The sequence below is a fragment of the Echeneis naucrates genome, chromosome 24 (genome assembly GCF_900963305.1).
Source record: "Echeneis naucrates chromosome 24, fEcheNa1.1, whole genome shotgun sequence".
Taxonomy (NCBI): domain Eukaryota; kingdom Metazoa; phylum Chordata; class Actinopteri; order Carangiformes; family Echeneidae; genus Echeneis; species Echeneis naucrates.
In genome coordinates, this window is record NC_042534.1 from 2,873,137 (window position 1) to 2,931,513 (window position 58,377).

Genomic DNA, 58,377 nt, shown 5'->3' on the forward strand with positions numbered 1-58,377 from the left:
AAGGAAAAGAGAAACTTTAAATTAATGTCTTTGAACAATCCAGCCCCTCAGCGCAGAGCAGGGACGGTGTCCCACAGTTGTAAAGAATATAAGTGGAAATTGGAAATCACACTTCAAAGACGGCTTCGGGCTACAATTTCTTCTTCTCTGTACATAATTTGAGGAAAACGCCTCGTACGGGCGCGAAGAACGTCTCAGGATCAGCAGACGTGACGTTGTTGAGTTTGTTCGACCTCCTGGTTGGTTTTACTGGGAGTTTATTGGGAGTTTATTGGGAGTGGAGGGGGGGGGGGGGCGTCGTTCCTGTGAAAATAATGTCCGAGCTATCCGCCTCGCTCCAGTTATCGCTCAGAAAAGCAAAACCCCCTTTTACGGTGAGAGTCGCCTCTATGAATTATCTGCTTTTTCCTTTCGGCCATTTCCTCTCCCTCTCCCGACCCATATGTCACAGAGGCCAGTTTCTTTTCTTCCATTAGGAAAACATCACAGCTGCAGGCTCTTTTCAAACCATGACCGGACTTATATGTTTGGCGGAAACGACCAAAAGATAGATTTTCAGGATCTAATGGATAGAATGTCCAACCACATACAGAAGGCTAAATCAAAAAGCACATCACTTCCTCCTCTTACTTTGTGACACTTTTGTTATATTTTAGCAATAATAACCTGCAAACAGCCGGTTTCCTTTGGCTACAGTTGATTTAAGAATGTCAGTATTATAAGATTTAAAGAATTAGGCGGTTTAGTTGGTATTTTTGCATGTTGTAGATTGTTTATATCACGTGTATACTTTATTATGAACTGATCATTTGATAACAGTGTTCCTGAATATTAACTTCCCTTTCACCTCATCCAGGGCTGTAGTTCCTTTACATTCATTTACTGACACTATTGTTGTGATGCAGTTCGATTCCCATGTTGACTCAAGGGTCACTTTCTTGCTTTTTCCGCCCCCTTTCAGCTTTCACCTCATTATGAGCTGAGAAGTTACAAACATGACTGAAGGCTTCACGCTCGATTTTGTGATTGCAAAGCCTTTTTGAGCGTTAAAGGTGCAGTGTGGCAGCACACGGAGCGGTGTGTTTATGAATGAGTCGCTGTTGCATGCTGGGAGCAGGCGACGTGATTCAAAGTCCTGCCATTGAGTTTCCGAGCCTGATTCCGCTAATCTACAGATGTTTTATTTTTTAAGTGTTATTTTAGGTGTTTAAATACAGTATTTTATCATAAATGCAGTGTGCTTTAAATTCAGCAGTGACAGAAAAGCTGCTGCTGCAGTGTAGATACAGTAGGATAGCTAAAATGAGGGAGCCACTATTTTCTGTTTTCACTCACTGCTTTTTGTGCTTCTGACCTCCCCACACAGTTCAGGTCCTTCCAGATCGGCCGTTCACTGCAGGGTCATGTTGAATTCAAAAACATTTCGACAACAGAATGTTCAGCAAACAGGATGAGAAATTAAAAAATAAATAAAATAACCCAGTCGGGCTGGCAAACTGACAGACAGCCGAGCAGATCAGTGGAGGGCCGGCGGGCAGGAAGTGTGAGGTGGCCAAACGCAACGAGAGCAGACAGCTGGAATGTTAAACTATCACACCAGCGTACACGACATGTCAACCCCACTTAGGACGAGTCTTTGGCGGGTTAGCCCCTTCGGCTCAGCGCGGTCTGCCTGGTTCCGCCACAGTTTAAATCAGCCAGATGGACATGATCTCAACATGTGATGCTGACTCACCGACTTACAGCAGAGAGTAATTTCATTTTAATGCTGCTGCTCCTTTTAAAGCGTCCTCCTGATTCACTTCAGAACAAAACCCAGAAACCCGCCGCTCACATGATAGGATGCTAAAGCTAAAGCAGAAAAATCTTCAGTGGAATTTCACTTTAAATTCTCACTCGTCACCCTTCACTGCACTTTTGGTACATTAGTGGTTTTAAGAAGCAAAGCCAGGTCGATGCTCTCAGTAACTGCAGTTAGGTTTTCAGTTTTCAGAAGGATGAGCCAACACCTGCGGCTGAGAGTCTGCGAATTGACTGTGAGGATTTTTCAGCATTAACACAAATCTGAGGTCAGTTTTTCACAACGCAAACACACACACACACACACACACAGCCACTGTAGATGCTTCCAGTTGTTAGGATATAAAGTTTACATGTAATAAACATCTGTATACTGCTTGAATATATCAAACCTGAGTTTATCTGAATCTCAGAAGGTCCTGCAGGATTATTTTTAAGCTTGAGGCGGCTTTGTTCTGTTGTAAAACTTCTTATATGTAAAGGAAGTTAAAACACGCTGGTGGAGTTTTAATTTTTATGACAGATATGATACTTTATTGGGTGATGCTTTGTGCTTTGACACACATTTTATTTTTCTGTTGTCTTGTTGGTATTTTATTATATCGGGGACAGTATGTCGTATGAATCGTAAACAGAGTTGTTTTTATTTGAGAGATTCAGCATTTTGAATGTTAATTCTGTGTTGTCGTTAAGTCTTTCCTGATGACTTCAGATCCGAGTATTGTTGCTTATATTTCAGACACTTACTGTAACAGACCAGTAATGACTTTCACATTTTTGAATCCATCCAGGAGGTCGTCCTGGAGGTCGTTGGTGATTTTTCTTCAGCAGATTTGAACGTAAATAATACATTTCCAGCTGGGAACTGTGCATCATTTCATTTTGATGCTGTTGTCATCAATTTCTCACGCCAGTCTGCTTTAGAGGAAACATAAGGCCTGCACACTTTTATTCTATCATGCGAGATGAGAGGAGTTTGTGCCGAAATGAGTGGACTCCTCTGAGACCTGTAGGTTGTTTTATTGATGTCTTAAACCCACAAAAATGACTTACAAAGTACGATAATTTTAACGTTATATTCATCACTTTAAAGGTCCCATACTATAAGTATAACTTGGCACTGGAGGGAGGGAGGGGACTGTTGTTGTGACATCACAAAGTTACAGAAGTCCTGACGTCTCATTTTAAGGCTCAGTATTAATACAAAAACTAGACCGGATTTATAACCCACAGACCGACACGTCTCTCTGTGTAATATGGGACCTTTAAAAGCTGCAGTGATTCACCAGTAAACCTCCGTGATGGTATTTGTGATAAAAAAAAAAAAAGTAAAAAAAGAACAAAAAAAAAAAACAGTTTTTCTTCAAGTTAGGACAGATCTGAAAACCTGCTATGAAACACACAGTGAATTTGTGACAGCTTGGCAGATTGTAGAAGACGGGACTTCGCTATCATCCAAGTGCACATGTATTACTTTCATTAATCCTGTTTACATCATTTGACATGAAATGATTCTTAAAAAAAAAAAAGGGCAGGAGAAGTCGACCTACATGTCTGGTTTTCGTTGATGTTAACATGCGCTGCTTTTTCTTGTTCCTCTGAGTTTCACACCTGATCTTCACCGAAGAACACCACTTTGTTTCTCCAGTTCAGAGACGTGTCAAACTGGCAGCTTTGCATCAGTCAGTAATTAAACATTCACACCAAGAGTGAGGAGATAAACAAACGCCAGCTCTGCAGACATTTAAAATATATTCTTTATCTTTCAGTATGAACCTTTCCTGATAGCGATGCTTTATTTTGGAATCCAGCTTGTCTCTCTCCTCCACTCTTCATTACGAGGAGATTAATTTCTCTCAGATTTTTTTTCCGTTGTCTCAGCCAAAGCCACCTCGTGTTGTTTCTAATCATAAAGTATTTGTTCTTTGAATATTTGGACACTGAATGACATTTTTTAACGACTGATCTTTTTTTCCGAGAATGATTGCATACCTTTGGGTTGTGATATATTTATTGATTTTCATATCACTGTTCTTTGATTGTATAGTCGCGGTACATATAGGAGCTGTAGGAAGACCAAACTGAAAACTGAATCGTGATGACGTCGTCATGGAAAGGCAGTATGTTATAGGAGCAAAAGCTGTTTCAGTTAGCAGGTGTTAAATGTCATATAAATGTCCTCAAGGACAGTTTGCTGAAATGCATTATGTAAAACAAGCAAAATAAATATGGACACACGTAGAGTTTCTTATGTTTCGCTGATTTATTTCATTTGTAATGATGCAGAGTGATGATGATGAGGATGCTTCACTGCTTGTGTCCGACTGCAGAGAGTCATCCATCAGGAAGGAGGCAGGACGAAAACAAATTAAACCAAACTGGAAAATCCTGTGAACAAAAGCTGCTTCAACACACATTTCCATTAAATGGAAGTGGATTTTAAAACCAGTGATTAATATCCTCTCATATGTAGATTTATTGCCATCTGTTGTTTTCTGTTCCATAATTAGAATACATTTTAATATCACTGAAGAAAATCTCTCAACACTGAAACCACAAAATAACTTCAAGAGCAAAATGTACCAAAATGAATGAATATAGGTAAACAACACGTTACACTGGTTATTTATATCATTCATGTCAGATAATAATACGGCATCGCTCTCGATAGGAGACATATTTATTATTTATTACTGTTATGTTATTTTGTGCAGCTGCGTCGACTCTCACTCGCTTGTTTTGATTTTTTGGAGTAAACAAATGATTTTATTCATTTTTATTAACGCTGTTTTCCAGCAGGTCAAGTACGAATATGTTTAAATTCTGTGAGTGAAAAAGTGAGTTTGACAGGAGGCAGCTTTATATCAGCGTACTGTCACTAATCAGGAAGGTTTTATTCCTTTATTCATTTGGTACATGAACCCATTCTCTGTGTTTCAGGTTTACACATTATCCGTCTCCACAAAGACAATTTGTTTGGCTGGCATGTAAATATTCAGAAGAAACACAAAGCAATGATCTCACATTTATCTGCAAATATTTATTCAAGGTATGACTCAAAAGCTGCATTGCGGTGATTCTACATATTGCACAGTAGATTTTCTCAGACTCAAATGGCATTTTCACAGCCAGTTAAATCTCAGTTGTGACGTAAAATGTGTCATTGTCATATAAATCATTGTCCGTCTCTGCTTTATAATACATGCAACAGGTATTTTACACCGTCTCTTTATCAAACACAATTTAAAGGTCCCATATTTTACATTTTACACTTATTTTAGTTCAACTTTTATTATCCCTTAAATTACACATCGCTGGTTTTTGGTGCCAAAAACAATTTCCCTGCAGTTTTAAATCTCTGAGGCTCCTCCCAGGAGCTTTCGCCCCAACAGGCCAACAGCCAAATGGAGGAGAGGATTTTAGCCTCTCATCATCTGATTGGCTGTTTTCTGGGTGATCAAATCAAAATAAAGGAGATTTGAGTTGAACAATCCAACAGAACCAAAAAATAAAAAAACAAAAAACCAAAACAAACCCAGAAAGAAAGACCCAGGTCTTTCAGCCGGAGCTGAGGCACAGCTGGGGGCGGGGACTGTTATGTTGTGACATCACAAAGTTACTTCACACAATATGGGACCTTTAAATGATTTTCTGAGGTTACAGCCTGATGATACTGAAGTAAAACAACACACAAAAGACCTCTTCCTAAAAGTTGAGCGATTGTTTTTTCTTTTTTTTGTTCAGGTAAGGAAGTGAATGATTCTGTATTCAACAAAATAAAATCCCCTATTACCTGAAGTTTTTACACAAAATCCAACCGACTCCAGCTACCAGTCAAACATTAGCTGCTGTTAGTGACGCCAACATGCACATTATTAAATAAGAAATCATTCACGAAATATGTTGTCCTTCTGCAGGAACCAAATAAAAGCACGTTTGTTCAGGGATGAAAACGGCTCCATCGCTAACAAACCATCATCATCCACCAGTTACTCTCATTTCTGAATGGAGTTCATTCAGAAAGAAAACAGGACAGAGTTTTTTCCTGGAACTGCAGCCGCAGCAGATATGAAACACGTGCGGCGTAAAGCTGTTTTTGTTTCTTGAGCCTTAACGTAGCTGTGATACCGGCCAAGATGTTCTCTTCAGTTTTATCAGTTTTACAGTTTGAACAGTTTCTTAATCGGGCACAGAGATTTGGATTGACGCCGCTGAAGCTGCAGCCAGGAGGCCGTCAGTTTAGCTTAGCCTAGCTTAGCACAAAGGCTGACCTTTGCTCTGCCCAGCACGGCCACCAGCATCAGTAAAGCTCAGAACGACCACGTGAAGCCACAATGTGTCATTTTCAAACTTCAGCGGTTCTCGTTTCTTTCATGTGACAGACGTGATCGAGTTCTGCCTCACTTATTAAACTGTATTTCAGTTTTATAGTACAGTTTGTAAAATATGAGACGTCCCACAACCATCAACACCTTTTTATCATCTGAGCGTGACGACAAAGGTCCTCTAACCTTAAGGAAGTACAAACTGCAACCCGGAGCATTTGTTGGAAAAACTGCTCCACGGGAAGTCATTTGGTTGTTCAGAGTTTCGATCATCGAGAATTTAAGAGTATTAGAATCACAAATTAAGTCATAAATGATCAGATAAAATAAAAAACATCCATGTTAGTGACCCACAAAAATGTCTCGATCAACAAACACAAACGAAGAAGAATGAAGGAAAAGCGTGACAGCGCGACGTTCAAGTAAACGATTAGCTTCATGTGATCACGCTGTAACAGAAAAAACACGTTTAAATCAGAGAGACATCATTCCACCTTTGGACTCATAAATACAAGAATATGAAATTAGTTTCTTCTGTTTTGGTGAAATTAGATGAGTTTGTTCGTCTGCTTTACTGTAAACCTGTAATCCCAGCCGAGGCCTGTAAAAGTTTATAGTATTTGGACGACTGCTGCTGGAAGATGATTATTACTTTTATTTAAATTTTTTTTTATCCTTGCGTGGGCTAAATCTTTGAAGTGTGTTTTTAAAGGTCGCCCCAACAAACAGATACGATCAGCATGTTGTTCCTGAGACATGAAAGCTGATCCAAACCCTGCAGGCCGACACAGAGTTCAGGCCTCCACCTCATTTCACGCCTGTTAACTTATTCAGAGTTTGTGTCGCGCCTCGGGTTCAACATTCGCACTTTTAAAATCAGAGCTGGCCAGTGACCTGTTTGGGGTGATAACTGACATTTCATCACTTTCAGCTGGAATCCTGAATCCGCCACGTTCAAAGGTGCGTTCACTGTCACCTCTTTGTGTTCTGTGAGTTTAGAAATCCTAACCAAAGGGAGGAAGCGCCACATTATTGGTCATGCAGTTGGGAAATCCTCGTCTCTAATTGGCTAACAGGTTTCAGTTTAACTCATTTACAGTTGCATCACTCAGTTTTCAGACACATTTAGGAGAAATGTCGTGAAAACTCCTCTTGGTTCTTGTTCATCTCAGGTTTTCCTTCAGTAAGACAACAGTAAAGCAGCAGCTGGGTGCCAAGCTACGAGAACAGAGCGACGACAGGGTGAGGTAAGAGATACAGACACGTCAGGCCGAATGAAGCAACATGACATCACAGCGTCTCATCAGTTGGTCACGTCAGAGTCGTCCCGTGCAGACTCCCCGTCTCTGAGCACACACAGCAACACCTTAAGAGTTCTGAGGTCAGACGTGCCTGCACTAAAACATCTAAACCTGAAGCTTTGAATGTCTTTATCTTATATCAGTCCAGATGCGACACACAAACTGGTCTGTATTTACACCTGATGATAAAATATACTTATTTAGTGTCTCTCAGTATTTACATCCTTTAACAAATGTTCACATTTTAATTTAATTCATTTAACTTTGGCATTATATTATAATAATAATATATTATAATTATATAACTCTTGTCATTTCCTCTTGGATGTATGTAAACCTGCTTATATTTTTATTGGTCTAACGTGCCACTTCAGCTCGATCAGTGTCTGAGATAAAACACCACGTTTTGTTATTTACAGTAAATATATAAATCACATGAGGCCGAACTGGAGGCTGCAGGCAGCAGTTTAAAGCAGCTGCAGCTCTTCTTCAGTCCTTCCTCACGTTATTAGGTCTAGAAAACGTGTCTCATCCCTCATCAGCATGTGCCCACATGTTGCAGGGACTGATGGATGTTCACGCTCATGATCAAAGACAGGGAGGCTGCTGGGATCGACCGTGGGAGCTCCTGGGATCTGACCCTCCAACACTCGCATGCTAATCTGATGCAGATGTGGCTAAACAGAGCAAGAGAGAGAGAAAACGAAACAAAAACACACGAGCCGCAGAGGTTACGGCTTTAAAATCAAAGCAACTCATCTCCTCTCTTGTGTGTTGAAATTTAAGCGGTTAATTGCTGTAGGAGTTTGTGTAGTAAAAAAAAAAAAAAAGCAACATGGTCATGCAACTGTTTGATTTTTAATAACATAAAAAAAATCAATATTACAGATAATCTGATTTCTTCCTTAATCAGTAAACTTTTGATTTAATCCAGATATTTCTAATTCAAGTGATGTGTAAATCTAAAAATCTTTGAAAATTTGACTCTTGCAGAAAGAAGTCAAAAAAGTGATCATGTTAAATAATCATTTCTTAAAAAGCCACATAGAAAAAGGCCTGTTAATGTGTTCATTATAAACATATATATTATGTACATTAGACTGAGTTTGGATCCTGCTGTGAATAAATTGTAGCGTGGTGGTGACAGTTAGTGAAGCAGACCAGCTGAGGGCCAAACGCCCACAGAAACCCCAGGAGCTCGACCACAACGACAGGAAATAAATACACAAATAAATTAAAGACAAAGCAGTTGTGTCCACATTTGTCAGTCAGTCCGTCGGTGGCTCTCCTGTGACTCAAACGTCTCCCCCTGCTGGACTGGGAGAGCAACACCGTCAGGCACGAGGTGAGAGGTCGGGGTCGCCCCTACTGACCCGCCCCCCTGGACCCCCGCTGCTGCTCCAACATGGACCGGATGGCGGGGGACATCATGGCAGGCGACATGGGTGGGGTGAAAGGTCGCAGAGGGTACTGTGCATTTTTACCAGGGACGTAGATGCACTGGAAGTATCTCTGAGCTGCAGACACACCATTGAAGGAAGAGCAGCATTAAAAATGAAAATCCTAAATCAGTCAGAATACAGCTTTTCACAATTTAAAGAGAAGATGCTGATTATGGATCCAGGAAGAAACTCTCAGATGAGTCGAGGTGTTTGTCTTTAAGAAGGCCAAAAAAAAAAATTATTTTTACAATAAACATCCAGGTCTGAGTAAAAAAAACCAAACAAACAAACACCATCTTACCTGGTTTCTTCTTTTCTGTTGTGTTGTCTTCACTTTGAAAGTCTTCTGCAACAAACAGGAATAAACAGCGATATTTTAATAGTGTGTGTCTGTGTGAAAGAAAGCGCCAACAGATGAGTCTCAACATGCACGTGAAGAGGAAGAAGAGCGAGGAAATCAAACACGCCGTCGTATTCAGCTCTTTATATTCAGAACTGTTGAGTTTCTTTCTTTAAGGGAATATTGTTCTTCCAAACAATCAGCTGAACTACTGAAGGTCGACTTTTTCTCAACGGAGAAACGAATCCTGAATAAAACAGGGCGTTTGAATTTCTGCTGGTTTTGTCAGTGAATTAGTGAAAGCGCTGACGTTAAAACATCTTTAAAGGGTGTTCTTCTGTTCAGGCCTGTGAGAAGACCCCAAAAGAAGAATCCCCCCCCTCTGTGTCTGGTGTCAGGCCACTTCCTGCTCCGTTCTGTGTATGGACCCACTTTGGAAACGCTGATTGAGGTTTGGACCTCCTGCCAGTTTGGAGTCTCTTGACCTGGTCCTGTGGCTCAGAGTCGTGCTTTAGGGTCATTTCTCCGTGCCCCCCCCCCACATTGTGTCACACGCTGCAAACTAAACCTGCAGATTTAACACTTAAGTTTGAGAAATCACATCAACTTTGGTGCGGCTGCTCCCGACGTGTGCGGACGGACGGATAGATGGAATAAAGCTGCTGCAGATAATGGAAAAGTGTGGAGTCACTCGGGGGGGGGGGGGGGGGGGGCAGTGGGGGTGCTGACGCTCCACTGGATGACTCAGTATGAACAGAACACTGATACCCTTCTTTAACGGATTTCATCAGTCCAGCTAAGTATTATTGTTGCTATATTCATCACAGGCCATAATCCTCCAATAAGTCCAGGCCGTAAAAATGATAAAAGAAAGATGTAATCTGGTCTCATTAAATTCGAATCACTGATGTCATTAAGAGTCTCTTCATACGGAGTTAAGCAGTGGAACGGTGGGGAGGGTGGGCTGAATACCTCAGGCCTGACAGGAAGCCGCCTTTGCTCTGTCTACGGACAACAAGCACACGGTACACGGCATTACTGTCACCAGAATACTTCCATCCAAACATCAACATTCAGCCCTTCCTGTTTTATTTTGAAGCCACTTGTGTGTATTTTCGCTCCCCTCCTTGTTGATTGTTGGTCCTGTTGTGTTCACTTACTGCTCCGCTTTGTGTATTTAAGTCTCCTGTCTGTCTTTATTGATTTGTCTAGCTCCTGCGTTCATCTTGTGCCCTCCTCCATAAATCCTCTAAACTCCAGTTTCTAAATAGTTTTGTCCACCGACACTTTTGGCTCCTCATCCTTTCAGTCTTAATATTGTGTTCAACGATTCAGCAACACTATTCAGTCACCAGCCACCTGGATGACGGACAGGTGACCTGAAGGTGACCTGAAGGTCACAGGGAGACGATAAAGTCCGTTGGATGAGGTAGAGAAACCATCCATGTGTTAATTGTTATGACAGTAGCCGGATATTATTTGCACCAGCAATGAATAACTTTGATTATACGTACTAGTTTGTGATGTTTGTTTCATTTTATCTAAAATGGGACAAATCAAAAAGAGAAAGTGATGAAATGCACACATCACACATCATTCGCCCTCTCATGCTGATTTCGTACCTCGGTTCTCTTTGTCAGATTTCTTCTCAGCCTTCCCTGAACCTGCAGAAACAGCCCGACACATAATTGTGTTCTTCAGTTATATTTAGTATTCTTGTGCTATTATTTCCTTCTCGGCCTAATACAGCTCGACATGTCGCTAATTAGAACTTTATCATGCAGAAAACATCGAATTTAATCACAAAATCTGCGACTATGCAAGAGGGATGATTTCTTCCTGAGAGGGCTCAGTAAGAGACTTAATATTGACATAAATCAGATTTTTTTACTTCAACTTAAACTTAAAATTCTCTGGAAGACACCAGAAAGAAAAACTCGCCATTTCATAATGTGTAGCTGCGTTCGAAGTTATTCTAGTTATTTCTGTGTGCTTCTCTTCTCTCTCCTACGTAGCTGATGCTGCTGTAATGTGCCAACTTCCCCACTGAGGGACTAATAAAAGGTTTATCTTATTTTAGCACAGAGACAACGAATACTCAGGAGGAAAACACCACAGCTTCTTCAAGTTTACACAAACAAAATATGAACTGTAGCTGAGTGGATTGATCCCGCGTAACGGGAAGATAAAATAAGATAACCTTCATCCGGACGACAGCAGATTTAATCCACCCATCCGACTATTGGCGATAAAATGAATGAAACTTTTGTGTACCTGTCAGAAGGATATGGGTGTAAAAATTGTGTTAAAACGTACTTTTCTTCTCCGCCACAGTTTTTGATCTGGTCTTGGCTGAAAATAAAGAGACATATAAGTAAAGAGCAGCTGCAGGTTTCAGCTCTGAGTCTGGACTGAACCGATCCCGACGAGCTGACGGGGTCTAACCTGGTCCAGCTGACGTCCGGGCCGGTTTCTCCTCTTTGGCCTGAGAGGTGACGTTCGCCCTCCTGACGGCGTCCAGTTTGGTTCTGAGTCTGACCGGCTGCGGACGTGGTTCCGGATCTGGATCTGATTGAAACACACTGACACTCAGACTGAACGTTTTATCGTCTGCATAAACAGAAAACACAAGAAGAGGTCAGCAGTTTGCTTTCACCTTTCCTGGATGCAGATTTCTTGGCTTTGCTCTTGACAGGTGAAGCTTCTGAGCGGAGAAAAATGATGAGTGTCCAGTTGAATGACTTAAAGTGCATCTGTTTGTGCCGTTACCTCTCTTTTCAGAAGACGGTTTCCTCTTCTTCTGTACGGCTGCAGGCTCTGAGCGGAATAAAACACCGTCAGGGGCCTGAATCATTTACTCCACCTTTAAAAAATCATTCTCTCATTCTGATCTTTTACCTTTCTTAGCAGTTTTGGTTTTCTCTTTCACAGCAGACTCTGTAAAAACATAAAATTCGTGTAAGAACCATCAACATCACCGACAGTTGAATTCTACTGAAAAATCTCCATAAACTTTCTTTGCAGGACTTTTCTTACAGCCTGATATGTAGATCCATAATTAATAAATCATTGTGTTTATTTGAACCGGCCGTTTTGCTTTCATCCCTGAAGTGGCAGTGTGATTTCTGTTATTCATAACTGGCTGAAGTGGCTAAATCTTTTTGATTATTTACGTTTTCATAACAACACCATAAATTAGCCGCCTGTAAACATAAATTACCTTTCTTTGTCTTTTCTTTGGCCGCCGCTGGCTCTGAGGAGGATAATTGGAGTGAAACGGCCGCGCAGAGTTAATTTCCCAGAATGAATACATTCATACTGCACATTATGTCATTGTACATCAGTGTTAAGTGCTGCAGCTCTCGTAAGTTCCAGTTAGCCAGCAAATGAAGCATTTAGCAGATCAGAGTGCTAATTCTGCACCTTTGTCTGAATCAGCTGTCTTTGTTTTCTTCTTTGCGGCTGGAAAATTGTCACACATTAATAACTGTGTTGTTCACTGAAGCAATTTAAAGAAATTAAAAATGTTTAATTATGAAATAATCAAATCACTTGTACCTTTCTTGGTGGGAGCGGCCTTCACCTCTTCTTCACCCGCCACTGTGTCTTCAACAAAAATAAGTGAAATGAATCGTCACGTTACTCCGACTGGAACTTGTGTTGGTTTGCTGGTTGTCTGTTTTCAAATATTAAATCTGCCTTATTTCTCTCCTCTGTCTTCAGACCTTCATGGAGTGTCCCATCAAAACAACACTTTTCCAGAAATCAGTTTCTGTGTGTGAATGTGTATTTATTAGAGGGGAGCTTTGATCTGATCCCACTTTGATTTGACCAGATAAGTCTCAGCTTGTTCTCGTCCTTACCCTGAACCACAGCTGCCACCGGCTGAGGCTCAGCAGCTGGAGCCTGGACCTCAGGAGTCTGTGGCTGGACCGGGGCCTCCGGTTGGACCGGGGCCACCGGCTGGACCGGGGCCTCAGGCTGGACCGGGGCCTCCGGCTGGACCGGGGCCACCGGCTGGACCGGGGCCTCCGGCTGGACCGGGGCCACCGGCTGGACCGGGGCCTCAGGCTGGACCGGGGCCTCCGGCTGGACCGGGGCCTCCGGCTGAGCTGGTTCTGGTTGGGGCTGCATCACTGGCTGCGGCGGCGGCGGCGGATATGGGTAATAGTGTGCGTACAGCGGCTGCCCGGGTGCTGGGGGGGGCTGTTGGTGGTAAACAGGCTGCATCTGTGGAGCTCCGGGGTGGACGGTCAGAACGGGAGCAGACGGAGCTGAAATTAAAGACACGTTATGACTTTTCCTCTTCCAGCAGAAGACAGAAAATAAGATGAGATGATGGGAAATACCTGACATGGTCGGGGGGGGGGTACGGGTTGTCTGTGACGATGTGATGAACTGGAAGATAAACAGCTGATTGGACACTTGGACAGGCTGACTTATATATTTCCTCTGTGTGAATCTCTCAACACTTACCGTACCATCCTGGGGGGGACGGGCAGTAGACCGGTGCAGGTCTGCAGGGGCCCACTGAATCAGCACAACAACAACAACAACAACACAAAATGACACTTTGGAGGTCACAGATGTCCATCCACTCTAAATCATGACGTAAACAACAGGTTTACCTTCTTGTGCAGATTCTGGACTCTCTTCTTGTTTTTTGGTCACCGGCTCTGTGAATGTGAATAATCAGGTGAGTCATCACAAACTGTTACTGTCTGAATGGATCTGAATTACCTGTTTTTTCTTGCTGTTTCTTGGTCTTCACCTCTTTCTTGGCTTCTGGAATGAAAAAACATGAATGAGAAGTTTTGATAAAAAGCTGCGGCAGATTTTTCACCTCCATCATGGCATCACCTCTAAACATGGGATGAAATTTGCTGCTCCTCTTGATTTTTGGCTGCAGGCCTGAAATCCTGGGAAGGCCTGGATATCCACACACATATTTGATATTACATCCAAAAAACAACAAGCACCAATTAATCCAGTGAACAGCGATCAGTGTTACCTTTCCTCTGTGGTTTCTCTTCTGTCTTCACGCCTTCATGGTCTAAATCAAAGTAAAGAAACGACTGAATGGATATCACAAAATAAAGAACTTCATCAATCTGATAACTAGTTAGCTGGTTTTTCAAACGTTTGGAGACTTCCTCGTCCCGAGCTCTGCCTGTACAGCCATGTTCAGATCTTCACACATGAACTTTATTTGCAGTCGTAGTTTTTTGTGGAGAATCTGAAATGTATCACCTTTTTTCCTTCTGACAGCAGAAACCCTCCTGGGAGTGTCTGAAAATGCAAACATCCAGAAGACGCTGAGATTAATCCAAATGTTCCAAACCAAACTTTAAAGCTGTTTATGAAAGTTGAGCATTTTATTAATCGATTATTGAAAAGGAATAATATTTTATGTAATGTAATAAAATGGCAGATTGATCATTTATTCTGGCTGAGAAACCCAGATAACAAAATAAGACACAAAAACGTCCTACATGTCATTTTGTACAAACCAAAAGAGAGAAAGGGAAAGAAATGGGGTGACGGAGGATCACTGACCTTTCTTCTTGGGGCTCTTGGTGACCGACTCTTTGGTTTTTGCAGACTTCAGACAGGGACACACTGAAATCACAGAGCAGACGGTCAAACTCACGCTGAACGTCAACCTGACATGAGAGTGTTGGTCCTCCGTCTCTGACCTGCAGACTGGCTCTCCTCTGCCTCGGGCTCAGCCAGCGGCTTAATGACGTCCACCGTCGCCTTCTCCTCCTCATCGTCATCTTCATCATCCTCGTCTTTGTCCTCTGGTTCATCGACAGATTTCTGCGTTTCAGCCGTTGGCTCTTTGTCTTTTCCTTCAGACTTTAAAGCTGTCAGAGGCAAAATAAGCCCACTTCAACTTAAATTAACAGTACAACCTAGATTTTGGTTTCAAATATTATATAAAAAGGTTTCATGTATGAAACTGATTCCTGAGCGACAGTTACTGTCCAAGTTAACATTACTTCTTTTTGTTTAGTCTGTAAAACTGACGAAGGAGGTGAAACTCACCGACTTCATCAGCTTCAGCCTCCTCAGTCTGATCTTCATCATCAGCCTGGCTGATGGGCTCCTCTTCATCACCCTCATCCTCCTCTGTCTGTGCTGCCTCCTCCTGGACGGTGAAGGCTACTGCAGCCTTGGCTGCACACAAACAGCCAGAATAACAAAGTTAGTCGATATCAATGTGAGCGACGATAAAACAGGACGGTTCGAAACGTCACACCTCAAAAAAGTCATTAAAAATACCTTCAAAGTGTTATGACATCATCATAGAATTCATTTTAGGGAACAGCCTCCAAACTGGGAACCTGCCAACCAATCAGAAACAAGAAACACTGTGATGCAAGTCAAACTGTACCTGTGAGTAAGACGTCATCAACATCGTCATCGTCGTCGTCATCTTCCTCATCATCATCATCGCTGTCGCCAGCTAAGGACTTCAACGTGACTTCATCTTTAAGTTCCTCTTCAAATGTGTCTCTGAGCTCGTCATCCTGATCAAAGGTGAACTCAAACGAGCTGCTTTCAACGTCTTCGTCGTCATCTGTTGTGACGTAGGAGACGTCGTCACTGAAGACGGTGTCTCCAACAGACTCTTCGTCAGTTTTAAGAGCGATGTCGTCATCGTCGTCACCTAAGACCCCGCTGTCTGTGCTGTCAGCTTCCTCTTCATCGTCATCATCCTCATCATCAACTGCCCCCTTTTTAAGAACATCATCGGGTTCATCATCATCATCGCCTTCAACGTCGAGGTCAACGTGGACGTCTTTGTCAAGGTCAAGATCAAGGTCGTCATCTTTCAGGTCGTCGTCTTCCTCATCATCTTCATCATCTGCAAAGTGCTCAGAGGAAGCAACAGAGACTTCATCATCTGATTCATCCAGAACATCTTCATCATCGTCATCCTCATCCGTGTCTGCTGCAGCTTTGATGTCTTCTTTCAGATCGTCGTCGTCGTCGTCTTCAACAGCAGGCAGAGGAGGGAGATCTTCCTCTTCAAGTTTATGATGATCATCATCATCATCGTCGCTCACCGCAGCGATAGGAGGAAGGCCAAGCTCCAGATCGTCATCGCTGTCATCTGCAATGACATCATCGCTGTCAGATGTTACGACACCCTCAGCTAGTTTATCATCTTCATCATCATCGTCATCATCATCGTCGTCATCATCGTCGTCATCATCCTTCTCTCCAGATTCACTGATGTCCGAGTCAGTGAACGCATCATCGCTGGTGTCCTCGTCATCGTGGTCTTCGTCTTTTTCATCACCTTCATCAGGTGGAGCGACGTCTTCATCGCTGTCTTTGATCCCAACAGGAGCATCAGACTCTTCGTCCTCAGAAGTGGAAGAAGGTTCAGGGGAAACTTCATCATCATCCTCATCATCATCATCATCATCCTCAGCATCAGCAGCTGCAGCTTCCTCAGGAGACTCTTCTACCTCATCTTCATCATCAGCAGCAGCATCTTCTTTCTCCTCCTCTTCCTCATCTTCATCTGCTCCTTCCTCTTCTTCTTCTTCCTCAGATAGTTCATCGGTTTTCTTCTCCTCCTCTTCCTCCTCCTCCACTCCTTCCTCCTCCTCCTCCTCCTCCTCCTCCTCTTCCTCCTCCTCCACTCCTTCCTCCTCCTCCTCCTCCTCCTCCTCCTCTTCCTCCTCCTCCACTCCTTCCTCCTCCTCCTCTTCCTCCTCCTCCTCCTCTTCCTCCTCCTCCACTCCTTCTTCCTCCTCCTCCTCCTCTTCCTCCTCCTCCTCCTCCTCCTCCTCTTCCACTCCTTCATCTTCCTCCTCATATTCTTCCTCCTCCTCCTCATACTCTTCCTCCTCATACTGCTCCTCTTCATAGTCCTCTTCTTCCTCTAGTTCCTCCTCTTCTGCGTACTCTTCCTCCTCCCCAGCAGTCTCCTCTTCGTCTTCCTCTTCCTCAACCTCAACTTCAGCCACTGGAGTTTTCTTTGTTTTTTGCATCTCTAGGACTAAGAAAAAAAAGAAGAAATGGCTAATTTCACAGTCACAGTGATGAAACCTATGTAAACATGAAAACCTTGGTGATATCACATTAATATTATCATAATGATAATGACATAGACTGAAGGTGCAGACCTTTACTTCGAGATGGCAGAAACTCTCCTGGTTCACGGAGAGAAAAATGGAAAGTCAGCAACACAACAGAACAAAGATTCATCAGAATAAAGCGGTTAGTTTGGATGTGCACGTACACGTCAGAGACAGCAGTTAGCATCAGGAGTTAGTGAGAAAACATGAAATATACTGCGTCAGTGATGAAGATGAACAGCACGCTGGCATTTATTTCCTCTCTGAATGTACACACCCCCACTAATGGTCAGTGGTTTTCTCAGTCTTCATCTCCTCCTCCTCCTCCAACCATCTTGAATCTTTGAGGTGGTTTATACGTAAAGTCAGTTTAAAACTACCACCATCCTGAGAATCTTCTGATGGTGTCGTCACTTAATCCGTCTGACTATGTTTTGATGTTTTGTTTTGTTTTTTTTTTTACCTTTTTCATCTATAAATCTGCTGTTTGCAAAAACTTTAAAGAAGAAAATAAAGACATTCTTCAAGCCAAGCCATAAAAAGTGCAATACATGTGCAGTTTGCTCATCTTTAAATGAGAATATTCTCCAGATACACATGGGATGAATCAGACTTGTCACTGTGGGGAATGTATTTGTGGATGTTGGTTGTTTTTGGCTCCTCAGAGGAAACATAATGTAAAAATAAAAACAGCACATGTAATGAAGCGCAGCAGGAAGAAAACATTCAAACAGAAAGCTAGCTGTCACTTTTTTTCTGCGTCTGTATCGTTACAAAGGGAGAAAGAATCGACAAGCAGCAGCGGGAGTACCAACCTTTTTTTCTCACTGCGTAAAGATTTCCTGAAGAAGAGAAGCAAGTTAGTGACTTCACTGAGAGCACAACAACAAATCCAACACCTCCCAGCTTTATCTGATGTATGCGTACCTTCATCTTCTTCAGGCGCCACAAGGCTGGCGGCAAATTTTAATATAGCAGTGATCACATTAGCTGATCCCTCCACGGCGTCGTTCACGGCCTTCACGGGGTCCGAGCCGATCTTCGTGAGGCCTCCTGGTGCAGCAGGCGGACACACGACAGCAAACAGCACATTCAGTAACTTGTTTGCTTTGACTGGACTTGTTATTCTGGTTGTTCTTCCCCAAATCAGGTAATTACATTTCCAATAGGACATTTCCTCAGTTCAGACAAACATGTTAAACTGAGGTGGGGAAGCAGACTAACCTACAGTTTAACCGAGGCTGTAGGTGTCAAATAGCATTTTAAAACCACACTGAGCCTCGTTCATCAGTCTAACGATCACAGAAGAATCTGCTAATGAACTCGTTCATCCAGGTCAGAGTCATCTAAGAGATCCGGCCAATTGTTGGCTTCAAAGTTTTTCTGTACTCGTGTTGTTTGCATCATTTTGAGCTTCTGGTACTAAGTCTGATGAAGGAGGGTCAGTTTTCCCAGCCTTCCCATCCCTTCCCACCGTTCCCACTGTTCCCACTATTCCCAGCCTTCCCACCGTTCCCAGTGTTCCCATCGTTCCCACTATTCCCAGCGTTCCCATCATTCCCATTGTTCCCACCATTCCCACTGTTCCCATTGTTCCCAGTGTTTGTAGTGTTCCCACCGTTCCCACCGTTCCCACCGTTCCCATCATTCCCACCATTCTCAGTGTCTGTAGTGTTCCCAGCGTTCCCAGTGTTTGTAGTGTTCCCAGCGTTCCCAGTGTCTGTAGTGTTCCCAGCGTTCCCAGTGTCTGTAGTGTTCCCAGCGTTCCCAGTGTTTGTAGTGTTCCCAGCGTTCCCAGCGTTCCCAGTGTTCCCACCATTCCCAGTGTTTGTAGTGTTCCCATTGTTCCCATTGTTCCCACCATTCCCATCATTCCCACCATTCTCAGTGTCTGTAGTGTTCCCAGCGTTCCCAGCGTTCCCAGTGTTCCCACCATTCCCAGTGTTTGTAGTGTTCCCAGCGTTCCCAGCATTCACAGGCAAACACCATCAGTACATGGTTTATTTTGAATCTCCAGTGAGAAACTCCCGGCCTGTGACATTTTCATTATTGCTCCAAATAGGTCAAAGAGAAAGTTGGGAAAGTTCAACACTGGGAATTCAAAAGTCAAAGAAAAGAAAACAAAAGAAAACACAAATAAACGCAATTTCAGGAGGGCTTGATAGACACATTTTTTAGCTGGTGTCGGTTCCATCAAGCCCACCTGAAGCTCAAATGTTCCAAACTTTGCGATTCAGCAAAGAAATACTTCAAATATTTGAAGCTGAGTTTTCTGCTTCACACAGAAATGTAGAGAACATAAATAAATGCACATTCCTACAAAATAAGCTACAAACTACCCACAACAACGTCACTGTGATAATGACATTATCAAGCACGGAGGCAGCAGCAGATAAACAGCATCCGGCCGGTCTGACACTGATGGCTGACATTAACAGCCAGTGTTAGCTGGTTAGTCGCTTTTAGCATCAGGTCAGCTGTCTTGCCTCTGTGCTCTGAATCCTTTAAAACCTTCCTGACACCATGAGATGGGTGACCTGGTTGGATGAGAGACAGCAGAATTAAGCACAGAGAAGGAAAGTGTTCATGTGATGGCGTGATTCCTTCCTCACAGTTCCTTCGTCCTGGTTCTTTGTGCTGCAGTATAAAGTCCCTGATGTTCCTGTTTCATTCATGTTGGATATCTACTAATATGAAGTGAAGGTGAAATGAAGAGAGATATTTGAGTTCAGGTTAATGATGACTGAGTAGAGATTCATGAGAGGAGGCGTGTTACGAGGAGAAAACTTAGTGATGTCACTGATACGGAAAAAACACACGAACAAGTACAGTTAGTGGATTTTACATGGAGGTAGTTTGATTTGTTGCACGGAAATAATGAGAGGAAAATCAGGAAAAGGAAATAATATAATAACAATGGCCGCAGCAGAAGAACTCCTCACTGATGTTTTGCACATGAATTTCTAACATACTCTTTCCAGTTACATAACAACTAAAACAACACAAAGCAGTCCAACTGGCAGATCCAGCTGCAGATAACTCGTCACATTATGGCCAGAGTAATGTTGGCATTAGTTTTCTATCCTGTTGGCACCGTTTCCTCGCTCAGCACCATCTCACAGCATCCACACCCCCAGGCTGAAGACAAATATCTGGCATCCAACCTTTTTATTCAGCGCTCAGCTTATAATAGACCAAGTTTGTATGAAGAACCTTCGACAGCGTTCTCCCTTTAACTTTAACTCCCTTTATGTTAGAAATGTACCACTGTTGAATTAGCAAATATCCCAAATGCAAATCAAGTGAACAGCAAGCTATTTCAGTTCATTTTCAGTTTGCTCTTTAGTCTCTGTGATGTCCCGTGGTTTCTGGTTGTGACATCGGAGCTGATTTTATGAATCTGTTGACCGTGAGCAGCCACAGTCCGTCCAATTTTTGATCCTTTGGTGCCAGAAAACAATCAAACACAAAACACCAGTGTGTGTGCAGCCGAGAGTGGAAGAGGTGATTTCATTTTAGGTGGTTTAATACCTGAAATGGTTTTGTAGTCCATCAGATCGAACATGATGACAAAAACACAAGACCAGGTGATGATAAGAGCCAGGACTAAGATCCAGGCCAGCGGGGAGCTGAAGGTGGAGTACAGTTCGTCTGTGAAGGTTTTCTTCGGCGTCCGTGCAGACGGTGACCCGGCATCTCCGTTCTTATTGTCGATGAGCATGGTGGTGGTGGTGGTCACCGACCGTGCTGGGGGGGGGGGGGGGGGGGGGGGGTGATATAGATATCAGAAACACAACTTATTATAATACAATACACTTCAGCTGCACCACAAATAAGATCCTCTCTGAAACAGCCTCGTGAACAACTGAACAAAACTGTGACCACGTGACTATTCATCATCTGTTTCTGGGTCGGGGGAGTACAGGAGCCAATCCCAGCTCACCCTGGACGGCGAGGACGGCAGTCCATCACAGGGCCAACACACAGAGACAGACAGAGACCAGCAGCCACCAGTCTTTGGACGGTGGGAGCAAACATGGAGACTCCACACAGAACCAAACGCACAAACTTCTTTTCTTCTTTCTTATTTTATGATAAAGTGTGCCAGTTGTTAAAGTCGCCACGGCTGTCAGCAGAGTCCAGACCACCTGTCGACTCTCCTCAGCTGTCTTTTGGCAGCTACTGTACATTACTGAGCTCGCACAGACATCTGAAGCGTCACAAAGGCCGTGTAGGTTTAAGTAAGTGTGACCAAATGTCCTGGAAAATGTCAGCGTGGTCAGGCTTCCTTTTTGTGCACACAACTCGCTGTTCAACACAGATTTAACTCCAGTCAAAGCAAAATGACAGTGTCAAAGAAAGAAAGGAGGAAAACTAAAAGATGGCATCTCTGAAGTAGAAGAACAGACTGAAAGACACTCGGACTGTCGACTGGTACGTTTCAGCAGCAGCTATTCACACTTGAATTCGTAGATCTGCTAATACAGTCGTCCTTTGATGACGTCTGTTGGTCGGTCGGTCTCCATTCATGTACTTAAACAACCGCTGGCCAATATCTAATGAAATAAGGCCCCTCAGTACGATCGTGACTTTTGACTCAAAGGTTTTGTTGCCTTTCAATCCGATTGCATGTGAAAATGACACAAACTGTGTGGGGAACCGTTCTGGACGTGAAGATGTTATTTAATCTGTTTTCCCTCTTCGGGCTGATCCCTCCTTTGGCTGCTCTTTTCCAAACCCAGCTGGAAAAAGGTTGGACCAGCCAACCGTGCACAGTTCCCCCTTTTATGGCCATTTTATCTGCAGATCTGCTGTTAGAGCCTTGTGGTCAGAATACAGGTCTTTTCAGTCGTAACATTTCCTTAACAGGCACCTGGAGCAGAGACCTTTACGATGCTCCGCGTCCTCGTCTGTAATCAGCGTTGGATCTTCTCTAATATTACAATAATGAGAGGGAGCAAATTTTTCTTTGTAAAACAAAAACATTCTAACAATTTTGAAATGTATACAAAACAGAGGAAACAGGGGCAACATTTTTTTTAATACTGCGTTGTCCTAATTCTAAAGAAAACTTTATATTCGATCACCTCACTGCCTCAAAGACACGAATGGTCGTACAGTGGCTGTCAGGATTACTCATAAACTGATCTGACAACAAAACAAACAGCTTTTTTGTTTTAAACGTAATAGTGTGTGAGGACTATTGAGTCATTTACAATATTGTCATCTGAGCTGGAGAAAAACAGCAACAAGTAAGAAAGTCGATTTGACTCATTTTTATTTTACCTTTACTTCATTTTTTTGCAGTTGGATGTTGTTTGTTTATGTTGTTCTGTTGGTTCTTTAAAAAGTAAAAACATCATGAGTTCTAAATGTGAAACCTTTTGACTTCTTTCTCCTTGTGAGGAAGGATTGATTTATTAGCTGCAGTCATCTAACTATAAAGCTTTTCTTATCGTGATGTGCCAAAATCTAAAATAACTATGAAAAACGTTTAAAAAGTTTTTCCACCTTTCCAAGTGCAAACAGGAAGACATACAGCGACAAAAAGGAAAAACACCTGTGTCAGGGCATCAGTGGTATAATTACACTGTGATGAGGTTCTGCTTTCATCATACACAGACAAAAACCTCCAGCAGCACCGTAGATATCACAGCGGTCTTTAAGCTGCATTACAAATAGCAGATACATGATAGCGGCATATTTTTAGATGCTTCCAATCATGAACTTCCCAACGCATTAGATACCAAAACATGGAAGGTTCTGTGTGCAAACCAAAACACACACTCTGCCTTATTCACAACGTTCACGGCTTCTGTTGTGTCATGGGAATCGAACAGTAACACTTGTGATTGTGTGGTTATGCCTTACCTTCAGCTGCTTCAGTCATAGTTTCAGGATAAAAGTTCAGTTTCAACAGTAAATCCTTCCAGATTATGTTGCCATGAAAACAAATACTGACAATATATCCTCAACTGGTTTGTGCAACTTAATCCTGCTCTTTAATTCCAGTCCAGCAGCGTCATGTGAAAGGCCGGAGCTGAGGATATGTGGAAGACTTGAACCCTTTTGGCCAGCTCTGGTAACACTACACCTCTTTTTCCATAACTGGGACTTTAATCTGTACTTTTCCTCTCTTGTTCTGGAAGTCTTGATGGGTTCAGATGACCAAAAGGAGGTCCAGAGAGGTGACTTCGGGCTGGGGAGAGAGACGGAGACCCAGTTGAGGTGGTCGGTGTCTTCACCCTTTGCTTGGCTGGCGTTGTAGACGGAGCAGCCTGCCCCCAACCACCAACCCCCTCCACCAGCTCTGACAGATTTAGCTCTACCACGGGGCCCGACGGACAGAGGTTGGGAGAGCAACTTTCTCTGGGTAACTTTACACCACCAGCCAAAGTTTCTGCTGGAGTCAGTGAATACAGCGTGGACTTTGGTTTCAAACAGCCCCAACATTAAAATCCTTATCTTTATTTTCTGATTGTTGAAATTGTAAACCATAAAAGTCAAATTAGGTTCTGTCACATTCACCCGGTGCGTCTGCACCTCGGGCCCCGAGTTATTCTTAGAGCGTATTCTGCTTCGCCTTTTTAGGCCAGAGGCGTGACCTCAACACCCCCCACCCTCCTCCAGACCCCCCCTCCGGGATAACTAATCCACCTCCTCCACAGCAAGTGAGTGAGAGGGAAGAGAGTAAAGATCCGATTCTCAGACGGGACAAATACCTCGACTGCAGGTGTGTCAGGTTAATTTGGGGGTGAACGACATTTTAGGAAGTTATCTTGTGTGGCTCTGTTGTGCATCAAGGCCAGTGTTGATACGAGTCCTCGCTGTGACGCCTGCCTCTTCGTGTCACACTTGTGTGTACTTTTTTTGGCTTTATTGTGATGAACTTCACACACTTTCCAGTTCAAAGGTCATTCATAGTGGTGACCTTTGTGTTCCTCTCTATTCCTCAGTCCTCCTTACCTGCTGTGGTCATGATTTTGTTGGTTCATGTCATAGATACTTTTAGATAATACAACAAATACAGCTTTAATCTCAAACTAAGATAAATGTCTCTCGCTGGCTGGGCTGTCATATTAAATCATACATAAACTAAACTTTTGTTTCATACGGTGTCTGCAGATCTCAGATTATTTAGTCTCTGCTCAGGAGCTCAGGTTAGCTTGGATCAGAAAGGAGAACAGATAAATGATACGCTGACTTTGGCTGATCAGTTTTTATTTGTTTTAATAAATGATTCATTATATTAAAGCACCCCAACAAAGAGTTATTGTTCTTCATTTAAAATGGTACAGACTGCTCCCCTACACACATTTAACCACAAATATTATCAAACACAAATCAAATCATTCATTCATTCATTCATTTGTTCATCTTCTACCGCTTATCCGCCCCCCACTCTTTCTCTGTCTCTCCCCTCATTTGACAAAGAGAGAAATGAAATGAAGAGTAAATACTTAGATGAACTTGATTATTTCCCCCTGATTCGAAACTCATAAACATTTACATCAGCTTTCATGATACTCCTGTTAATTGCACATATTTTCTCTTCCATCCATGATAACAGCAGCCATCTCTTTCCAGTTAGTTTGAAAATAACAGTGATGATTGCAGACATGACTAAAACAGCACCACCACCAATGATGGCCTTTGCATGCTTCTTCAAAACTAAGACAAAGGAAAAACAGAGCAAAGAGTCACCATGTGTCAGTAATAATAATAATAATAATAATAGTAATAATAGTCAACGTTCCTTAATGCATTTAAGGTTTCTCTCTTGGAGTCAAATGTTAAATTATATTAAATGGAAATGTTTGCCACAGCTATGGAAACATGTAAATTTAACTATTTAACTATATAAGTCAGACATTTTTATACTTTTAAACCAAACTGCCTTCGAACTTCAAAACACAGGAATTGAGTTTTGTACTAAAACTGTAAAAGCCTCTTCAAGTGTCATCTGAAATGTTTCTGTAAACTGCTGCTACACAGACATTTTGGACCCATTCTGTTGAAATCTGGAGACCTACTTGGAAGGTATCATTTTAAAATGTGTGACCATTCAATGTGCACGTGGACCTGATAGGAAAAAAGTCTAATCTGAGCTCTGTAGATTGTGATTATAGTCGTACTTACAACTCTGGATGCTTGTGTTGGATTTCTGCAAGGAAGGATAGAAAAGATTGTGAGTAACGATAACTGTGAATAAAGTGTTAAACTGAACACAGTGTCAGGAAATCATTACCTGAGAGAACTGACACAGCTTCTGGATTTCATGCCATGCTATATCATTAGTGTTACACTGCAGGAATCTGTTTTCATAGAACAGACAGTCCACTGTGAGGTGAACGTTTGTATCGCTCACAAGCCTCCGGCTCTCAGCCACAGTGTAATTCTGATCGAAGGTGTGATGCATAACCACCAGAATTACCGGTTTGTTGGCTGTAGACAAAAACATGAAACAATCACCGAGTCTTGAATGAGGCAGGTTTGTAAGAGAGAAGGTAGAAATTATTAGAAATTATTACACCATAGCTGGGACGTGGAAATGAAGATGGAAGTATTACGAGACTGAGGAGAGCTCGTTGTGCAGCAAACATGCAATTATATCACATGAGATTGGTCCAGTTTCACTTCTTGATGTGTGAAACCGGCCAAACATCGACGAAGACATTAGTTACCAGGAGCGTTGCTCAGAGCCTCTTCGACATCAGTTCCCACCCGTGAGGTGACAGGACAGAAAACCAGGCAGTAGTCACAGGTCTCATAGGTCTGCACCTCTCTGTGGCCGGCCTGTACAAACTTTGATACCCAGTCACGATGAGCCTGGTTAGTATTTCCCGCCAAGTGGACAAAGAAATTCTCTGAAGACAAGAAAATACAAAGAATCGTTTACAATCATTGACAGTCTGTTGAGAAACATTCTGTCTTCACTTAAAACTAAAAACTGAAACTGTAAGAAAAGGAGGCGGGGTTCCTCCCCTCACCTACCTCCTACAGGCAAATCCCTGAAAGGAGAGAGAAAGAACAGGAATCAAGGAAATTTAACAAGTCTGAACAACGATCAGGTCAATCCCAGCTGTGCTGCACAATCATTTATTTTCTGAGAGGTCAGAGGTAAGAATACCTGAGACGGATATAATCTTTATTGTTCCAATGCATGGTCAGAGAGTCCACAGTTCACAGCCTCGGTGGGATTACTTTAAAACACAAAGTAGTTTACTCACATAATACTTTGATATTCGGTTACCAGCGTCTCTGGCATGTTGAGCTCAGACTCAGTTGCCGGATGTGTAGCTCTGTCACTGCTGACACTTTCACTTTGTTTTTGAGGTGCAGCAAGTTCTTAAAGGGAACGTTGAACAGGAAGTAGATTTTGAACATGGCAGAGGAAGAAAAGAGCCTCTGTAGAATAAACTCCCTGAATGTTAGTGTTGTTTTTAGATGACAGGAAGTCACGAAGCACTAACAGGTTTAGCTTTAACTCTGTTAACTTGTCTCATCTTTTCACTTTTTCTGGGCAAAACCTCTGATCCTGATTTCCCTTTCAGCCGATTTGGCTTTATTGTGATGAACTTCACACACTTTCCAGTTCAAAGGTCATTCATAGTGGTGACCTTTGTGTTCCTCTCTATTCCTCAGTCCTCCTTACCTGCTGTGGTCATGATTTTGTTGGTTCGTGTCATAGATACTTTTAGATAATACAACAAATACAGCTTTAATCTCAAACTGAGATAAATGTCTCTCGCTGGCTGGGCTGTCATATTAAATCATACATAAACTAAACTTTTGTTTCATACGGTGTCTGCAGATCTCAGATTATTTAGTCTCTGCTCAGGAGCTCAGGTTAGCTTGGATCAGAAAGGAGAACAGATAAATGATACGCTGACTTTGGCTGATCAGTTTGTATTTGTTTTAATAAATGATTCATTATATTAAAGCACCCCAACAAAAAGTTATTGTTCTTCATTTAAAATGGTACAGACTGCTCCCCTACACACATTTAACCACAAATATTATCAAACACAAATCAAATCATTCATTCATTCATTCATTCATTTGTTCATCTTCTACCGCTTATCCGCCCCCCACTCTTTCTCTGTCTCTCCCCTCATTTGACAAAGAGAGAAATGAAATGAAGAGTAAATACTTGAAAATGTTTACTGACTTAGATTAACTCAATTATTTCCCCCTGATTCGAAACTCATAAACATTTACATCAGCTTTCATGATACTCCTGTTAATTGCACATATTTTTTCTTCCATCCATGATAACAGCAGCCATCTCTGTCCAGTTTATTTGGCAAAAACAAGAAGCAAGATGATTGCCAAAATGACAAAAAAAAAAAAAGTACCACCAATGATGGTGGCCTTTGCATGCTTATTCTGCAACACTAAGACAAAGAAAAACAGAGCAAAGAGTCACCATGTGTCAGTAATAATAATAATAATAATAATAATAATAATAATAATAGTCAACGTTCCTTAATGCATTTAAGGTTTTTCTCTTGGAGTCAAATGTTAAATTATATTAAATGGAAATGTTTGCCACAGCTATGGAAACATGTAAATTTAACTATTTAACTATATAAGTCAGACATTTTTATACTTTTAAACCAAACTGCCTTCGAACTTCAAAACGCAGGAATTGAGTTTTGTACTAAAACTGTAAAAGCCTCTTCAAGTGTCATCTGAAATGTTTCTGTAAACTGCTGCTACACAGACATTTTGGACCCATTCTGTTGAAATCTGGAGACCAACTTGGAAGGTATCATTTTAAAATGTGTGACCATTCAATGTGCACGTGGACCTGATAGGAAAAAAGTCTAATCTGAGCTCTGTAGATTGTGATTATAGTCGTACTTACAACTCTGGATGCTTGTGTTGGATTTCTGCAAGGAAGGATAGAAAAGATTGTGAGTAACAATAACTGTGAATAAAGTGTTAAACTGAACACAGTGTCAGGAAATCATTACCTGAGAGAACTGACACAGCTTCTGGATTTCATGCCATGCTATATCATTAGTGTTACACTGCAGGAATCTGTTTTCATAGAACAGACAGTCCACTGTGAGGTGAACGTTTGTATCGCTCACAAGCCTCCGGCTCTCAGCCACAGTGTAATTCTGATCGAAGGTGTGATGCATAACCACCAGAATTACCGGTTTGTTGGCTGTAGACAAAAACATGAAACAATCACTGAGATCACATGAGATTGGTCCAGTTTCTCTTCTTGATGTGTGAAACCGGCCAAACATCGACGAAGACATTAGTTACCAGGAGCGTTGCTCAGAGCCTCTTCGACATCAGTTCCCACCCGTGAGGTGACAGGACAGAAAACCAGGCAGTAGTCACAGGTCTCATAGGTCTGCACCTCTCTGTGGCCGGCCTGTACAAACTTTGATACCCAGTCACGATGAGCCTGGTTAGTATTTCCCGCCAAGTGGACAAAGAAATTCTCTGAAGACAAGAAAATACAAAGAATTATTTAGAATCATTGACAGTCTGTTGAGAAACATTCTGTCTTCACTTAAAACTAAAAACTGAAACTGTAAGAAAAGGAGGCGGGGTTCCTCCCCTCACTTACCTCCTACAGGCAAATCCCTGAAAGGAGAGAGAAAGAACAGGAATCAAGGAAATTTAACAAGTCTGAACAACGATCAGGTCAATCCCAGCTGTGCTGCACAATCATTTATTTTCTGAGAGGTCAGAGGTAAGAATACCTGAGACGGATATAATCTTTATTGTTCCAATGCATGGTCAGAGAGTCCACAGTTCACAGCCTCGGTGGGATTACTTTAAAACACAAAGTAGTTTACTCACATAATACTTTGATATTCGGTTACCAGCGTCTCTGGCATGTTGAACTCAGACTCAGCTGCCGGATGTGTAGCTCTGTCACTGCTGACACTTTCACTTTGTTTTTGAGGTGCAGCAAGTTCTTAAAGGGAACGTTGAACAGGAAGTAGATTTTGAACATGGCAGAGGAAGAAAAGAGCCTCTGTGGAATAAACTCCCTGAATGTTAGTGTTGTTTTTAGATGACAGGAAGTCACGAAGCACTAACAGGTTTAGCTTTAACTCTGTTAACTTGTCTCATCTTTTCACTTTTTCTGGGCAAAACCTCTGATCCTGATTTCCCTTTCAGCCGATTTGTTGGATAGATATTGATGACATATTTGCAGTCAACAGGCCCTCACTGACAGGCTGCTGCCAGGAGGACCGGCCTACAAATGCTCCTCAGTTTAGATGGAATTTAAGTGGAAGGTGAACGTATAAATTTGCAGATCTAAAAAGGAGCATCCGTTGAACAGAATCAGCACGATGTTGTATTGAAGGGGAATCGAAACTAGAGACGGAGACCACTGAACCCATCAGAAAAACGTTATATGAGCCATTTTCCCATAGACTTCAGCACAATCAGACTTCTTTGGATTAATCAGTGGTTAAAGGTGTTAAGTTGTGATATACCAAAGATAGAAAAGAGGGTTTGGTTTGGACCTGCTCTGTGTGTAGTTGTGTGTTGTTGTGACTCTCTTATGATTTGTTGCTGCATAAACAAACCTCATTTGTCTCGATACATAAAAAGAAACAACATCAGCACCTGAACACCTCGTAGAGTTTCTGTTTAATGAACTGCTAAGGAAAACGCAGCACCGTTGAGTGTATGAATACAGACATATGTAGGGGGGGGGGGTCAGTAAAGGGGATGTTTCCCACAGCCCGTGAAGGCAGCAGTAGATGCGGCTCTTGTTTGTGCCGTCCAGCTGGAGGGCGTTCCTCCGAACAACACTCCGGCCATCAGCTGGATTATGCCGGTGATCTGACTCACATTTGGATGCTGACCCATCCGGGGGTGGTGTTGGCGGGGGGGCCCGCCGCTCCGAGGCTCTGACAGCCGGATCGGGCCTCCTTGATGGCCGCCTTCCTGGTGCTTTCCCTGCCGGGGGAGAAGGCGACGGAGGAGGCCGGAGTCGAACCCTGCGGACGGACCGAGCTGTAGGACGGTAGGCTCTCCGGTCAGAGACAATGAAAGGCAGGCAGGTCAAAGCTGTGTGTTCCTGCAGGTCGTCGTCTGAAGCCTAATGCTGTGTGTTTTACCTTTAAAAAAAAAAAAAAAAAAAAAAAAAAAAAATGATGGTGGAGCTCCAGACCTGAAATAAAAGAGCTCTGCGGGACCAAAGACCAAAAATAAAAAAGAAGAAATCATAGTGTTAATATTTTTTGTTTAGCTGGACATTTTCTGTCGTTATTTGGTGGCTCTGCTGAGTTTTTCCACCATTAAACCGGTGTCCTTTAACGCACCGTGACATGCTGTGGGGGTGGTGGTGGTGGTGGGGGGGGGGGTTTGCATCTACATGCAAACACACTGGACAAATGTCAAGCATGATGGAAACACAACACACACACTCATAAACACAACCGGTGCTGCAGCCTGTAGCTGTATTTCTGCCACTTTGTTTCCAAAAAGATTTCTGTAAACAATCTGCAGCGAGACTCAAAAATATTCTTCTGCCTTTGATACAGAAGATGTTTTTTCTACCATTCAACGTGCAAACACAGACCCCTGAAGACCCTTCACATATAGGACGTCCTCATCATCCATGCAGTTCATTATCCTCCCAGAATAAAATAAACTTGTGATACTGTATCATGATATTAAAACAGGGATGAGTCCTGTTGCTTTTTGAGGTTTTCATTAAATAAGAGATAAAACTTTCACATCATTACATCAGTGCTTTTATCAGTTTGATGGCAAACGTGAAGTTTATACGTCAAATATGTTTCCATGTGGCTCAAACTTACATCTGACTTTTCTAAAATTAGAACAGCCTGCCGTTATAAGATAATGAACATTGTGTTGATGAGATAAATTAACAGCATAATAAAATTACTGGTCCGCTGTTATAGTTTGAATTTGCTCATGTGTGGTGACAAACAACGTGGCTAATAAATAAATAATAAGGAGCAGACCTGGAAAATGGAAATTAAATAGAATCCAACAAGAGTAGCTGTCGGGGTAATTATGAATGATGTGTTAATATTAAATCCGTCACCAGGAGGAGGTTACAAACTGCAACAAAGCCTCCATCCTTTTTAACTCATAATGGAAAATAAACCAGATTATATATGATGATATGAGACGATGGCAGAGCCAAGCGTGTGATGATGTCTCTGCTTCTTCTGTGTTTCTAGTGGTGATCTCCTCGGGGTGCTGTCCCCCCCTAGAATGGACCCTGCTCACATCGGAGGGGATATGTCACCTTTGTACGTGCCAAGAAAGAGAAAGTCTGCCCAGTCACAGCCGAAAAGTGGAGTGCCATGTGCAGGTACGAAACGTAGAGATGGATGTGACAGTTTTCTCTTTGAACACTAAGCTCAGGAGGAAAGAGATGCTCGTGGCACAGACCCAGGTTTGATCAGCCTGTGGGTGGTGGTGATCAAACGACCGAAGCACTCGGCGACACTGAGGTACACAACTGATGATACGTCCGGAGCATCCGCCGGTGATCCCTGACATCTTCTGGTGGTTGGCAAATTTATCATCAGCCAAGTGCGGAGGCCCCTCGAGGGATAATGGCCATGTTGTTCTTTGGTTGGAATCAAAATCAATACTGTTTCAAATTAAATTTCAATCTCTCCAACAGTCGTCCAGCGAATGCCAGAAAGAGCCTACGAGTCGCATGCAGGCGGATATACTAAGGTGAGAGTGAAGAGGAGGATGCAGTTTCTTTAGTTTGTCTGTCTTTGGAGTTGTGTCAGAAGCCACCTGTGGCGCAGAAATATTACTAATGATTAGCGTTTGAATGCAGTCATTGATTTTCAAGTTTAACGCACACCAACGGATCCTCACAGTTCTGTACCTGAATGTTTCAGAACGAAGAGTCTGAAGCTCAGGATGCTCTGAAGATGAAAAGGACTTACGGTAGAAAAAGGTAAGAGGCTGATCAGTCTGCTCACAGGAAATTTGAATTTTCACAACAAATTGTGTGAGAGTTGCATTTTAAGTGCAGTTGGATGTTGAACCAAATATATATATAAGCATTAACTGAGACCCTTTTTTACTCCGAACAAATCTGAGAGAGAGCTGTTTACTTTTGGAGAGAGAGCTCACTGCTGAGTGAAATTACAGCTAAACAGGAAACGTCACTACTTTACCTGCAAATTTTTTTCGTTGTCTTCTTGCACACGTAATCGTGTTTATGCCTCAGATGTTTTTTGCTTCTTCTTTTTTTTTATTTTCCAAATGGAAGCAATAAATGTGTCTCTCAGGAAACACCGCCTGTTAATTGTCTGGAAACTTGTCCAAATCAAGTTCAAGGTCAAAACTAAGTTCATTTACATAATCACATATTGTATTTATCAGAAGAAGAAACTGCGCTAAATAATAACAACATGAAAAGTCTGTCTGCCACAGTAGTTTAATTCAGTCTTACAGTCATTTCTAAAATAATGCTTTTAATATCAGGTACGAGGATCTCCGGAGCGTTTCTTTAGGAACAGAGGATTACCCGACAACCAGCTGTTCAGTGATGTCATCAGATGACCTCGCCAATGGGGTCGACCCGGGCTCCATGGCTCCGCCCCCAGCAAGGCTGGCTCCAAGACTGGTGGCGAAGGAGCCGTGGCCTCAAGGCCCAGAGGCTGGCGGGGAGCAGTCCGAGCCTCAGGACCAGAACTGGAGCTCCAGCAGGGACAGGGGTCCTGATGCCTGGACCCCCGGCAGAGATCGAGCCCAGGAGCAGGTCTGGAGCTCTGGCAGAGACCGAGTAGGACACGCCAGTCAAGACCAGACGTGGATAGCAGGCAGGGACAGAGCTGGAAAGGACCAGGCATGGATGACGGGTCAGGACCGAGGTCCTGAGCAGGAATGGGCAGATGGCAGAGACCGAGTCCAGGATCAAGCCTGGAACGCAGGCACGGATCCAGGAAGGGACCGGACCCCATCAGGGCCAGAGCAGGCGTGGGGATCTGGCCGAAACCAAGACCCAGCCTGGACCGACACAAACGCAGATAGAGGTCACGTCTGGAGACCCGGTACATACTCACACACGACCTTGTATGTTTACAGCCAATAGGGGACTTCATGTATTCAGTTTAAATTATCAGGATAATAAAATGATGTAAGTTAGAACTTCATGTACCGAAGTGGACACGTCGACAGACAGTCCTATAGATTGGCTGATTGATTGATTTTGTTCCTCTTATGTAATTTTAAAGACTTGAACATGAAGAAGGTCCAGAGAGTGGAGGAGGAGCGAAGCCCTTCCATCAATAACTTTCCCCAACCAGAGGCCAGAGACATCTGTAAGTCAAACAGCAAAGACAGAGCAGGTTCTGGATGTGAAGGATGAAAGTGCCTGATCTAATGGAAATATTTCAGGTTCAGATGCAGCCGGTGTTGGCGAGGCATCGACAGCCCAGCACACTGAGGAGCAGAAACCTCCGGTCTTCACCACCAAGAAGGAGCCTCCTACTTACCCCCCAGGTGAGAGACGGAGGCCGCAGCAATTTGTTAGAAATACTACTCTGTCTAAGCCCAGTTACTAACAAGTAAGAAATAGAATGAAGTCAGGTATGTGAAATAAATAGAGTGGAAGCCATAATAAAGTCAAATAAACTTGGTATTATCATCTGCACAGCAATATAAAATAATTAACAGTTAGCAACAGGTACAGTTAAGACTCCCTCAGAGTCCCCATCATCATCGTTTAGGGCCGCTGCTGCTCCTTCTGGACCATAAAATCTATAACATCTTTATTTCTTGACATCCACCAGGAAGTCAAGAGGAGCGCTGGCAGCTCCAGATCATGGCCAAAGGCAGAGTCACCTGTCCAAAATGTAAGAGTGTGAGCAGGAAGACCGTGGAAGGGCTGAAGAAACACATGGAGAACTGCCGACTGGTGAGCGTGCCGTGTTTAGACCTCTGCTCAGTTTAACTCAAAAACACAGTCGTTTATCTGTAACTGCTTAATTAGAACATGTGCTGTGATTTTGATGCAGCAACCCTTTACCTGTCAACACTGTGGCAAGCAGCTGAAGTCTTCAACAGGCATGAAGTATCACATCATGGCTGACCACAGCCATCTGGTACGCTCTCACGTGTGTCCATCATAAATAAAGTACTGTGCAGCTGAATGGTTTCAAAACTTCTTTTTTTTTTTGGTAGCCTTCAGTGGACGAAGCCAAGGACCTGGATGATCGTGCCATCAAAGACAAACTTCGAAAAATCCTGAAGAGGCTGGGCAAACTAAAATGCTCTAAAGAGGTAAACTGAAAAAATCGTTTCCATCGATGAAGAAGAAGGAACTGGATTTGCTAAGAAAGATGCAACTGTGATGATGCCACGGTAAAATCTTTTTAGGGTTGTAGTGCTGCATTCACCAGCATTATGGGCTACGTATACCACATGAAGAAGTGCGGGAAGGAGGAGTCAGAGCTGGAGAAGATGTTGCTGAATTGCTCTCACTGTGGAAAAGCATACAAATCTAAGGCTGGTTTGGAGTACCACCTTAAATCCGAGCATGCTCCTGTGAGTCCGGTGTTTCTTGATCCAGAAGTTTCAGTCCAAAGAAACAGTTAAATGAAGTTATATCTGAACAGAATTGTGAATTTCTGCTCCGTACATTTAAACCTGACTCCTAAACCTTCTAATTTAGGTTTAAAACTGCCTCTTCCTTCTTACCCAGACGCCCCAGAAGACTGAGGAAGATGAAGCATTGAAGGCCCAGAGGGAGGCCAACCCGGAGAGGACGGCCAGCGGCAGGGTGCAGCGAGCCTCGGCGCAGGTGGCCAACTTCCACCTGGCTGAAATTGCCAACAACGAGTTGCCCAAAGACTGGCCCAAGAGGAAGTTTCAGTCGGACCTGGTGCCTGATGACAAAAAGGCAAGAACATAATGAGATGACGCTGGCTACTGGAGAACCTTTTTGGGCAAATTCACAGTGTGACACATTTTCACAAACCAGTGGATTTTATTTATAATAACTTGAAGGCAAATTCCACCAAGAAATTAAGAACCTTGTATACCTGAAGTGAGTTTCCTTAACCCCTTCTCTTGCCCGTGTCGTCCCTCACAGTTAAAATATGCACGGCCAGGCCTCCCTGCCTTCAGCCAAGAGGTGCTGAGGAAGTGGAAGAACGAGGTGAAGCTGCAGAGGAAAGTCCAGTGTCCCAACCAGGTAGAAAACAATTAGTTATGAATGGCTTATTTTATGCCATGATATTGTGTATATGGAGACTGAATAATGTTTTTATTTAGAACTACCCTAACCCTAACTGAGCGTAACAAAAAAGAGTGGAGCACCATAAAGAAAACATCATGGTCATTCTTTATTCAAAACGAGCTGACCGTAGATAAAAAGAGAATTTCTCAGACATTGTGAAAAGCTGAAGTTCTGGGTTACATCAGCTGTGTGTCCTTCAGGGTTGTGGCTCCACCTACACCAGTGTGTCTGGGCTGAAGGCTCATCTGGGCCTCTGCACACGGGTTAGTAACCTTCCTCTGCTTTTCCCTGTCCAGATGAAACACTCCGGCATCTTCAATGTGAAGCACAAATCTTCTATTAGCATGTGTGTCAGTCTGATAATAAAATCATATTTTAATAATAGCTGTCCAGTTGGACGTTCCTAGACTTGATAATCATTTCATGGTTCTCTGTCACTTGGTCTGATTTCAGGGAGACTTTGAGGCTGGAAAATACAGATGTCTCATCTGCAATAAAGAGTTTAATTCTGAGAGTGGAGTAAAATATCACATCAACTCAGTCCATTCGCAGGTAATGACCAAGTTCACAACAACATCTTTGTTGCAATGAAATGCTTCTCCTGCAGTATCTGTTGTGAACAGGTGACAGTGTCTGTTTGTCAACAGGAGTGGTTTGTCACAAACAAAAAGGCCTCCAAGAAGTTCGAGAAGTTCCTCAAGAACCAGACCAAGGATTTTGTACATAATGTGGACAAGCAGATTGTGGATCAGTACCACCATCATCACCTCCAGCATCATCATCACCACCATCATCATCAGCAGCAGCATCACCATCACCACCACCAACACCACCACCATCATCATCATCATCAACAGCAGCAGCAGCAGCAGCATCATCATCATCATCAGCTCCAGCACCAGCCGATGCAGCACCCTCTGCAGCCACTGCATCACCTCCAACACCAGGCCCAGCTCATGCATCCGGAGCACCAGAACCTCCCCCCACAGGTGGACACCCAGCTGCAGCAGCCCATGCTCCACTACACCCCTCTAGAGCCTCCTGCAGGGCCCCTTTGGGTGGAGATGGAGCGGAGGGAAGCCATGCCAGGGCCGGAGCAGGCCCCGATAGAGATGGAAATGGCTGACTGTGACAAACCTGGAGAGGACAGCGGTGACATGGTGGAGCTCAAAAGAAGTGAAAAGGGGGAGAGAGGAGGGGAGAGGGGGGAGAAGGCTGATGGGAAGCAGAAGGATTGCTTTGCTTTTAGCGGTGGTGGAGGAGGTGGAGGTGGCAGCAGCAGCAGCAGCAGCAGCAGCAGCAGTAGCAGCAGCAGCAGCAGTAATACTGGCAGCTCATCCAGCGAATCGGAGGTGGAGCAGCAGGACAGACAAAGACAGATCGACCAGTGGAACCTGAAACGGCCGGGCATCGTGGAGCCCCACCCCGAGGCCGGGAAGAGACAGAGAAACACTTAACAAGGTGCTTAAAAGTACTCTCTCTTTTAACATTGGCAGAAAGAGATGCCCTCCGGTGTCCGTCCACACTTCGTTCAGCTTGACAGAGACAAACAAAACAAGACGGACAGGTGAGAAGGCAGCTGATGAGTCTGTAACTTCTGTTGCTTCGGAAGTCGAGAAAGCTTTTAGATGACGAGTTCCATCAAGGAAACGTCAAGGTGTCAGCGTAGGACACGGGACTATAGAGGCGGTGTCTTTGAATTGAACTGTTTGTCACTGTATAGCCCAGATAAATGTAGTTCTACTGTTTTATCTGTGTTTTTATATGTAACAGATTCTTTTCACCAACTTTAAATGTGTCCTATTCTTTTGAAAAGTTTGCTAAACACTTTCTGTCTTTTATGTTTACTTTAAAAGGAAAAAGTTACTCTCAGCTGAGGCGAGGGCGCCTCAGTTTAGTGTTTTGTTAGACTTGTCTAGTCTCTCTTTAAAACATTTTGTGCCTCTTAAGTATGATCTATATAACTTCATACTCATTATTACTTTTAATAACATCTGATTGGCCTTTTATGATCAAATGTACAAATGTGATGGTAAAGATTATCAGTTCTCCTTGGCCTCTTTTCCTCATGTGCCATGTGATTATTTTTTTTTTATATTGGCCATGAATGTAACTTTGTTCGTGGTTGACATTATCCTGTTTGCACCCGTGTAGGAGCTCATTGCAGTTAATGGATCAAACAGGCAGATCACATATGAAGAGCAATGAAGTAATAGATGAATTGATCAGTTAATTCATACACAGCAACACTTTATTTCTAAAAGTGAAATGAGAAGTCATCCTTACTCTTAAGTCTGAAACAACGCTCCATCCTTCCTCCCTCCATTCAAACCATAAATCCATGTTGTGTTCAGCTAAGGCTATACATCTTATTTTGTAGCCCTTTGCTGCATGTAATCCTCCTTCAAGTCACTCCCACTAAGGTTCTCTTAATAAAAGCAAAAATAATAATAATAATAATATTTCACACAACAATAGCAGGTGAACCTTTTAGTTAGTTGCAATGTTGTTGTTGTTTTTTTTTTTCAGGGCTGTAATCATTGATTAATGTGCCACATATAATCTGGAAGGATCAATTTTTCTAACCAACCAATAGTCCCCCACCAAAAAAAAGAAAAACAACCCAACAACAACAAAATATTTGTCACTTTGCTTGAAGATGTCAAAAATTATTACAGCCACACATGTGACAGATGCTTTTGTCCAAACATCACAAAGTTGAATCAATCATTGAAGTGGTGGCCAATCAATTTTCAGGCAGCTGATTAATCACCTAATTAGTTGACAAATAGATATTCAATACTCGGCTTTTAAAATCGGAGTAAGATGATTGTTCACTCATCAAACTGAGACCAGCAGGGAGACAAAGAAAGCACAAGAATAGAGTAAAACGCTTCTTAATGGTTTCCAAACAGCAGCCAGTGACAGAGATGAGGACGTGATTCATGGATTACGTTTTAGTGCAGATGAACAGGACTGAACAGACCCGTCACAGGTGAAGTGTGATGAAGCGTTCCCACCTGCTCCCATCTCTGAATATTTAGCCACTAGCATGTAGCCTAATGTTTATGTACTTGACATTTTGTATCTACTATCGTGGTGTACGATTATGGTTGGTTGTCATATATTTGTGATCTTTTCCTTTATGAATGTATTTTGTTAATGCTCTGTCCCTCTGTTGTGCACCTCTGCTTTCTTCTGGAAAGGATATTTAATTCATCATTTGAAACGTTCAGCGAGGATTACCCTTTAATCTGATTCAGTCTGTAACGAACGGTGTTAAAAAGTTTATTGTACCTGGCTCTGTTTAAGGTGCTGTACCCCTCTTTGCCCTCCATCAGATGCCTTTAGGAAGAGTAGCCTGTATTGTTTTGAGTTTATGATAGAAAACCTCCAGGTACATGGGAAGTATTTCATTCTTTGTTTTTTTTGTGTTTTTAATTTAGATTATTAACTACAAATGTGAAAAAGCAGAAAACTACCAATTCTTAATTTCAATTCTTCTACTAAACGCCTTGTATGAAGTGAAGTGTTTAAGATAATGATCAATGGACATGACATCTCAAACTCTTTAAGACTTTTTATCCATGTTTCATTGCTTGTGCTCGGGTTAGGGTTAGGGTTTTTTTTTTTTACTTCAGACACAGTGGATGTTGCTGCTTATGTTAAATGTCCTGCACTACCAAGTAATAATTACAATGTGATAAATAGCAGTCTGCTTCCGAGGGTGGTGGCATCTTGGTATCCTGAAATAAATCAAGTTAACTAAAAAGTCTTGAAGTACTTTTCAGGGCATAAAGAGACAATAATGTGAAAAAACAAAGATGGATCTAATTTTAAACGGACTCTCTGTGTCTGTTCCTGTTGCTCCTGAAATACTTCCCATGTCCATTATGCTTGTGACCAAATCTTTATCACCGTGCATGCACTTTGAACAGTTTGATGTCACGACCAGCAGCGTTTCTCAGAAGTATTTCATTAAGCCTTTCATTCTAAAATGACCCTTCATGGCTTCAGCTGCTTAGTTCACAGGATAAACTATAATAGTTACCCATTCTGTCGCAGTACTTTGCACTTTGTCTTCCTGTTGTTGCTTTATTTACAGTAGTATCTGTTTTTCTGAATGCTGGAGCACAGATCTGAGGTTGATCAGATGGACCCATCACCACCATCCATATGGGAAATATGCTGTCATATATTATAAAGGCTGGATATGAATTAACATTCAGTTGTACCATTTGTAATAACAAAGGAAGAAAAGCACTTTTTTTTTTCATTTAATGAGACATTAGTGAAAAGCAGTTATTCTGTCACCCAGAATCTGTATATTTAATATGTTATTACTTGTTTTTTAGAGGTTATGTGCTGCTATTTCATAGTACCAGCAGTGTTATAACAACAGACAATTAAAAGTTTAATTCATGGTCACTTTGGGTTGTGTGTCTGTTAGCTGGCAGGTAAGAAAAGCACAATTAACACTTTTAATGTTTTGTCTACACTCTGAACTTACACATTTTTTATTCACTGTCTTAGTAAAACCTCTTAATGATGTGAATATTATTACCCACCTTTTCAATGTTTAATCAGTTTGTTGTCTTCTTTTACTTTCTTCTGCACGTCGCCTTTTTTTTTTTATTGTGATTTCACTTATTTTGTATGATTTTGTTGCTTTTAAGATAAAATAATTTATTTATTAGTTCCTCAGGTGGGGAAATTATCATGAAATGCAACCAAATATATGAGAAAAAACTGACACATTTAAACAAACTCGATATATTAAAAAATGAAATCCGACAAATCCGATACGAAAACAAAGAATATATAAATTAAGCTTCCGCACTAAATTCAGAAAACAGTGAAATTACACTATATTTCTATTATATTTTAATTAACAGTGTGTTTCGGTATCTAATTGGGTATTTATTATGATTATTGTTGTTAGTAGCATCAGTATTATTTATTATTATCTGAGGCCCAGATGTGCTGAAGTAGACTGCGGTGGAGAAAATATAAGCAGAAGTTGAATATGTTTTATTTTTTGTGTTATTTTCTGTGGTACCGGGCTCCGGCCGGACTCGAACCCCGGCCGGCTCTGTCGCCGCTCGGTGTCGCTCCGCTTCGGGCTCACAGGGGGCGGTGTGCAGCGGCATGGCCGTCCGGTAACATGGCGGTCTGCTCTGATGTCAGCGGACTGTGACTTAAATCGACCTGAATCGGTGAAAAAACGGCTCGGGAGATGTTTCCAGTCCGACACCGGTGAAAGAGCAGCGACCGGCCGCCCGTGTCCGCCGCTTCCGCCCGGCCCCGGGGCTCCTTTCTCCGGTAGCAGAGTTTGGGATTCGATACCGAGCGACCGGGAGTGGAGCTGCCCGGGCTCGCTTCATCAAGGCTTTTTTCCGGCTGCGCCACCGCCGGGAAGAAGCCTCGGTTCCCGGCAGGGTGAGTTTTTAACCGTGCCCGGTCGGCCCAGTCGGTGAAGTCTACCGGTTACCGGCCGGTTTGAAAAGTGCTGCCGTTATTTAACGGCCCGGTGCGGAAACGTTTCTCCAACCGCCGTTTTGAGCCGCTAGCCGAAGCTAACCGTGTTAGCGTTAGCAGCGTGGCTGTCACCGCCGGATAAACGGGTCTGTTTATCTAAATATCTTTTTACCGGGTTTGTTCCTCATTCCTAAAAAGACGCCGAACGGATCAGCTGATTAAAGACGTTCAGAGAATAACATCCGTATTTACCTGCTACACAAAGTCACCTGTCAGTTTGGGAGCAAAGCATAAAACTGTCAGTAAACTCAAGGCGGTTTTGTTTTGTCGGTCTCACTTCATCCATGTTTTGGGCTGTTTAATGGCCACAACAATAACTAGAACTCACTGACTCTTCTTTTCGTTTTGATTTAAAGAGATAGATGAGTGTTAGCTGTATATGGATAGCTCTTCAAGGAAAGAGTTGAAGGCGAAAGAAGTTTTTATTGTTGATGACTTTTTGTTCTTCATTAATCAGCTCACTTACCTAACTACAGAGTGGTCGTGAATGCAGAATGATGCAAAACCTTCTGTGTTTTGCACTGTAGTTTCTCAGGCATTGATGTCAGTGTGTTTGTTTGTTTGTTTTTGTCTGAGCAGCTGTAAAGCCAGCGGGGGAACAGACCAGCTCCACACATGAGGCGGCGTTTGACCAGACCACAGCAGCCCATGGATCCGACTGACTCTGGGCCAGGTTGGCCACCTTTTGGACCAGCTCTTAGACGCTTTCCTTTACAAGTCCTTCATATGAGTTCATTATTCCTTAAAACAATGATGTCAAATTTTTGTGTGAAATTAATGTAACAATAATAACTGTCATTGTATAAAATAGTGGAACAAAACAGTGGAATAATAAATTATTCTTTTTTTTTTCCCCCTGACAGGGCAAGAGAAGCCACCAGAGGGGCATTGGGATTTAACACCCACCTCAAGAGGACGACAACGAAAAAAAAATCCCAGATATTCAGATTTTGAAACTGATGGCACAGCTGGGCAAAAAACACCCAGAATAAGTACAAGAAGAGCAGGAAACACTTCTAAAACAGCTCCAACAACGGATACTGAATCCAAAAATGCAACACAACAAACTGCAGATGGAGAGGAGAAAGACACAGACAAAAAACCCCAAGAGGCTGATGAAACAAAATCAGATGAGACTCCTAAAAAGACAGTGAGAGGAAGGAGGTCTACGTCTAAAAAGACTCCTGTCAAAAAAACTCCCGCCAAAAAAACTCCTGCCAAGCAAACTCCCAAAGCTGATGGTGACCTTCCAGATGGAGAGCGTGGAGTTGTAGATCATGTGCAGCAGGAAAATGAGACACCAAAGCCAAAGCGCAAGTATGTAAAGAAGCAGCAGAAAGCCACACCGGTTACTGAACCAACATGTGAGGTGGCTCAAGGTAAAGCTCCTGAAGAACCCGAGGAGGAGATCGAACCGGGTGGGCGTCGCAGGAGAGGTGCTGCTAAAGCGTAAGTCTGACACGAAATTTAGCGTATCTAGTTCCAACACGGTTTTGATCATGTTTAACTTCTGTTTGTGCTCAATACATTGATTAGAACATATGACAGGATCAGGAAAAGAAAATATCAGAGAATTTGTAGATTAATTTGAATTCTGTAAATAGTTATTATTAATATGGACTGTTACTTGTGTAGCGACAAGTATGGAAAATTTCATCATCCTATTTTGAGTACATTGTTCTCCAACATGAAATGTGGAAAAATCTCCCTCAGGGCATTGAAGTATCTCCACCACTTGGCAAAAGAGGTACTTTGTCATCCCAGTGATGAGTCAGAATCCAAGCCAGGTGCCAACAGAGACGTCAACTCAGATTCAGAGAAGAAAACCCCCAAAGGAGGCAAAGGTATAGTCAAAGCACTGATTCACACAGCAACCCAGATCAGACAAACCAAACACTAGCCCCCTTTTGTTCCCTTTTTTTATGGTTTGTCAAGTGAATTTCCTGAATTTTGACTGATGCAGGTTATTAGGACAATGTCAAATTACCTCACACTTTAACGAAAGAATTTACCTCAATCACTCTATTATCTCTATTAATAGCAGTAATCATGAAGTCTTCTTTGCACTTCTACAGGGCGTAAAGGCCTGAAGAGGAAACGTCCTTTTTCTGACAGCGATGCTGAGGATGATGAGGACTTTGTGCCAGATGCTGAAGAAGATGAGGTGGAGCAGATGGAAGATGAAGTTGAAGGAGAGGAAGAGGACTCAGATTTGGACTTAAGCTTCCGTGGAAGAAGTCCAGCAGTTCATCACAGCAGGACCTTTGTTAGCAATTTCTTTTTTTATATTTACTGTATATATTTAAAATGTGGCGGGACAGTGTGTTGCAGTTCCAGATTCGAAATCATGCTCATTTATTAAAATCTCAAAATCAGCATCTCAGTTAATGTGACTGAACTGTAAAGAAACTACCCATCAAAATCTTTTTTCCTCCTGCAGACAGGCTCCCTTTCAAAGTCCCCAAATGGCCTCACTACAAATATCATGAAGATTGTTTGGGACGCCCTAGAGACAACAAAGAAATTGTAAGTAGCTGCACTTGGTGAAGCAACATCATATTGACATTTTAAATCTCATAATCCAGGCTACTGCATGTACATGGCTGATATTATTTCACACATTCAAGTTTCTCATACTAGTATTGGCCACAAACTGCTTGGTATTTTGAGTCACAGCAAACAGTAATGGTATGTTTGTGACTTTTTGTTTGTGTGCATTTTTAGTCGAGAGGAGCATCACAGCAGTTGGGTTTTCCCAGAGTGGGTCCCCACCACCACTTCCTGGGACCTCGTACCAGAGAGGTATTTCACCTTTAACTGTTGTTTTGTAATTGTTGCCTTATTCCAGTTATGCTAGAGCAAAATTTGAAAAGTGTATTTTAGATGCTTCTATTACTCAGCTGACTGTTTCAAGCATGACGACCTAGAGATTGTGTGTCAAGAACTGTGATTACATGTAGTTTTGGCACAGTGGTACTGCATTCAGAACCATCGCCTCATAGCAGAAAGATGTTGGTTCAACCATCCTGGCCAGAGCCTTTCTATTTTGAGCTTGGCAGAGGCATCTACCACACGTGTCAGCTGAGATATGTTTCAAACATCTCTTAAATAGTCTCATGTTTTACTCAGTGACATGGAGAAATACCTGCCCCAGGAGCTTCGCTCAGTTGCTTTCAAAGTGTCCAGAGAAGGCCTCAAAACTGAGGAGATGCCTCTGCAGAGACTCAGCAGGTGAGACTGAGCCACAGAATCCAATTCAAATGATCAAATTTAGCTCAACATTACACATCTTTTATCAGTTTCTACAGAAATGTGTAGTTGTGGCTCTATTACAACTATTTATTACTTTACAGGTTAAAAGGCAGTTTAGGATTTTTTTTGAGATGTATGTTAAAGCCTCTCTCTGATCTAACTGACCAGATTTGAAGCAACACCTGCTCACCCAGAGCGCTGGGACATGGCACTGTTTACAGGGGGTCCGGTCTGGGCCATGGAGTGGTGTCCGACGCCTGAAGGTGCTCCAGCCACCCAGTACATTTCCCTGGCCTGTCATCGAGGGATGGACGACCAGCACTATGTCAACCAGACGTACTCCGGACCTGGACTTGTTCAGCTGTGGGATGTGGGAAAGCTGGAGTACAACAGCAGGTACAGATGAAGTTCTCCTACTGTTTATTTGTTTGTTGTTGTTAAATCTACTTTGTCTTTGAGTGAAAGCAAAAAGTTCAGTAGCCAATTGTTTTTTAGTGCTGTTCTCCCAGTTTTCTCATTTTTATTGTCTATAAAATTAGTTATCTTTTTGTCCCCACACATTGCCGTCACTTGCCACTGCAGACCCGATACCCAGCCATTCTTGGCCTATGGCTTGGCTCAGGACAAAGGCTTCATCTGGCACCTGAAGTGGTGTCCTGCTGGAGGCTGGGAGCTGCCCAGCTGTGGCAGAAAGGTAAAGTGCAGCTAAATTGAACTTCTGAAAGCCACTGTTGGTACATTTGGCCAGGTCGGTTTGTCTGTAGCTGAGGTTTTATCACAACATTGAAAGATTTTGAACCTCCTTCCCCTGAAGGCTCCCTTCCTGCCCAGACTGGGTCTTCTGGCAGTTGCCACCTCCATTGGTGTGGTCACCATTTACAGCATGCCCCACCCTGATGCCCTGCACTCTAACAAGCTTCCTGATTCTGGTAGGACTGTGATTATTATACACATTTTATGTTTTCTTGCAGTCTTTGGAACCATTCAGGTACAGCTCTTAGATGAATAGCACTAAAATAAACAAACAAAAACATTTAAAACATGACCATTGCATTCCATGCACCAGTCTCACTGAAAGTCAGACTCACAGTGAAGTGTGTCTCGTCTTCAGCAGAGGGCAGTGTTGCCTCACTAAACGCTGCAGTCAGAGTATTGGATATCTGATTCTTGCAGTAGCAGGTGAGGACTTGGGACTGCAGTAAAGCAGAGCTTTAGTGGCAATCACTGTACTGTGGCACCATCGTGAAAATAAGCAGCTAGATTTAACCTGCTGCTGATTCATACAGGAGCTTTCTCTTACTCCCCTCCTTCACTCTGCTTATTTACACACCTGAAGGAAAGCACAATAAACACAACGCAAAAGGAAAATATAACAATGAGCAAACATGAGAGCCAGTCTACCCTTAAAAGAATCAGCTTTGTCACATCTTCAGACCGATCTGGAGTTTCACGCATAGCTCCCATCCGTTTTCTGACCACTGGAATGCAAGGATAGGTATTGAAAAAAAGCACCATTTTCATGGCCACCAGCATCATCTTCTCAGTGTTTGTGCTTAGTAACTTGAGCAGCTACTGTGCACCCTCATGAAAGGTTCAGGTTAATGAGAATCCATCTACTGACTCAAACGTGTAGGTATTTAATACATCCACATATGTCTGGTGACAATTTACAAGACAGGGCTGGTGGCTTTGTTGAGGAAGTCTGTTCACGCAGGATATCTCACAGACATGTTAAATTGTTGGCAACTTATTGTCTGATTAGGTCTGATAGTTCTGTTCTCAATTACCTGGTCAGTCCTTTACAATAATCATAATTCATCATAATTTAAATTGTATTAACCTTAAAATCATAAGTTTCCAAATATTTATAGATTATATATAAGATGGGGGAAACTAGTAAATCACAAGATGCTAAAACCAGCAAACATTTGGTATTACTGAATAAAAATGGAAAAATTTAAGTACCAAAATAGCAGCCAATGAATTTTCTGATGATCAACAAATCAGTGAATTGTTGCAGTACTGGCACCATTGTGATGTGTGACTGAGAGGCATTCATGCATACATGATTAACTCCAGAATGTAATCAATCAAACAGCAGCAAATCCATCACCCCAGTCATGCACATCATTAACTGAACCAGATATCACGCAAAAAGGCCAGTTACCATAAAGACCCTCAGAGTTCTGAGTGTGATTGTTGGTGTATTCAGCGCTTCAGGGTTTATCAAACTGTTTCATGCTGCTCTAACAACGGCAGTAGTTTAATGCCTCTGTGGAAATGTCTGCAAACACACACACATGCAGTGTGCTCTCCAGGAGTTTAAGTATGTGGAGACATTATGGATGGTGGAGCCTGTGGTCCAGTCTATCCAGATCACTGCCTCAGCTGCCTCTGGGGCTCTGCTGATAGAAAAGTGTATGAATGAGATTAATGGCGAATTTATCTGCCACATCTATCATGCACAGAAACCTGGTTATGTCTGCACATGAGTGTGTTTGTTGGCCTGTGTGTACCAGCGATTCAGGCTTATCTGGTTAAATACTATACCTGACGAAGATCAGGATTTTCAACAGCTCAGACACTTGCTTTTTTCTGAAGAACAAATGTAAATTTCCAGGAATTCCAACTGCATTCCCAAAATTTCTCTGCTGAGGACCATAGGGAATGAAATTTCTGAAGTTTAACAATTATTTATTAATTAACTTTGATACAAACCACCACCAGCTCCGTTATTCACCTATAATTCTTTATATCATCCTCAAGTCCTTTTCCGTTTATTTAATGGCACCTTTATAGATGAGCACATGCATGGCCATTCATGCATTAAGATTCAAATGATGGGTCGTGTATAGAGTGATTATAAACTCCACCGAGTTGCACTTGACTGCATTTTACAATTATGAAGATTTTCAGTCCTTAAGTTTGGACATAAAAGAAATGTATAAAGCCTGACATTTCCATTCTTTTTTACTATTCCTCATTGCTTCATGGGCCCCAGTTTCCATTTTATTTTGTACCCATGGGTCATTGAGTCTGGCTACTAATATCAGCCCCCCTGCTTCCAACCACAGGTTATGGTTATTGTATAGAAAGGTTGCAGGGTGCTCACATTTGAAGATACTTTCTCCTAAGCAAACAAACACAGGAAACCTGCACTGGAATAAATGCTTTTTTTTTTTCTTTTTTTTTTGTTGGTCTACAATCATTAAAGGTAAAATATACAATCTAAAATATCACACTTCACTTATAAATCATCAAATCTTTCATTGGCACTGCCAGTGCAGTCTCATGATTGTTTTAAAGATCCCTGAACCAACGCAGGGATGAGTCAGGTAAAGGTACATTTGGCCTGGTAAAAAATGACCAGTAAATTTTATTGCAGCTTCTAAGTTCTTGATGAGTGCTAACTGAATGTGGACAGCCCTGTGGTATTTATTTTTTTGTGATTCAGTGTCACCTGAAAGGGGTTAAAGGTGGAATTGGCTCAGGCAGGGTTAAATAGAGTGTGAGTGTCTCTCTCTAACAGCCTCCTGCAGGTTGCGACAGATAATTATAAATAGCTTTTGTCCATCCCGTCTCCAAAATGAATGAGCAAGTGGAGTGGGAGGGTGGTGGTGTAAAGGCAACGCAATGAAAAAGAAAAAAGACAAAAGGGAGCGTGTGAGGAGGCGTATAGACTGCACATAATTTACAGTGCTGTTCTCCATCAGACAAGGATCTATAATTGAAATGACAAAGAAGATGCATCACCGAGCTAGTTGTTAGTGTTGGAAGCTATGAATTTTAGGTCTAGCAGCTGACACTGCTTGTATCCCCCCTCTGTCAGTCATCATGGACTTGTTTGGAATTTGGGTGGGGGGGGGGGGTGCATGATAACAAACTTTGGTCTGTGTTGTACTGAAATGATGAAAATCGTATTCTTTGTCTCTTGTCATTTTGGGGTTAATTTAAAGCTTTCAGTGCTGTTAATGATGAGTGATCATTTTCATCTGTTAGACCACAAAAGAACCACAAAATCATTCACTGCTCAAATCAGTGTGTTTGGTTCAAAGGCTAAATGTTTCAAATTATTCTGCCATCTTAATGCATATTAGTATTTTTGTCGTTATGTTGGTATTTCAGGTTGGATAACATGAGTTGATATTCCTCCGCTCGACATGCTTGGGTTCATCCCAGGTCTTCCATGGTCTGGAATGTTGAAAGATTAGGACTCAATTCAGGAAACTCCCAACAGTTTAAATAAAAGAACTAATACGTTTTTTGTTTTTTTCTGAGGCTGAGGTGAGTGGATAGAGGGTGTGGAAGACTGAGGACTCTTATTGATCTGGTCTCTTGGCAATTTTAACTGGAGGAGCAGAGAAAACTAATGAAGGGGAACAGTCTGACACCTCTTTTTGTTATTGGATTTTACATCTATTAAACACAGCAGTGAGTGTCATGGCAGGTGCAGCAGTATTACTTCTTAAGTGGTGATTAACATCCAGTAATGTTATACCAGTACAGACGTGGGATGGTTTTATCTGCCGGCCCACTGCTCTGATAGCTTGGTCCAGACTGTCACAGCTTGATGAGTGTTGGATAGATGAAACCTCATACAGATATTTGTAGTCCTCAGTAGGATAAGTTGTATTTTTTACCTTTGGTGACAGTGACTTCCTGTTTAGTGTCATGAATAAGTCAAAGTTGCCAACCCTGACTTTATGTCAGGATATGTCTAAAATATTATACTGTGACGCAGACTTGAAGTCTACACCTAGTAGAGATCGGGATGGCAGTGCTTTTCATCCATGCATGTTTAACAGATGAGTCTTTAAACATACTGAACGTGGCATCACTAGCATGTTGCCATGCTAATCCTGCCATGTTTCCTGTCGGCTCGCAATGCAGCTGAGTCTAAATCTGCCAATATGCACTGTCAGAGGTTCTTGTTGAATAGCTCTACACCCGCCCACCGCCCTCGTTCATCTGAGGGGAGCTACGGCTCAGCACTGATTGTTCAGCTGTGTAGAGCTGAGAAAGGGATGAGCAGGCTTGTTTTTTTTTATTTTATTTTTTTTTTTATTTATGTCACTTTTCATGTGAACAACTGAGCTCAACACTATGAACATCTTCCATCCATCATTGTCTGAAACTGTCTACCATTATCCCCCTTTTAAACACCCGCCTCCCCCTCTCTGTCACAGCCTGCTTTTCACTGCCTATTCCTCTGTGGCAATTCAAAATGGCTGAACTCGTAGGAAATCAGATGACTTTGCAAACAGGACTCTGTGAAAAGTAGTACAAATAGATAAGCCAGGCCCTAGGGCCTCTGGGAATGAAATGATACAGGTTTGATTGGCGTTGAGCTCAGCCTCTGATCCTAGCTGCCACTCCTGAGGTTATTTAACATAAAACAGACTTCTGCATTTTTACACCAGTGGAGATAAATGCTCTATGGCATAGACTCCGATGTGTAGTTTTAATTGGCATCACTAAAATGCTAACAGTGTGATTCATGTTCCTCTCCACAGGAAAACAAAGCCAGCATCCAATATACAAGGTAGGCTTCTTTTAAAACTGCTGTCACAATCATTTCAATTTACCAAGTTCAGTTTCACCCCTGTGAAAAGGCAGAGACTGACAGAAAAATCCAACATAATATTTTTTCTGCAGGCAAAAGGGATTTTAACGCTGAAGCTGGGCTCCTTCAAGGCCCCTCGCAATGAACAGAGTGGACAAGTCCTGTCTATGGACTGGCTGCCTCAAAAACCTCACAATGTAATGGCTATTGGATTCTATGATGGTATGAATTGATTTGTTATAGATGTTCTTAATTAATTTGTTCAGCATTTGAAGGAACAAATAAATTTGTATGGATCCTTCCAGTTGGATCCATCCCTATGCATCCTGACAAAGTCGATTCACGGTTTTGTTTTGTTTTGTTTTGTTTTTTTTGAGCCTGTTATTTTTTTTGGGCTCTCACCGTCTTTGGTCCTTTTCTCTCCAGGTATAGTGGGTTTTTGGGATTTAACCACAAAGTCTGCATTGTTGCGAGTGCGAGAGTCTGACGGATCTCTGAGTCTGCTGCCCTATCGATGCAAATTCGCTCACGACCACGGTGTCCGGGCCCTGGCGTTTTGTCCTGCCTCCAGGTAGACAGTCTCAATCTGATCTCACCTGGGTGTTTTCCTCACATTTGTCATGCACTAAGCTGTGGCATGAAAGACTCTTTTTCTCTCTAAGTGATTTAATCTGTCCAGATAAAATATTAAACGCTGTGAATCGGGAGTGTAATTTATCTTGTAACAACCCAGCTTGTCACTGCATGTTATAGGCTGACAGTCTGATGAATATTGTAAGAGAGTAATGAAAATGAAATTGCCATGACAACTTAATTCAAGTACATGGGAATAGTGTTGTAATTAAGTTGATAAGCGTGATCTGGTGCCCCGCCCCCCAAAAAAAGGCTTTTAAATATTCACAATCACCACCGACCTGTCACGGGGCACACTGCCATGGCCCAGTTCAAACATCCATCAGTTTCAAAGTGAAGGCAGTAAATGCTCCTCCTGCATAAAAGAACAAACCTTATGGGAAAAAATTGCAGAAGAATTGGGAAGCATCACCGGAGAGATAATTGAGTGCTTGGGTTTCAGGATTTTCTTTTTTCTTATTTTTCTTTTCCTTTTTGCTTTAGTTTGACAGTTTTATTCTCAGTCAATTAATAAAAGGTTGGTTGGAGGCAGCTCTGGAACTTGCTGCTGACAACAGGCCAATAAATCCTGAGCACAGAAAGTTATGCTGCGGTTTGGCACAGAAGCCCTTGGTCCAGTGCTATTCAGGATGTGAGGTACTAGGTTGTGTCCTGTCAAGGCCATCACCATTCAAATGAGGTAACCTCACTTATCTCCCCACTAGTCAACATTCACTGACCTTGCTGCTGCAGCTGCCTGTGCTCAGTTCACCTTGACTATCTGTGAATTACTTCAACGCTCGATGTTCCTGCTAAGAATATTTATCCACGTGTGGACCTTCAGAAAAAATAGACCTAGTATATTAAACAAAGACTATCTCACATTTTTACGAACAGAAGTGTACCCTTTCTATGTTATGCATTGTTTTTAGATGTTTCAAAGAAGTAAAATAGCCTCAAATACTGATTAAAGAAACTAACTTTGAAGATGGTCATACTCTTAGAATCCTGATACGTGGTGTAAAACCACAGAGGTGACGGCTGATTGTCAAATATCTGATGTATTATTAAGGGTCATAGGCTAAGGATTTACTTTAACCCTCGTTGGGTCTCTCTCATCCCCCTCACGTTCTTTTTCACCGCTCCATTACTCAGCTGATAGATGTGTAGATGAGGAGAAGGATGGAGGGGATAATTTACATCACGTGTCTGCTACAAGGATTCACTGACAGCATTGATGCGCAGTGCGAGTCGGCATTAGGAGTGAAACAATTTCAACAATCCAAAATTCACTTTTTATGAAAAATCTGTCCATTCTTAACCCCAATTCAGGAAGAAGTCTCTATAAAACAAGCAGTGAGACTTTAATATCACATGGTGCAAATTACAAATTACAATTACAAGAGTAGCCATGTCTAGTTTTTATCACTGGTCTTGGTTCTCAGTAAAGGCAGAGCTGAAGGGTTTGGGCTTGAAGTCAAACTAAAGGTGAAGAAGATTAATCCCACAGCTGAGACACGTCTCTTGTCTGGATCACTGCTTTTTAATTACATAGCCATGTTGAAAGAGACAAAAGGACGCCTACTCTACTCTTTTTTTCTTACCTGAACAGTTTGTCATCTCTTCTCCCTTCTGCTCTCCACATTCATATTTTACTGTTTGTATCGCAATGAAATCAGTTTTTATCGATTTTCTCCAGCTTCATTTGTTTTATGGCCGTCACGGCCGTCAGATTTGATCAATGTTAGTGGTATGATGCATTTCACTTCTATGCTCATTGTATTGCACTGTAATGAAAGCAAATTCACATATATAATTTCTTTCTTCATGGATGTCTTATAACAGAAATGGACACACTAAAATTCTGTCTCTTTGTCACAGATACCTGCTGGTGACAGCAGGAGAAGATCGTTATGTGAAGACGTGGGATCTGAGAAGGCTCCATGATCCAATCACAGTTCAGAAACGCCACCTGACCAATGAAATCTATTGGCCCTTGAATTCGCCGGGCCTCCTGATGGCACAGGAAACCGCCTATGTTGCGTAAGGACACCTGTCTGTTTATTCCACCATATTAATGTTGTTGTGGCGCAGACATTTGGTGTCCTTTTTAATGAATTAGCTCTTATCTGGTCCAACACAACATCAACAGCTGGAATCTCATCCTTCTTTGACAGGATTAGTCTTTGAGTCTTTGTCACTACAGGAACTTAATGGGCAGTGACTCGAGGTGAAGCCCATTGTCACAGTTTCTGCTTTTATGTCTGCTGTACTGAGATACTGAACGTAGAGTTTGATTTAATGCCAGCTCCTCAGGAGGTGGAAGAAGGTGTCAACAAAGACTGGACACTACAGATTTTATGGTTTATGTGTTTATACTGAAGTGAGATTTTACGTGTATCTGAGTGCTACGTGTCATTGCCTCCTCCTCTTTTCTGGCTGTCCTACCTGCCCTTTTTAATTCTGTTGGTTTTATATTGTTTTATTTAGGAAAGGTTCACAAGGAGTCCATTATTTCGACCATTTCATGAATTCCCTATTTGCAATACCCAGGACTGGCACTCTGTGGGTGAGTGTCACTCTTTGATTCCTCTAACTCATTCATGGAGCACAAAATACATAAACATGCACATACACGGCTGTGCTTTTTAGAAAGTCCTTAAACTGCAGTTGAAATTTCGGCAAAGGTGGACATGAAGATACATTTGGTGTTTTGATGAGAATTGGGCTACATGGTCTCTTGACAAGGTTAGTCCTGCAGTCCATTCCCATGAAGAGCTGAGATAAAGATGATTCCACAGAAGATCCCAGCAATACAGACAATGAATATCCAGAAATGATTCTTACAGCTGTACCTGTCTTTTAATATCTTTAAATCTGTAGTTTAATACCTTTTTCATCGCATTTAAGTGTAACTCTTCATACAAATATATGATATTCCAGCAAAATGTCAAAAATGCATGTAGTTTCTATGTATATTCTATGTCAGTGCCGATTGGTCTGTTTCTGTTGTTGCAGTCGATATCTTACACTGAGTGGTTGAACAGCGTGGTGACATCAGACACCCTTGGTGAGGTGATCCTCGCTCTGTTACCTCATATCATCTTCACTCCTCCGTATCTCAAACGCACTGTAGAGAGACGCTTTGTAAGTTCCCTGCTGTGTTAACTTTGATTGATTACATTTGGCAGCTTTTACTTTAAACTCAAAATAAAAACTTTACAGTTCTACTCTGAGATGAAGACAGTCACTTCCATTAACCTGTTTCCCTCCGTGCTGTGTCTGCAGCCCATCTACTTCACATCTATGGTTCCAAATGATGCAGCTGAAGAGGAAAAGCAAGCTGTGGGAGGAGCAGGGGAGGAGCAGGAAGGAGGAGAGACACATCAACAGGATCCTGGATCTGAAGGAAGGAGTGAGAACGGAGGTAGAAACAATAAATATCCTCCTCTACAGTTCCAGACGTATAAAGAAGCTGTGAAGAAATACTCCCTCCACCATTCAGACAAGGATATGGTGAGTGATCATCATCTTTCAGTGCCACAAAGGGTTCATAAAAGGAAGAGTACTTATGGAGGGATCAAAATCAGCAATAATTAACTTTTTTTCATTTCCCAATTTTATGTACATTTTCATTAAAATTTTAACTTTGAGCTTTACTTTTCATGAAGACTGTGACAAAGAATTATTTTGAATTCATTTGACAGTTCTTTTCCTCCATTAATCAATTTGCTGCTTTGTCTTGAAATATAAATGTAATAATGGGCCAACTGTCCACAGCTCTTTAGTTTATCATCATGTGTTGAAGAAAAGCATCATATTCATACATTTGGCTTTTTTGATAGAAATATTATTGAATTTGCTAAATATAATAAATAAAAAGTTATTACATTTTCAGATAAAGGACTAATCTGTAAACTGGTTGCAGCTCTGGCTTTGATAACCTTCTCCTCTGACTTCCAGCTGACGTTTACAGGAAGCGAAAGACGAGCTATGTGGAAACGTATGAAACAAACAGAAGTGAAGACGAAGTTGAACCTGGATGAGATGCCATTGGGGGCACTACACAAGGTATCACACGCACACACGCACACACACACACACACACACACACACACACACACACACACACACACTAATGGAGCCGCAGCGGAACAGGAAGAAGAGGAAGAGAAAGATAAAACAGTAAATTGAAAGAGAAAGGAAACAGACAGAGGAGCCTCTTCCTCCTCCTCCTTCTTCTGTCTCCCCCTCTGATGGACAGCTATAAAGACGGACCGAATGTAATGATGTGTAAAATGAGAAAAATGTCACCCTCGGTGGAGGCTGGGAAGGAGGGGGAGATGGAGAGCAGCCATTTGAGGATTTGATGTGTTTAATTTTAAGAGAAGCTGAGTGGAGGGTGTCGCCGTGCCCTCTGGGATGAGATGATGGACGGACACTTCATTCTCACAAAACCAAAAACCCATTGGTTTTGTGTCCGGCACTTTGTCTGAAGGGGATAAATGGATTAGAAAGAGGGAAAAGATGAGAAGAAAATAAAGAACAAAAGAAGCATACCTCAAGGATTGAGATGATAAATCGAGGGATAGATGAGAACAGTAAAGGAGAGGAAGGAGGCAGCAGTAGAATTGACTCACTGAGAGCTACAGCCGAGGCCGTGACAGACAAGGGACAAACAAATAAAGGTATCACGACTTTATAATGGGAATAAGTCAAACTCTTATTCATCCAATATAACTTATGATGTGGATAAGATGCTGCTCCCATTAATGATGTAAACAGTGAAGGATAAAACCTCAGTCAGCCATAAATACAGGCTGTAGATGTAGGTTCTGAAAATGAAATGAATTCTCATATTAACACTTCTGTTGCTCTCTTTCTCTCCTCAGGTGCGTTTCAACCCAAACATGAACTCTCATATCTGGGTGGTGTCTGCAGGCCAGTCGGGGCTGGTTAGGCTGAACTGTCTGAGGAGTATGATCAGTCCTCATGTCAAGACTATGATAAGTGAGAACCAGGCCCAGTTCAACGCTCTGTACTCACCAAAAGACTCGACGGAGGCTGATCAAACTGCGATAGAGCCGCTATAGCAGGAGTTTTATCTTCACAACCAGGAGGTGGATAACACTGTCGCACATGACTACAAAACACAAACCTACAAAAAAAACAAAAACATCTAAGTGGTAACAACTATATCAACTTTTATCAACGCTTACGGTGTACGTTTGCTCTTCAGCTTTGACCAGCCATCAGGTGAAATTCAAATTTAGGAGACAAAACTCATTATTGGCTGGTTTAAGGCGTTTCTTCTGTGTGGATTCTGCTGAGTGTTCCAGGTTAATGTGGAACCACAGGTGAGTATATCTTCCTAGAATTTGTGCGACTGACCGCTGATCTTATATTTTTACACTTTTTTACCAGTCACGGTTGCATCTACACTTGTAGGATGACACTCCACTGTTTAACTTCTACCAAATTTTGCTCATTTGAGGTTCTAATGTTCTAACCTCTGGTGCTCGGGGTGCTCCAGACCACCAGAGGTCAGAACAGCACACATCCTGGTTCCTTGGCTCCTGTTCACATAATGCAAATCTGCCATTAAAAACGGTGATTCTGGTCACAGCCACATTTACAGCAGGAAGCAAAACCTGGAACCTTCTAGCTTTCTCTTTTATTTTTCTGGCAAACAACAGAGGAAAAACATTCCACTGTTAATAATCTGAATTACATTTTTTAGATTTCTTTTCTTCGTTAGCAAAAGCTACAAGAATGTTGGTGCCCCCCCCCCCCCTCCAACTTGCTCGGTTAAAACCATTTGCGTTAGCTTTGTTCCCAGACTCTTAACTTTAATATCTTCTCTTTTTTTCTTTCTTTTTTACAATAACTTAAAAATACCCTCTCTGATCTTGTTGCTCTGCCCCAAAGTCCCCGCCCATCTCACTTGTAATGATTTAAAACTTTTTGTGTGCATCGTTGTTGCGCATTGTTTTCACTGCTATATTTTCGGAATCGACCATTTTTCTCTTTTATAATCAACAACTCAGGTTATCACTGAGGGGAAATACTTGAATATTTTTTTATTGTAACTCTGCTGGATATAATGTTGACAAACTTTGAGCTCTCTTTCTGTCTTTCTTGTTCTTTTCTTTACCTGTTGAATTTATTCCTGCTATTATTCTAAGTCAAAAAATGTGGATTCAGAATTTTTAAATTATGACAGACGCAGTGAGATAATTTATTTTTCAATTTAAATATGCCAATATTTACATATGAAAACATGCTCATTCGTTTATTTTCTTTCTAGTTGTCTCCAAATCAAATTGACAGATTCTGATTCTGTATGATGTTTTAGTTAACACCATGATAATGTCAGAAAAATGATTACTGACATTATTATCAAATGTACAGGACTCTTGATATATTCCACTATGACCTATGAAATGGTGCAGATCATACATGATTTTGTAATAAAATCAAATATTTAAATCAATAATAAAGGAGATTGAAAGTTCATTCTTCACTTTGGATTCAACGTAATAGAGGAGATACATTTTTATAAAGTTGTAGCTCGATCACAGGTGGAAAAGCCCCATCTGCTCACTAAAGTATTAGTTCTTTTGTTTTTTACAGGCTCAAAGCGGGCCACGTTTCAGGACAAAAAATAAAAAGAAAGGATTGAGTTTTCAGTGGCCCTGAGACATTGTTTCTCCTTCAGTGGAAGCTAAAACAATCCAATCTCTTTTCCGTCATCAGTCTTTTATTTCACTTTACAAAAAACTCTTGCCACACATAAAAATGAAATATCAAACATCACAGATGTGACAAGTGGAGTTGCGCATTATAACCAGGACACATAGACAAATAGAGCTTTTTAAAGACTGATTGTACAAGGAAGAGAAATGTATTTACACAAGTATACACAAAGTCATACACAGAAAATACACAATATTTGACATATTTACAACAGTCACACAAAGTATAATTTGTCACAGACAGCAACAACACAATACAGAGAGCATTCTCAAACATTAGACTTTCATAGTGAACACACAGGAAAAGCTTTTCCAGAATGAAATGAGCTTTATCGACTCCAGCATGGATGAATATCAAAACTAGTACAATTAAAATGGATTGGTCTTTGTTACATTCACTTTGTTTTAATGAGCTGCTGTTGGATCCATATAGTATTATTTCAAAAGGAAAAATGTATTTAAATATACAGGATCTCATTAAAAATTGGTGAAAATATATCATTTTAGAGAAGATATTTCGGTGATTCATCCTCTGCGCCGTGTATCAACGTATTTTGATTGGCAGTTCAACACGAAACTTCTTACTGTACATGATATCGAGAAACAGCTAACAACCATGCAAGTATTTGGATCAGAACGGATATCAACTAGGCGTTTACAGTGTTTACTTTTGTCCTTTCTTTAAAAGCAACTATCAACATCAACACTTTATAGCAGCTGTGAAACATTGCAGGCCTGTGGACTGACTCGTCGGCCATTTTTTACTGGCGCTGATGACAAATGATGACTTTGGAAAAGTGTTGGTAAAATTAGATATTAAAAAAAATTGAAAAAAGAAAATTAGATTCGATAGGGCAGTTTGGGATTAGATTTATGCGTGTTCCAACTCCTCAGAAGATGAACCTTCTCCTTCTCCCGGTGGCTCCCTGTATCATGATACATAGTCACCCTAAAAGTGTCCACATGTACACAAGAAACAACAATAATGATAATAACTCAACACCATGAAGCAAGCTGTGATGAACTGAGCTGATTCTGATCTGATGGCTTCGTCCCCTGTTACACAATCTATCACCCTCAGGTCAAGTTATTCATTTTGTACCCAACACAACCGATGACAAAAC

General features: G+C 42.0%; 4 protein-coding genes and 1 long non-coding RNA gene across 11 annotated transcripts; 2 read left to right on the forward strand and 3 right to left on the reverse strand.

The window, feature by feature from the left end:
• Nucleotides 1–11,886: 11,886 nt before the first annotated feature.
• Nucleotides 11,887–12,599, reverse strand: LOC115038089 (uncharacterized). Its single transcript, XR_003840490.1, has 4 exons — nt 12,429–12,599; nt 12,107–12,145; nt 11,978–12,025; nt 11,887–11,912 (listed from the first exon to the last, which is right to left on the reverse strand). It is a non-coding gene; the product is annotated as an uncharacterized LOC115038089 (long non-coding RNA).
• A 257-nt stretch (nt 12,600–12,856) lies between these two features.
• LOC115038209 (protein starmaker-like) lies at nt 12,857–23,618 on the reverse strand. Its single transcript, XM_029497082.1, has 20 exons — nt 23,176–23,618; nt 20,818–21,051; nt 19,791–19,826; nt 18,232–18,357; nt 18,120–18,146; nt 17,353–17,379; nt 16,900–17,225; nt 15,606–16,770; nt 15,257–15,388; nt 14,905–15,075; nt 14,765–14,827; nt 14,459–14,497; nt 14,220–14,261; nt 14,069–14,137; nt 13,949–13,993; nt 13,837–13,884; nt 13,685–13,738; nt 13,558–13,606; nt 13,072–13,482; nt 12,857–12,980 (listed from the first exon to the last, which is right to left on the reverse strand). The coding sequence occupies exons 1-19, from the start codon at nt 23,192–23,194 to the stop codon at nt 13,275–13,277; spliced, it is 2,880 nt and encodes a 959-aa protein (XP_029352942.1). The 5' UTR covers nt 23,195–23,618; the 3' UTR covers nt 12,857–12,980; nt 13,072–13,274.
• Nucleotides 23,619–24,508: 890 nt separating this feature from the next.
• On the reverse strand, nt 24,509–29,234 carry LOC115037753 (uncharacterized). Of its 7 annotated transcripts, none has more exons than XM_029496470.1 (11): nt 29,131–29,234; nt 28,895–28,911; nt 28,585–28,767; nt 28,284–28,480; nt 28,175–28,199; nt 26,535–27,701; nt 26,299–26,315; nt 25,989–26,171; nt 25,553–25,749; nt 25,444–25,468; nt 24,509–24,975 (listed from the first exon to the last, which is right to left on the reverse strand). In XM_029496470.1, exons 6-11 carry the CDS (start codon nt 26,570–26,572, stop codon nt 24,779–24,781), a joined length of 657 nt encoding a protein of 218 aa, XP_029352330.1. In that variant the 5' UTR covers nt 26,573–27,701; nt 28,175–28,199; nt 28,284–28,480; nt 28,585–28,767; nt 28,895–28,911; nt 29,131–29,234; the 3' UTR covers nt 24,509–24,778. The 7 variants fall into 7 exon arrangements, with proteins under 7 accessions (XP_029352330.1, XP_029352333.1, XP_029352329.1 ...); XM_029496473.1 differs by having other exon boundaries at nt 26,435–27,701; nt 29,031–29,229; XM_029496469.1 differs by having other exon boundaries at nt 29,031–29,228.
• An 808-nt stretch (nt 29,235–30,042) lies between these two features.
• Nucleotides 30,043–39,955, forward strand: znf512 (zinc finger protein 512). The gene is made up of 16 exons (XM_029497083.1): nt 30,043–30,313; nt 31,503–31,636; nt 31,955–32,010; nt 32,184–32,242; nt 32,776–33,344; nt 33,528–33,614; nt 33,691–33,795; nt 34,086–34,210; nt 34,311–34,397; nt 34,477–34,575; nt 34,672–34,839; nt 34,997–35,194; nt 35,387–35,488; nt 35,734–35,796; nt 35,987–36,085; nt 36,181–39,955. The coding sequence occupies exons 2-16, from the start codon at nt 31,537–31,539 to the stop codon at nt 36,988–36,990; spliced, it is 2,727 nt and encodes a 908-aa protein (XP_029352943.1). The 5' UTR covers nt 30,043–30,313; nt 31,503–31,536; the 3' UTR covers nt 36,991–39,955.
• Nucleotides 39,956–40,675: 720 nt separating this feature from the next.
• gtf3c2 (general transcription factor IIIC, polypeptide 2, beta) lies at nt 40,676–55,668 on the forward strand. The gene is made up of 20 exons (XM_029497004.1): nt 40,676–40,972; nt 41,651–41,744; nt 41,935–42,520; nt 42,785–42,915; nt 43,147–43,337; nt 43,512–43,597; nt 43,796–43,873; nt 44,201–44,302; nt 44,492–44,719; nt 44,906–45,017; nt 45,138–45,252; nt 49,837–49,865; nt 49,979–50,108; nt 50,313–50,457; nt 52,380–52,541; nt 52,989–53,067; nt 53,517–53,645; nt 53,787–54,014; nt 54,462–54,569; nt 55,391–55,668. Exons 2-20 carry the CDS (start codon nt 41,687–41,689, stop codon nt 55,589–55,591), a joined length of 2,898 nt encoding a protein of 965 aa, XP_029352864.1. The 5' UTR covers nt 40,676–40,972; nt 41,651–41,686; the 3' UTR covers nt 55,592–55,668.
• The last annotated feature ends 2,709 nt before the right edge of the window (nt 55,669–58,377 follow it).

Excerpts from the sequence above, each read along its gene's own strand:
- LOC115037753 (XM_029496472.1), bottom strand. The coding sequence starts at position 29,168 with ATGCCAGAGACGCTGGTAACCGAATATCAAAGTATTAT. Across the intron at positions 28,481-28,584 it reads GGCTCTGAGCAACGCTCCTG|CCAACAAACCGGTAATTCTG; the intron begins GTAACTAATGTC and ends TTTTGTCTACAG. Across the intron at positions 24,976-28,174 it reads CAACACAAGCATCCAGAGTT|TTTTGAAGAAGCATGCAAAG; the intron begins GTAAGTACGACT and ends CCTTTGTCTTAG.
- gtf3c2 (XM_029497004.1), top strand. The coding sequence starts at position 41,687 with ATGAGGCGGCGTTTGACCAGACCACAGCAGCCCATGGATCCGACTGAC. Across the intron at positions 43,598-43,795 it reads CTAGAGACAACAAAGAAATT|TCGAGAGGAGCATCACAGCA; the intron begins GTAAGTAGCTGC and ends GTGCATTTTTAG. Across the intron at positions 44,720-44,905 it reads AAGCTGGAGTACAACAGCAG|ACCCGATACCCAGCCATTCT; the intron begins GTACAGATGAAG and ends TTGCCACTGCAG.
- LOC115038209 (XM_029497082.1), bottom strand. Across the intron at positions 18,147-18,231 it reads GGCGCCTGAAGAAGATGAAG|GAAATCTTTACGCAGTGAGA; the intron begins GTACGCATACAT and ends TCTCTTCTTCAG. Across the intron at positions 17,226-17,352 it reads TCTGCCATCTCGAAGTAAAG|TCCTAGAGATGCAAAAAACA; the intron begins GTCTGCACCTTC and ends TTTTTTTCTTAG.
- znf512 (XM_029497083.1), top strand. The coding sequence starts at position 31,537 with ATGGACCCTGCTCACATCGGAGGGGATATGTCACCTTTGTACGTGCCA. Across the intron at positions 31,637-31,954 it reads AAGTGGAGTGCCATGTGCAG|TCGTCCAGCGAATGCCAGAA; the intron begins GTACGAAACGTA and ends TCTCTCCAACAG. Across the intron at positions 34,576-34,671 it reads AACTAAAATGCTCTAAAGAG|GGTTGTAGTGCTGCATTCAC; the intron begins GTAAACTGAAAA and ends AAATCTTTTTAG.